Consider the following 72089-nt stretch of genomic DNA (forward strand, 5'->3'; position numbering starts at 1 on the left):
AGAGTTATAGCAGCTAGACCACCTACTCTTCAACCTCTAATGCAACAACACGAGATGGCTCTACAACAATTGGAAGTGGCTAGACTAAGTTATGAAGCCAACCAACAAAAACATATGGAGGCTTTGAGACAATTAGTTGAAAATGGGACGTCTACCGAACCATCTCAAGCTCCACCTCATAAGGTTCAAGAGTGAACCCTTAGAAAACTTTTTACAACACCACCCAACTACTTTCAACGGGAGGACAAGTTCAGATGAGAGTGATTAATGGATCAGAAAACATGGAGAAGATCTTTGATGCTAAGAGGTGTTCACCTTAAACTAGACTAATGTACTCGGAGTACTAGTTCTCTAGCGAAGCAGTGCACTTGTGGGACAGCATGAAGCTAATGCTAGAGGAAGGAAGTGAAGTTATAACTTGGGAACTCTCCAAGAATAAGTTTTACGGTGAGTATTTTTTCGACAACATAAGACATGCCAAGGACGTAGAACTTCTTGCAGTGGATGTAATAAAAAAAATCAATGGCTGAGTAACCAAACAAATTCAAGCACTTAAGACACTTCTACACCCAACGTATGAATGAAGAGTAAAGGTGTAGAAAAATCACTAATGGACTGACAGCCCAAATCTCGTTAGTCATAACGTCGTTGGCCATTAAAAAAATTTTTGGGTTTAACTATTCTCGTACTCCCGATTTCTGTTGGATTTTCTCAAATAGGTCACTTTCTTATTTTTCTTTCTCAATTGAGTCCTTAAAAATGAAAAAATGAAGCAATTGGGTCTCTCTTGTTAAATTGGGTTAATGGGGTGATAATAGTTGAAAAACTGTTATTTTCATGCTTAAAATTGATACTAAAAGCAACCTTTAACACTTAGAAACTAGCTTGAAATCATGCTTTTGGTTATATTTTTAGAAATAAGAGAGCTAGACAGGTTTATGCTTGATTTCAGTGTTTTATGCAGGTTTTAAGGTGAATTTGGTGAAAGAAGTGAAGAAGGATAGAGATGGAATTAGAAAAGACATCAAAAATTGCAAAAGGAGAAGTCGCAAATACCGCTCAGCGGCAGTTTACCGCTGAGCAGCACTCTGAAACCCACATTGGCTCCGCTGAGGGGTGAAAAGGCCGCTGAGGGGAAGAAACGACTCACGCACTTACCGCTGAGCGGCACTATTTTGGGCTTGGGCCTAATTTTTTGTATATTTTAGAATAATATATAAGCTTTAGGACGTCCTAGGGTTTGTATCTTTGGCTGAGACGAAGCAAACACTCACTTTTCCATCCCTTGAAGGAAGATCTTGGATGCTCAGGCTACCTCCTCATCTTTCTAGGGTTCTATCTTTCTTTCATTCATTATTGTTCATCTAGTTTCACCATGAATATGGTGAACTAAACCTTGTATTGTTGTTGGGGAATCAATGTAGTCTTGTGAAACTCTCATAAATGGTCAATGCGCCTTCCCAGTGGAAGCTTTAGAGGATGTTAACTTCATGGCCAATCAATTTCCATACTGTCAGGGGAACTTCAATCAAGGGTGGAAACCACACCCAAGTATTGGTCAAGGACAAAGTGGGCAAGCTGGACAATCAGGGCAATTTCACAAGCAACAACAGCAACAACCAACCCTATGGCAACAAATATCTACACTTAATGAAAGATCAATAAGGATTGAAGAAACTCTTCAGCAATTCATACAGCCAACTGAATCCACTCAAAAGAGCACTGAAGCTGCTATTAAGAACTTGGAGATTCAAATGGGTCAAATTACTAAGTAGTTGGAAGAAAGGCATGACAAGAATTTTGGGGCTAATACTGAGGTTAACCCCAGGGAAGAGTGTGAAGTGCTAATGAGTGTAAATGTTGAAAAAGTTGAGTTGGAAAAAGAAGAGAGAGGAGAGAGAAAAGAAAGAGAAGAAAAAGAAGAAGAGAAAATTTGTGTGAAAATTGAGAAAGTGAGTAGAAAAAGAAAAGAAAAAAAGAAAGTGAGAGAAAAGAGAAAGAGGACAAGAGGAAGAGAGAGAGAATCATATTAAAGTAATTTCTGAAATCTTCAAGAAGTATCATAGGAAGAAGGAATTTGAGCGCTTTATGGAAATCTTCAAGAAATTGGAGATTAAAGTTCCTATGATTGAGACATTTCAACAGGTTCCTAGTTTGATCAAATTTCTGAAGAAGTTTAGTAGAAAGAAGAAGAAAAAGAAGATGGAACATGAGCTTTGTTGGGTTAGGCTCGTGACGTTAAACAAGCACTACCTGGGAGGCAACCCAATTGATTGATGATATTTTTGTTTATTTTATTGTAGTTGCATAACAGGATTTTGCATGAGTAATCTGGAAATGTTATTGTAGAGAGTAAGTGAGAGGCATGGTTAGGAGGCACTTAGGTTAAGCTAGGGAGAAGAAGAACACTTCCCGAAAGTGCCGCTGAGCGGTAGTGTCGCAGACTGGGCTTAGGTTGCCCCTTAGCGGAACCCGAGCCCATTAGGGTATTTTTATACCCTAAGCTGCGCATTGGCTTCTCTTTTCAGATTTTTCTCTGCACATACACTCTTACTTACCTTTTCAAAGGTTTTTCTACAACTTTTCCCTCATCCATTTTAAGAAAATCTCTTCTCCACTCACTTTCTCACTAGATTTCCATCTAAGCTTGGGGTTGGAAGAGAGCACCATAGCTTGAAAGCATTCTCCATTCATCTAGCATCTTCACCCAAGTAAGTCAAGCATTTTTCATTCTAGGGTTCTTGAGTTGAATTTGATTGTTAAAGCATGAAATTTTAGGGCTTTTGATTTCTATGCATGATTTGATGATTTAATTGATGTTTGAACCAATTGAACTGAATGATTTTGATCTAGAAGACTGAAAATTGCTTGTGGATGGAGTTAGGACAGGTTAAAAATGAATTTTTCAAAAATCTGTAGAGTTACCGCTCAGGGATAAATTGCCACTGAGCGGCACTCTGACAGACATGTTGTTTCTGCTGAATTGCGGTCTGGATTGCTGCACTGGTGGCGCTGAGGGGTGATTTTGACCCTCAGCGGTGGTTTAGCTTCGAAATGAGGTGTTGTCTGTGTTTTACTAATGATTAACAACATGTTTTGTGGTTTTGTATCTGTGTTTGATGTAGGAATGGCATCCTCTTCAAGCAAAAGAATGAAGACCATGGCATCCAAAAGGAAAGAAAAGGAACCAGAACAACCCCATTCTAGTAGGTTCCTATCTTGCAAACATGAGAAGCACTTTAAGGTGGTCCAAGATAGGAGACTCCTTATGGAGAGAAAGGTTGGAATGATACCTAACTTTGCTCCTCAATTTGGAGAGCAATTGTTAGGGAATGATTGGGGGAAGCTAGCCACATACCCTACACCTGCCAATATAGCTGTGGTTAAAGAATTTTACACTAATGGAAGAAAGATTGGTGATTATCCAGCTGAGAATTACCTAGGTTATGTCAGAGGCCATGCTATTAGGTATGATCCTGATTCCATCAACAACTTCTTGGATACTGTGTGGGCTGGTGAGCAGTGCCAGTTTGCTCTCTGTATGGAAGAAGGCGCTGATTTTGATGATGTGGAGAGAGTTTTATGTGTACCTGGAGGACATTTTAAGAGGAATAGAACTGGCTCTGTGGTGAACATTAGGAGGACTGACTTAACTCCTCTTGCTAAGTATTGGGTGGCGTTTTCTCATGCCAACATTCAGTCATGTTCTCATGTGTCAGACATCACTCTTAGCAAGGCACTCCTCCTTTACTGTGCAATCAGGAACTTGAATGTCAATATTGGACAGGTAATAGCTGATGAGATAAGGGTGTGCGCTAACACAACAAACAACAAAGCACCCTTAGGACATCCTTCTTTAATCACACACCTCTGCAAGATAGCTGGGGTGGATACTTCTGCTTCACCCTTTAAAAGGCCAAGGAAAGCAATTGATGAGGCGTATTATAGACAATACTATGGAGGTGAGGAAGCAGCTCAGCCAGTTCCACCACACCGTACTCGCAGAGAAAGAGGGCAAGCACAGAGTCGGGCATCTACTGAGACACATGAAGCAGAACCTTTCCAAATGAGGGACATGTACATGTCTCTTATAGGTGCACAGTTACAGTCTATCCATAGAGGGCAGGTGGCCACTGCTGAGATGATTGTTGGAATGTATAATACACCTCTAGCACATAGGTGGACTACGGAGGAGTTTCATAATGTGGTAGCTTGGCCAGAAGAGCAGGTACAAGGCAATAGAGATGGAGCAGCTGAAGCTTCAGCTATGGAGATGGATGAAGATGAAGCTGATGATGATGATGCATTTGAGGATGCTGAAGATGAGGGAGAAGAGGAGGATACAGATGACAGCTCAGATTGATGAGGAGCTGAGATAGCATTTACTGATGAATGCTATCATAACTAGAGCAGGACTTATGCTTTTGTTTGGTTTTGTGTTCTGAACTTATTTACTTTTGTTTTAGAATAGGGTTTGATGTACTCAATTGGAAACTTTGTCTGTTATGATGGTTTGCTTATGATGATTGTTTGATAAGTAATGCTTGATGATGCTTTGATATGGATTGATGTTGAGATGTGCACATTAGATGCTTATACAGGTGATTCACAAGCGTTGTGAAAAAATGCATGATGTTGTGATTGTGATTGTGATATTAAGCAGGATTTGTATGTCAAATGTGAATGAGCTTATATGTGAGGTTTTGAGCTCCAGAGTTTGTGTGAATGAATGTTATTACTTTGGAAGCATGAATAACTTTGCCCAGGTTTTCTATGATTGAATCAATTGCTTGTTTTGCATCATATGATCAAGGCCATTTGTTGGTAACCTTTTTATTAGCCAAAATCATGAATTTAGCCCACTAAAAGAGAGCACTTTGTATTTTATCATTTGAACCCTTAGCCTTGAACATGAATTGAAAACCCTTGTTGAAAAGCTTTACCTTGAGTTGAGATGAGAATATTTTGTGGTATGTATAAATGTTCAAGTTTGGGGTTGTTGGAAAATAGAAAGGGAAATTGAAAGCATTGAGCTAAGAGCTAAGAATTAAATATTGGAAAAGAAAAAGAAAAAGAGAAAGAAAAGAAAAGAAAAAGCAAAGCTTAATGCAAAAGAAAGTTGGGGAAAAGTAAGAATGATTGTGTTTATATGATTCTCTTAACTCAAGGGTTTTGTGATCTAGAAAAACCATTTTCTTGTTAGCCCAGCCACATTATAAGCCATAGAAAAGTCCTTGTGATGATGCTTGCTTGTAAGTGTTTTTGATTATGGTTAAATGAAAGGCAAAGTTGATTCATGTGACATTGTGATAGTAGAGTGAATGAGTGAATACCTCTTATACACTTGTGTGTTTGAGTGAAACACTTTATCTAGTTAGGAAAGATTACATGAACACATAAGAACATCCATGCTTAGTTGATTGATCATTCATGAAAAGTAGCATTTGTTGGATAATATGTGATTGTGTGAACACTAAAGCATGTGCATGTCTTGATTGAAATCTTTGCAATAAGCTTAATTGAGTACTTACTTATCTTGAAAAGGAAGTTTTGAATGTGGTGAACCATTTATATGGATTGGTAGAAGATTGAGTTACATCTTGTTTGCTTGGGGACAGGCAAAGTTCTAAGTTTGCGGTTGTGATAATAGTTGAAAAACTGTTATTTTCATGCTTAAAATTGATACTAAAAGCAACCTTTAACACTTAGAAACTAGCTTGAAATCATGTTTTTGGTTATATTTTTAGAAATAAGAGAGCTGGACAGGTTTATGCTTGATTTCAGTGTTTTATTCAGGTTTTAAGGTGAATTTGGTGAAAGAAGTGAAGAAGGATAGAGATGGAATCAGAAAAGACATCAAAAATTGCAAAAGGAGAAGTCGCAAATACCGCTCAGCGGCAGTTTACCGCTGAGCGGCACTCTGAAACCCACATTGGCTCCACTGAGGGGTGAAAAGGCCGCTGAGGGGAAGAAACGACTCACGCACTTACCGCTGAGCGGTAGTTTACCGCTGAGCGGCACTATTTTGGGCTTGGGCCTAATTTTCTGTATATTTTAGAATAGTATATAAGCTTTAGGACGTCCTAGGGTTTGTATCTTCGGCTGAGACGAAGCAAACACTCACTTTTCCATCCCTTGAAGGAAGATCTTGGATGCTCAGGCTACCTCCTCATCTTTCTAGGGTTCTATCTTTCTTTCATTCATTATTGTTCATCTATTTTCACCATGAATATGGTGAACTAAACCTTGTATTGTTGTTGGGGAATCAATGTAGTCTTGTGAAACTCTTATATATGGAATTTGTGTTTTAACATCTTATTTTAAGATATATGCTTTCTTTCATCATTAGTTAGGGTTTTTCCTCTTTGCTTAAAGCTTGCTTTGTTTAACTCATTCATTGCCATGATTATTGATTTTGTCGATATGGGAACGTACGGAGAAATCTAGATCCGGGGAATTTCTCCCAATAGCATATTGGTTGCCTTTAAGCTTCTGCACTTCAGAATTAATTACTAGGAATGCTAGGAATTGTATGAAATCGTAATTAAGGATAGGCCTTCTTGCAAGGTGATTTAGAGAGTGGCATTAGCATTGATGAAGAGAATGATGAATTCCTAAAGTATATGAGAGTGGATAAGATAAAATTGATAACCCCAACAACATATTCATCCATCTAATTCATTAAAGTGTTTGTATTCCTCTTTTCCATTGATTAAATTCATGCATACATGTTTAATTACTATCTTTTGCATTTAAACCTACAATCAATTGTTCACAAGTCTTAAATAATCAACAAATCATATAACTAATTAGGCCGTGAGTCCTTTGGGAAAACGGTACTTGGTCTTACCTAGTTTTATTACTTGATACGATTCCGTCACACTTGTCGATTGTTAAACAAGTTTGTGGCGCCGTTTTTCGCTGTTCATAAATTTGTCATCATGGGGTTAAATTTCTGGTGACTTGTCAATGAGAGCATGAATCATTTAATGATGTGGCATATGCAGAGCCTCTTAGGTGGAAAATGTGTAATTAATTTTTTTTAAAAAAAAAAGTGTTCTAAGACGTGAATGCCTTTCCTCACACAACCATCGTAATCATCAAATCACCTTTCCTCGCATAACCATCCACCAGAGAATGCCACCACACTCTCTTCCGTTCACCACTTGAGCAAAGTAGTCGCGCTTCCTCATTGCGAACCATATTAATCGTGCCACCTCCTTCCTCCTCCAATCTCAACCAGGAAGCTCCACACCTTCATTCAACCTTCATCACCTATCTTCTCCACCACTTCCATCCCGAAAACCCCCATCACAATCTACATAAACCCTAATCATAAACAAGGACCCAACTTTCGGCCATCCACCATCAAACTTGCAAAGAGGAAAAAGAAGAAACCAGATGAAGTGAACATCAACCCAATCGAAGCAGAATCTCAAACTCAGCTAAATGAAGAGTAGAGGTGTAGAAAAATCACTAATGGACTGAGAGCAAAGATCTAGTTAGTCATAACGCCATTGGCCATTAAATAATTTCCTATGTTTAATTATTCTCGTAGTCCCTATTTCTATTGGGTTTTCTCAAATAGGTATCTTTCTTATTTTTTTTTTCTCAATTGAGTCCTTAAAAGTGAAAAAATGAAGCAATTGGGTCCCTGCTGTTAAATTGGGTTAATGGGGTTAAATTTCTGGTGACTTGTCAATGAGAGCATGAATCATTTAATGACGTGCCATATGCAAAGCCTCTTAGGTGGAAAATGTGTAATCAATTTATTTTTTTTAAAAAACAAGTGTTTCTGGAATGTGAATGTCTTTCCTCACACAACCATGGTACCCATCAAATCACCTTTCCTCGCACAACCATGCACTATAGGAGGCCTCTTCCATTCACCACTTGAGCGAAGCAGTCGCGCTTCCTCATTGCGAACCATCTTCATCGTGCCACCTCCTTCCTCCTCCAATCTCAACCAGGAAGCTCTACACCTTCATTCAACCTTCGTCACCTATCTTCTCCACCGCTTCCATCGCGAAAACTCCCATCACAATCTACATAAACCCTAATCACAAACAAGGACCAACCACCACAAGCAAATCCTAAATCCCAAAATTTCCAAAAACCCTAAGATGCGCCTCCTCCACCATCTTCGAACCCAACTTTCGGTCATCCACCACCAAACTTGCAAAGAGGAAAACGAAGAAACCGGATGCAGTGAACATCAACCCAATCAAAGCAGAATCTCAAACTTAGCTAAATGAAGAGTAGAGATGTAGAAAAATCACTAATGGACTGAGAGCAAAGATTCAGTCAGTCATAACGCCATTGGCCATTAAATAATTTTCTGTGTTTAATTATTCTCGTAGTCCCTATTTTTGTTGGGTTTTCTCAAATAGGTCTCTTATTTTTTCTCAATTGAGTCCTTAAAAATGGAAAAATGAAGCAATTGGGTCCCTACTGTTAAATTGGGTTACTGGGGTTAAATTTCTGGTGACTTGTCAATGAGAGCATGAATCATTTAATGACGTGACATATGCAAAGCCTCTTAGGTGGAAAATGTGTAATCAATTTATTTTTTTAAAAAAAATGTGTTTCTCGAATGTGAATTCCTTTCCTCACACCACCATGGTAGCCATCAAATCACCTTTCCTCGCACAACCATCCACTAGAGAAGGCCACCACGCTCTCTTCCATTCACCACTTGAACGAAGCAGTTGCGCTTCCTTATTGCGAACCATCTTCATCGTGCCGCCTCCTTCCTCCTCCAATCTCAACCAGGAAACTCCACATATTCATTCGACCTTCGTCACCTATCTTCTCCACCGCTTCCATTACGAAAACCCCCATCACAATCTGCATAAACCCTAATCACAAACAAGGACCAACCACCACAAGCAAACCCTAAATCCCCAAATTTTCAAAAACCCTAAGATGCGCCTCCTCCACAATCTTCGAACCCAACTTTCGGCCATCCACCACCAAACTTGCAAAGAGGAAAACAAAGAAACTGGATGCAGTGAACATCAACCCAATTAGAGCAGAATCTCAAACTCAGCTAAATGAAGACTAGAGGCGTAGAAAAATCACTAATGGACCGACAGCAGAGATCCAGTTATTCATAATGCCATTGGCCATTAAATAATTTCTTGGGTTTAATTATTCTTATAGTCCCTATTTTTGTTGGGTTTTCTCAAATAGGTCTCTTTCTTCTTTTTTTCCTTAATTGAGTCCTTAAAAATGAAAAAATGGAGCAATTGGGTCCCTGCTGTTAAATTGGGTTAATGGGGTTAAATTTCTGGTGACTTGTCAATGAGAGCATGAATCATTTAATGACGTGCCATATGCAGAGCCTCTTAGGTGGAAAATGTGTAATTAATTTTTTTTTTTAAAAGTGTTTCTGAAATGTTAATGCCTTTCCTCCACACCTTCATTCAACCTTCGTCACCTATCTTCTCCACTGCTTCCACGCGAAAACCCTCATAACAATCTACAGAAACCCTAATCACAAAAATGGACCAACCACCACAAGCAAACCCTAAATCCCCAAATTTCCAAAAACCCTAAGACGCGCCTCCTCCACCATCTTCGAACCCAACTTTCGGCCATCCACCACCAAACTTGCAAAAAGGAAAATGAAGAAACTAGATGCAGTAAACATCAAGCTAATCGGAGTAGAATCTCAAACTCAGCTAAAATTGCGCAACAAAACAGAAGGACCCTTCAAGAAACCCATTCATCATCTCTAATCGCGCCATCGTAAGGGGAATCTCAAATGGCACCACTGCGACGGAGAAACCCTAACTTATCTCGCGCAATAGCACACGTCGTGGTGAAGTTGGTTTACCATTTGTAAGAGCACTAATGGGTTTGTGTCGCGAAAATGGTGGATATGCGAATCGGTGAGGTTGAAGGGGAATGCGAATTTGGGTTTTCTGTTGGGCAAATCGTGATGGCTCACATCTAGGTTCCACAATGGTTTCCATGGAGGTTCGAATTAGGCAATTTGAAGTAGATTGCGATTGGGGTTCTTGAGTTTGTGAAATTTGGGATTTCTCTACAAATCTATTGTGAGGCGCGATTTATTGTAATTTGGCGTTGATTTTTGGGATTCCTTTTGTAGGCTTGATGCACAGGGAAGAAGATTTATGGGTGATGCTTAATTACGTGAGGTTGATGGTGTTTGGGTGAGGATAATAGGATTAAAGCACGAAGGTGAAAGTTTGTGTGGTGGTACGCGTGACGAGATGAGTGGTGGCGCGTTAGTGTTTTGGGTGGTTCAATGTGAGAATGGAGGATGACACTTTTTTTTATTTTTTTAGTTACACATTCCACCTAAGAGGCTCCACGTTATTAAATTATTCCAACTCACACTAACAAGTCACCTGAAATTTAACATCGTTAACCTAATTTAACGACATGGACCCAATTGCTTCAATTTTTCACTTTTAGGGACCCAGTTGAGAAAAAGAATAAGAAAGGGACTTATTTGAGAAAATCCAACAGAAATAGGGACCACGATAATGATTAAACCAATTCCATGCTCTAATCGAACATGCTAGAATTATGGAAATACTAAGGTGAAGTTGAAACACAGCGTAAGTTACAAAGAGTAGGAGGACCATCTAGATCGAGAGTTCGGCAGAACATAAAGAGTCGATCTTATGAAAGACCTTAACCTTAAAGATTTCAAGGAAATCCTCATCAATAGTAGCTCTAGCAAAAAAGAATCCAATGTTGTTTTACATGGAAAATGTTTTCTTTGCGGAACAAAAATGCACTTTGTTAGAGATGATCCCTCTAATAGAAGGGAAGCTACCCATCCTTAACAAGCACCACAACAAAGAAGGAATGGTGATAGACCACAAGCTATTGGAAGGGTCTACGCCTTGATGGGAGTTGGCTGAAGCTATTAAATCAGGTACTCTCATCATTGGGCATTGTATGATAACTTAAAGAAATTTGAATGTGTTGTTTGATTCAAGAGCAACACTCGTTTTTTTTTTTCTAAAACTCTTCTTCAAAAGTTGAACATATTAGTAAGAGAGTTACAATATGATCTTATGGTATCTACTCTAGCCTCTAGTCTGATAAAAACATCGAGGATGTGTCCTCAATGCCCAATAGTTGTAGAAGGATGTAGTTTCAAAGTACACCTCATATGCTTACTTCTGCAAGATCTAGATATAATATTAGGAATGGATTGGTTATCTGCCAATCGTAAACCCTTGTAGTAGCTTGTTGCCTATCACCATTTCTTCTCTGTTGGGGTGCTTGTTAAGGTTGGGTTGCTTATTTTCTGTTAGAGGGAAGATCTCTAACAAAGTTCCCTTCTATTTCGCAAAGAAAACATTTTCCACGTAAAACAACTTGTGGACATACGTTCTTCAGATGATGTTCTCCACAAACGTAACATTGGATTCTTTACTGCTAGAGATGCTACTGATGAGGATTTTCGTGAAATCTTTGAGGTTGAGGTCTTTCGTAAGGTAAGCTCCTTACGTTCTACCCAACTCTCGATCCAGATGGTCTTGCTACTCTTGGCAACTTACGTTGGCTTTCAACTTCACCTCTTAACCTTTCCACAATTCTAGCATTTTTTACTAGAGTAGGAAATTCTTTAATGACTAACGACATTAAAACCAACTGGATCTCCACTCTTAGACCATTACTGAATTTTCTATACCTCTATTCTTCATTTTGCATACTTAGCCACTAATTTGTTTCCTTGCATCAGCTAAAAGAATTCTACTTCCTTGGCATGTCTTACGTTGACGGGAAAATACTTAACGTAAAACTCATTCTTGAAGAGATCCCAAGTTATAACTTCGCACCATGTTGTCCCACCAGTGCACTGTTTTGATGGATAATTAGTATTCCGAGTACTCTAGTCTTGTTGAAGAGCCGATGCAATGGATTCTAAAGCCCTTGCCAAGTTAGGCATATCAGAGGTTAAAGGGCTAGCATGCTTAGATAGAACTAGTCTAATGACAATTAAGAAATGGAAATTGAAAAGATTTAAAATGGAAGAGATAAGGATGAGAAGAACTTATGAACTTGAGGACACGCCACTTGAAATGATCCAAGATAAGTGCCAAGGTTGGATCACTACTTGCTTCTCACAAGATAAGATCCAAAATATGACTTAGAGATAGATTTCTATCTCAAAAAAGATAAGCAATAATGCAAATCACTCTTAAAATTCATTCAATTCAAAGGTGTCTACAAAGGAGACCCCTAGGTTGCTTATATAGCCTTAAAGATGAGTTAACTGGAGAAATTTAAGGGATGTGGGACTTAGAATGCTTCCAAGTTTGGACAGCCACGTTTTCAAGTGCTCTTAGTCCCACATCTCTTAATTCGTTTATTCCTAAAGGGTTTATAAGCTTCCTAACAAGTCTAGAAATCAAAAACTACAAATTATGCATGTTTACTTGCACTACAAGCAACAAAAGGAGAAAGGTTATTTATTTCTTCTTTTCTTTTAAGTCCAAACTATGTGAAGTCTCACATTGCTTATACTATAAAGAAAAGAAGATTTTATAAGCTTCTCCAAAACTAAAAATAACGAAAGCAGACAAAAGAGGCAAATGCACGCCAAGAAACCTATTATACTCTTTTTGTGCTTTTTATCACTTTAAAACTCTTCATTGTTGCCCCTTCTATGATCATATCAGTCTAGGTGCCATAACTCTGTTCACAGAGAGAAATATCATGGGTACGATTTATTAAATGAGTTTGTAGGACAAACCCACAACCCTTAGGTTGTCTTAAGGATGAATCGTTCCGATATCACTAATGTAACATCCCATTTATCTCACACATAATATTTCATAGTTAACATATTGTAAGCATTATTATAGTCATCCATAAGGAAATATAAAGGAGTTCACATGAAAGATACATATTTTTAATTTTTAATAACATACTTATAAAATAACTAGAACTCTTCTCCACTATTCTTTTTCTTCTCTCTTTACTTGCACTGGATTTGACGTTAGTCCCTCATCTACTCTCATATAACACATATGTTATACGATCATCGCACGAAACACAAATACCAACACAAACACAAACAAGTAGGGGTGAGCTCACATACATAAGACCATTCATAAAACATTGATAAATATTTACACATAACAATATTCATATTATCATACTACAAGCATACGAGACTCGACCATCCGAATGAAACGTCGATGCGAAATCGCGGAAGGTTATGCACTTCTAGCGGTCTCCACTGGTTTTTATAGAGACATAACCAATACATATATATCATGCCCTCCACAAGGTTATGTCCAAAACCGACACACAAACTAGGACCTTCTGCCCCTCTCACCACATAACTCATACTTCTCTACTTGAGATTGGATGTTTATTAAAGTATCAAGATAACCTCCAACAATAGGACTTCAAACATCAACATATACACTAACCAAACAGAACCTTTCCACAAGATCCTTGACTAATCTCATATCATGTTCATATTCATTAACTCATTCATCATGCAATACGTATTTGATCCAAATCCATGTTCATAGCTTAACATAGAATAATGTTCAAGTCAATGATACAATCAAACATACAAATCAATAAATTCAATTACTTAAAATTTCACCAATATGATAAAAGATTATTAATAATTTAAATAATTAAAATATTACATGGGATGATTGTTCATTCTAGACTTTTAATTAAAAATCTAACTTATCAAAGTAAATAACATGTTTATAACCTATTGTAAAGTTTTTAGTTCGATCCAACTGTTAATGAAGTGGAAATATAAATTTTACCTAAATGTCCTAAAAACAGAATTAAGGTGGTGTTGAGTTCCCTAGTAAAACACGAAAATAATTTCTCTAACTATAGAAATCCAATTAAAAATCAGTATGGTCAAGATAAATCAATATATCTTATGAACTACGTATCAAAATTTCAGATCCATCTAACGGTTAACTAGGTAAAAATTGAAGTTTTACCGAGGTAACTTAAAAATAGAATTTAAGTGGTTTTCAACTCTACCCACATGTGAAAATTATTTTTCTAAGCACAAACTTCAAATTAATGACCCGAGTGGTAAAAGTGAAGTAATATATCTCTATAATCATATACCAAAATTTCAACTTAATCTAACGGTAAACAAAGTGGGGATTAAGATTTTACCGAGGTAGCTTAGGGATAAATTTAAAATGGTGATCAAGTTACTTCAAATTACAATTCCGAACGGTCAATTTATATTATTGTAATTCAGGAATCATATATAAAAATTTCAACTTAATCTAACAATAAATAAAGTCGAGATTGAGATTTTACTGATGTAACTCGAAAATAGAAAGTACAAAAGTCAAAACCACACAAGTGAAGAGATAACTACCATTACTAACATCCAACATGCTCAAGTGTCATGTCACTAGTAAAAAAACAGCTTTAGAACGCATCTAATACGCTTCAGTTTTGAAAAACCCAAAGCATATTAAAACGCGGTGGCGTTTTGTAATTAACGGGAACTTATATGCTTCAGTTATGAATGAACCGGTGCCTATAGGTGATACTGCTTCAGTTATGAAAGAACCCGAGGCATAAAACTCTCTGCAACTCACCTACTCTCTCTGCTGCTCTCTACAAGTCAGATTGACCAAGGGGATACCGCCTCGGTTCTTTGCAGAACCGGTGTCTAAAGTCTCTGATTTTCTTCTGAAAATGTGTGCGCCGCAGCATGGACTACCTCGGTTTATCCAGAACCGGTGCTGAAATACGCTACGACCTCGATTTTGAAGCAAACCGAAGCATATAGAATTATTTTGATTTTTTTTAAAGATGTTTAGGCATCGGGTTTGAGTAGAACCGCTTTAGTAGCTCGCATACGGCTTCGGGTTCTTGTGAAACCGAGGTAATATCCTTTGCTTTATTTTTTCAAAATGATTTACAGTTCTTTGTCTTCCACCGAGCCCCTCCTTTCTCAGAGCTCTCTCTTCCACCAGAGCCCCTCCTTTCTTAGAGTTTTCTCTTCCACCAGAGCCCTTCTTTCTCTTCGACCAGAGCAAACCTCCGTTTCAATTTCTCTTCGACCAGAGACCAAACGCGAACTGCTATAAGGCGAATCTCCGTTTCGATTTCTCTCGCGGGTGGCCTTTGTCGTCTTCTCCATGCATCCACCGTCATGCCGCCACAGCACCGCCAACAACTTCGCTCCGATTTCGATTCAGAGATAGCACCGCCAACGCCCTCTCCCGCCTATTGCTCTCGATGCCAGAATGGTAAGCCACCGTGACGCCACCACTCCTCTATTTGTAAGCAGCTCTCCCATTTTCAAGCTCTCTTCTTTCTTCCATTATTCACCACCGCCAACACCCAACTCTCCATTACCATCCACCTCTGATGCAGATCTCGAGGCCAAGAAGAGCCGGAACGAGCTGAAGCGCAAAGTTCCCACCTTTGCTCAAAACTTGTGTGCTTTATGTTGGGCTGATGCAGGAACGAGCTGACGGTGGTGATGGGAAGCTCGGAGGCTAATGGCAACCGAGTTGGGCTGAGTTGGGGATGGGGATTTTGGGACTGTTATGGATGATGTTGATAATGAGGTGATGCGGTTGGGGTTTGAGTATAAGGCGGAGGAAGGGGAGGTGAATTACAGTGGGAGTTGTCGGGAGAGGGAAGATGCGACGGGGAAAGGCTGGTGGAAAAAAAAAAACACTCTATTGCCTCGGTTCAAGTCCCAACCGAGGCACTAGAGTCCACAATACTACCTCTATTCGCAATCGAGGCAAAAAGGGGTAAACTTTTTGTCTCGCTTGTATATGCCTCGGTTCAGAAACCGCTGTCTATGAGCCAAAACAACCGATGCCATATCCCTTAACTGCACTAGTGTGTAATCAAAATCATAAACATAAATATACATCTATCATACATAAAGAAAAGAATTAGCTATCCCTACTTCTTTTCCAAAAAATTTCTCAATCGAAGATTATTCTCAGAAGTCTTATAGAAGCTCTCGTATTCTTACATCAAAAACTAAAGTTTCTTTCTTTTTTGTTTTTTCTTGTGTTTCTACAAAGAGTTTTTTTTTTGCCTATTTAGAGGGTAGAAAAGGTCTTTTTTTATTATTATTTTATTATTAGTATTGTTATAATATACATTGAAAGAGTGCGTAATAGCTCACTGATCGAGCGCTCTTGTGCTGAAGATGAATGGGGCTAAGCGATCTGTCGAAGTTGTGGGATCTCAAAATGAATCGGTAGGGGAGCGTTCCGCCTTAAGGGGAAGGACCTGCACGAACAGTGTTGGACGAAGCGAAAGCAAGAATGTCGGCTTGAGTAACGCAAACGTTGGTGAGAATCCAATGCCTCGAAAATCCAAGGGTTCCTCCACAAAGTTCGTTCACAGAGGGTGAGTCAGGGCCTAAGATCATGTCGAAAGGCGTAGTCGATGGACAACATGTGAGAATCGAAAGTTGAGTTTGTTGCTGATTGAAATCTTTGTTGGTTGAACATAGAACATGATTAGAAATAATACCTAAAGTTTGATTATTTATTTTTTTTAAATGTAGAAATTTACCAAATTTTTTTTATTACTATTAATAATAAGAAAAAAAAATAGTATTTCTTGATGTGAGTATTTCCATGGTCTTAGATTTTGTAAAGGAAAAGAAAAATGTGTGATGCGTGTAAAATTGAGAATAAACTGAAATGAGTGGCATGGAATTGTATAGAAAAAAACCATGAGTGATACTAATGCTGTAATTCCACTAGCTGACTCCAGCAGTGTTGATGGGCCAGTGGCTGCAAAGAGACCCAAACGTACGTTGAGCGGGAATGAAAAGAAAAGAGATCTAAAACTAATTAGCCTGCTTTTTCCAAAGGATTTTGCAGAGAAATGAGAAATAAAAATAGCTAAAGTGGGGAAAGTTTATGTCTCTGGGATTTCTTGCTTCCTGCTGTAACATCATAATGGATTTATCGAGGGAATCTTAGCGTCCATCCTTATCAACTTCTGCTACGTACAGTTCCACATTGTGATGTGAAGAGAACATGTTCTGTGCATGAGAATTTATGTCAAATAATTGATAGGTGTTGCTTAATTGCACAATCATTAGTTTAACCAATTCACAAAAAGCTTTTCTCTTAGGACCCACTACCTCCAGAATCCATGTGGTATGTTTGGCATCGAATGTGAGGGATGGGTCATTCTCATCAGGAATGAACAGCCCTTATTACGCTTCAAATATCCTTCACTGACATGTCCAATATTTCTTCATATACAAAAACTAATATATAACAAGTCAAGTAACAAAATATGATGTCATCTTTGTGTTTTGAAACTAAATAATAATGTGTACTTTTTAATTTTACAAAACATTTTTATATTTTACTGTTATTATTTGAAGAAATTTCCATATTTTTTAATAAATATTCTATTAAATTTTTAATTTTTTATTTTAAAATAATTCTGTTCATTTCTATTTAAAAAAATATACTATATCGTAGATTTTTCTCAGCATTATTTTTTTATCATCTTTTTATTTATGAGCTGTAAATAGTTATGCTTAATAGAATGTATTAATCTTCTTTTAGTATTATATAATTTTATTTCGAATGCAAAAGAATTTTATTAACCTTTCTTTATATGTGTGGTAAACTTAATCATCAACTTTATTATAAAAATGATTAATAATTTGAGATTTGAAACATATATATTATCTTTCTTATAACTTTTTCCAATATACTTCTTTAATTCTTTTTTCTTTCATATTTATATTTTCAAGCGTGATTCCCAGTGTTTTATGAATTTATTTATTTTCTCGACCGTTTTCGCATATGACTGAGTATTTCTGTAAAATTAATTTATACTTTTATTCGTATATTTTAAATGCAAATTTTTTTTACATTAAGATTCGACCTGTTTTTTTATCTCTGGTCTTGATCGTTGAGGAAAAAAACCTCAAATCGTCAAAAAAATGCTCTTAATTAAAAAAAGTCTACAAGTCAAAATATTCACACAAATAATGTGAGCGAGGGTTAGTTCAAGAATTAGTTTTTTCAGAAAAAATATTTATTTTAATTATAGGAAAAAATACGATTGATTTCATAATTTATGGCAAATTTAAGTGTTTTTATTTATTTTTTAATTATATATACATATTTTAATTAGACTAACATAAACTTTGTGAAAGATTTCAACGAATTTGATTGTTTACTTATTCAAAAAAAATTAAGTAGCAACACTACAATCCTTAACTAATTAAATATATTTAATTTTTTTACTAACTAAACATATTTTTAAAATATATAAGATAATCTATCATTTAATTTTGTTGTACGAAGAAATCTAAATCTTGAATCAAAACTAAATTAGACATCTCGATTTGAAAGTTTAAAATAATAAATTTATAAATAACAAGTTTATAAATTTTTTTAATTATATGTTATTTTTTTCTCTTTTTAGTGTGACATAAATTTATACTTAAATTATATCAATTAGTTATTTTTCTTTAAAATCAATAAATATATATTATATATATATATATATTTTGATTATAAAAAAACTTTAGGCGTGAATTTTATTAAAATTAATATAATATTCTCACTTATTGGAATGCATGTTTCTTTTATTATGTCTGAGATTTTATTACAATGTATTTTTATTAAATGTTATAAGTTTTTTTCTAAAAAATTGATAAAATTAATAAATAAATTATAATTAATAATTGTATTAAATTATATATTTTATTTAATAACATAATAATAAATATCATATAAAAATATTAATGTTATCATATATTAGACTATTTATATATAATTTTATATATACATAAATGATATTGTTTTTAAGGGTTAATTAAAATTTTGTAGTAGGGTCAAATCCAGCTTAATCTTTAGCAAACTTACTGTAGAGGAAGTTTTGGGAATAGAATATTTTTTAGTCTTCACTTAAAGAGACCTCATAAAAGATAGCTTTTTTAAAAATAGAAAGGCTCACCTTTAAATATGGTGAAATTCATACCTCTTTATGTATATGTTTCTTGGAATATATACTTATTTTATTACATATTGAGATTTATCATTATTATGTGATTAGATATATCTTTCTCTTAATTTAATTAATGAATAGAAATGCATGTAACACTAGTACAAAATGGGCTACAACGTCTAATGTTCAACGTCGGATAACTAAGCATCCAACGTTAGAAATTATTGATGACAATATTATAAATAAAATCACACGATTAACATTGGTTGGTTAGAGGAATATATGTTAATTGTCTTTTTTAAGTCTCTTGGAGAAAGAACATACGCCTTAGTTTTCAAATTCATAAAAAATTGAGTGCAAAGATATTTTAAGAGACCCGTTAGACATCGGTTGGTTAGAGGAACAGATGTTAATCGCCTTTTTGAAGTCTATTGGAGTAAGAACAGACGTCTTTTAGTTTTCAAATTTATAAAAAAAATAAGCATGAAGATATTTTAGGAGACCCGTTAGGCGTCAATTGGTTGGAGAAACACACGTTAATTGCCTTTTTGAAGTCTGTTGGTGAAACAGCAAACGTCTTATAGTTTTCAAATTCATAAAAAATTGAGCGCAAAATATTTTAAGAGACTTATTAGACGTCTGTTGGTAAGTGGAACAAACGTTAATATGAGTGTGAAAATATTTTAAGAGCACGAGAAAGAACATTTGCTTCACTATTTTTGTGTACACTTTCTTCATTGCGGGTCGAACGCCTCTAGGGAAGCTTTCGACGACCACCAAAGGTAATATTTCTTCCACTTAACATAAATGTTCGTTGATTGATGACTTTATAATTTGATTTCCTTTCATTTTAACCCATTAGTTTCGTGCATAGACATCATTTGGAGCACCGCTGAGTTATCTTCAGCGACCACCAAGGGTAATGTTTCTTCCACTTAACACAAAAAATCGTTGATTGATGACTTTATGTATGATTTCCTTTCACTTTAACCGATTTTTTCCATGCGTATACACCATTTGGAGCACCGTTGAGTTCTCTTTTTTCTCTCTTTGGCTGTGGTTGTCTTATCCTCACCCTCAGAGCGGCACTTGTCTACTGTCTCACATTCACCGTTAATTTCATTTTTTATTTTTTATGTGTATTGGTTATTGCATTTTCATTGGTTATTGCACTTTTTATTCTAAAATTTTGGAAATTTTTGTAGCGTATTCTTGTGTTGTATATTAATTTTTCATGGTTTCAATGGAAGAAAATATTGACGATTTTTTTTAAAAAACCCATAAATTAACGTCAGACATAGAACAATATCCAACGTCAATTTGCTTTATGTTTCTCGTGAGTTTGTTCTATGTTCGACGTCAATTTAACATATTCCAATATGACGTCGGTCTCGACTTGATAGATTGAGAATCACAAACACTATGGGGTATTTTTGTACTAGTATAAAGGCACTTAAATTTTAAGTAAAATGTTATGTAATAAATGTATAATTAATTAATATTTTATATTTCACCTACTTACAATATTCAAATATGTATATACTAACATGGACTTGATCCCGTGCATAAAATAATCTTTTAGCACCTGCTTATCATTTTAACATTTTTCTAACAATTGAGTCTAATTTTATTATTTTCATATGGACTCTATTCATATAATGACCCTCAAGTTTGAGGAAGGACAAATGAGGAAAAGCCTTTAAAAAAGTTCTTCTGTCAATTCCAAGTTTACTCCATTCATGCATTGACCAGGTTCGAGAGAAAATAACTGACGAAGAGTGTTCAAGAAAAATAATTTCTCATAATATTATTCATATTTGAATATACTTTGTTTTATTTTACTTCACTTTCCCATGATTTTAACTTTTTTAAGTACATATTTATATTGCAATATATATATATATATATATATATATATATATATATATATATATATATATATATATATATATATATATATACTAAATATCACTGAATTATTATTTTATTAACAAGAAATATTAAAATGATATGATTAATATAAAACTATGCTAATTATTAAAAAAAATAGTTTAATTAATAGAAATTAAAGATTATATATTAAAATATCCTTAGTGATAAAAGTAATATAAAATGATAATTATTAATAATATATATAATGATAAAAATTCTTATAGGAAGAAAAAAATAAAAATTATTTTTTAAATGAAAAAATATGTATTTAAGTAAAGTGAAGTAATTATGTTTAAAATATAATATATTTTTAAAATAATTTAGTAGCAAGTGTTAAATTTTTTTGCTGGTTTAAACCATGCCTAATCAATTTGATTCTCATAGCTATAAGAAAAAAAACATATAGAAACCCAATTGATTGCTATGACTAAGAAAATGGTAAAAAATAATATTGAAAAATTTTCGGAAGAGCTAGTTTGGGACATTACTTCCATCATCTAACTAATTACTTTACTTCCATCATCTAACTAATTACTTGGAAGAAAAACAAACATGAAAAAAAAAAAAGAAAGGTTAAATTAGTTTGTAGATCATCTTCAAGACAATCTAATTCAAATTTTAAATTTTCTAAATTCCTTGCTTTCAAAACCAAAACCTCGTTTGGAGAGAGCAACTATAAAATGACGCATATTTCAACCATTCTAACCAATTTGATAAAAAAATATTAGGTAGGAAGTGAAAAGAAACTTAATACTTATTATATACAATAAAACAAATAAATAGAAAGCTTCATTTTCACAAAATGAGAAATTAGATGCCCATGATCCAATTGGGGTTATTATAAATTACTATAACAACTTACACTTCTATTTGAAAGTTGATTCATCATAAAATAATCACACCTACACCAACACAATAAGTGAATATGCCCTCTACAACCAAGCTCCACCATAACCAACTTGTCAATCTCTCCTACATATCTCCAACACAGATGCATAACCTTTACAACTACTTCCACTTACACCACACTTCCTCTTCCTAAAACCTATAACATACAACATGTATTAGAAGAATGTATACTACCATTAAAATCTTAGTCTCTCCTGCTTCTTCCCACAAGGCCTGTGTATTGGGAATCCAAGTGTGAGTCCAAGTCTCACATTGGATAGAAATGAGAAAGTAGAGCGCTATATAGAGGTGAAAGACATCATTACCTTAAAGTTTTTGGATAGAGAGTGTGTCATCTCTTATATGGTTGGGCTTAGGATTCATTGGTATTGTGTCTCCCTAGTGAACCTCTTCCTCGATAAACCCAACATTGTGGAAGGATAACTTCTTGTTGGAATAAGATACTTGGTTGCATCTTCTTCTTCAAGATCTTTCATGCCATGGATGAACAACATTGAGTTAATATTATAATTTATGTATAACTTTCATGTGCAATGCATTTGAGAAGCGCCACATAATTTTCATATTATATATTTCATGATGAGTCTATGTCATTTGATTCTTTCAGCATTAGTGATAATGAAAAATTCTAAACTCATAAAGTCTAACACATTTAAAAGGATTGTAAGTGTGTGTGTGTTATATTACATAATTAAATGTGTTAGGATCATTATTTTATTGACTAGATTAAAGTGATATGATTAATACAAAAATTATGGTTAAGGGCATATATGTCATGAAAGACTAATTGTGTAGATATCATAAGCAATATTTTTAATTTGATGAAGGAACAAATTAGAAATATTACAAATGTAACTTATAGAAGTAACGTAAAAAGGTTATGGTAACCATTTTTAGAAACAAAACAAATTATTCCCAATCTTTTTCTTTTCATTCTCATCTAACTAGAAATTCAAGAAAGAATCCAAAGTGGTTTACATTTGGAAGATCACATAATCATTGTGAATCTCATCACCTTCATTATTTCCAATCACAATGCATGTATGCTTTCGTAAGCTATTTTCAGCATGAATTGGAGAATGGTTAATATTTGATTATGCTGTAATTTTTGTTGTATATGGGAAGCATATTCTAACATATTACTAACCCAAAAATAAAAAATTGTTCAAGTAGTTCTAAATGGAATGAATTATGGCAACCAAGAAAGAAAAGAAAGAAAGAAGTTGGTCTGATTAGACATATATGTTGAAACTGATATCGCGCAACGGAAAGATTTTAGAGTGTGTTATGGTCAATAATCATGAGGAGAGGGGTGAATTGGTTCTTTTAAAAATTGTGATTTTCTTTTTGAACTTTTATCAAACAGTTGGTAAACTAAAAGTGTAGAGATAGAGAAAATCACACAAAATATTTTATCCTGGTTTGAATCAAAAGATTCTACATCTAGTCATTAATCACTATAAACAGTGATTAACCTTTTTCACTAAATATTTTTTCATATTACAATCGGATCATATAAAGATTAAAAACAGAGAACGCCTTCCTTCGACAAACGATGGAAGAACTTCAACTCAATCAACTTGAAGAGAACCACTTCGACCTTAGACACACTAAGCGCAAGTTTCTCCTATTTACAAGACTTGATTTGAGCACACTAACACTTGAGAACTTCCTCAGAACTTTTTCTGTATTCTCAAATGGCTTAGTTTCCTTTTCACACACATAGAGAGTTTCCCTTAGGCACAACTCTAATACTCTCAAGTGAAAAGTTAAGTTTTAAGAGTTATGGAGAACTCTATTTATAACCCAAGATTCGTACAGTGTCAAAAATTGAAAAGACATCTCCTAACTTAGTGATAATCGATTATCATAAGTGATAATCGATTATTTGCGGCCATTATGGGGTTTTCGAAAAAGTGATAATCGATTATCCTGAGTAATAATCGATTATTTGTGCACCCTAGACAATATTAAACCAAGCAGTGATAATCGATTATTTGCGCGAGCAACTCTTTTCTAATTTGGCTTGTAATAATCGATTATGCTAGTGATAATCGATTATCGTCTCAACATAGCTATACTAAAAAGTAATTTACAAGTCTTCTTATGATGTACACAAAGCAAAAGCCTAATACAAGGCTTTCTACAAAAATGCTTTAACTATGTAAGTAAATAATATTTCAAGACTTCAAGTGCATCATCATCAAAATATCTTCAAAGTATCAATGCTTCTCATTAGTAACAATTTGAAGAAAACTCTACAAATCTTCGATGGACAAATATTTTTATTAAAATTCCACATTAATTAAAGATAAAATTAATATTATGTTTAGTTTAATTTTATTATTCTTTCGAAAATAAGAACAAAGATTAATCTTGTTGGTAATTAATCTTGTTGGTAATTAAGGAGAGTAGAGATGTTCCATATTATTTGTTATTTGTAAGGTTAAGGTGGCGTAATACACTTGTGAGAGGAAGAAAAACTCTCTCACATTACATTACAAAGTGTTGAAAATAGATTTTAGTAATTTTGCATGGAGATTTGACATTGAAAATATGTTTAGGTTAGGTATGCTAGTATCTATCGTGGTTTTTCTTTTTCACACGCCCATAATATAAAAAATAGTTTTGAATTGATTGAGATATTATGACACTGTCATGTTGATATTTTTTATATACCATGGTGGAGTGATAGAGATTTTATGGGGATAAAAAAAAGAATAATCCTGTGTTTGGATTGATGAGTATGAAACAAGAGAGTAATGTTCAGCCCACGATACATAGCCCATAATTCAGCTTGGATCATGGAACAAGCTTCTACTTTTTCCACCACCATAAATTTATTGTCATCTCTCATTCAGATTTTTCAAACGATAAAAACTTACATTATGAAAAGCGCATCAGAATATCTGGCGGTACTTAAACACTTTTTCTGGATTCTTCATTGAGACTTAAGATTTAACAACAAAATTTAAGTTTTATTCCAGAGCTAAAAAGCTAATACAAGTTCTTATCTTATTTTAAATAGACCCCACAATTTATCTATATTTACCACCTTTTTTATGATGTGAGTCATCCTTTTCCTTTTCCTTTTCCCATTTCTTATTTCCACCTTTCATCTACCTACTATTTCCTTTTTGTTTGAATCATTCCTCATTTTATTCCAATAGTGAAACCTAACAAGAACTGGTTCTTAACTTTAAGAACTGTGCAAGATCCTGTTGTTGGAGAAAGAAGATGTCTATTAATTTATTGGGAAAAATATCCCATCAAAATCAACAAGAACAAACTTAACTCAAACATACCAAACTAGATAAATAAATAATAAAAAGTTACATCTTATCAAATATCCACTTTACAACTTTATTTTAATGATATATATTTTTTATCAGCATTTTAATGATATAGCAATGTATATCAATACTTTAATTTAAAAATTTAAATGCATATTGTTACAATATTTGTATAATTAATTGCCAAATCATTATGTCTTTATAATAGGTTCTAAAAGTATCCATACCCTAAATAATATATTTTATTGGTTTTTATAGTAAATAAGTATATGCCTATATTTATGTCATATAATTTACTTGGTTTTAATAAAATACACATTTCACTTTCACTCATATGTCTCTTACATTTTTCTCTATCGTCTTCAAATAATATTGTATTAATTCAGAAGAAAATATAATTGATAAACTACAGTAGAATTTAACTGTTGTTAGAAGATTAAAAGATCTTTTTATAATCTTTACTTTAGGGTGATGTATACAGAGATTCATACAGTGTTTCAAACCAATTAATTGAATAAAATATTTCTTATTTAAATTAATCTTTTTCAAGTTATTTATTCTCGATCTTGTCACTTTTTTTAATTGTTTTTATGTATATCTCTCTTCTTTTCGCCTAAAGCACCTGTTTAATAAGAAGAATTTGAAAGGAAAACTTAATGGGTCACCTTTGGTGTGCAAAATGGAACTTGAATTAAATCCAGAGACTGAACAACAATGAGCCAAATTTTTCATAACTTTGTGAAACATGAAGGAAGCTGTTAAGGTGGCAACATGAATAATAAAAAAAAAAAAACATGAGTAGTATTTTACAATGAAACATGCTTATTAATTGAGGACAGAACAAAATACGAGAACACCCCATTCTCTTGAAATTTTATTACTCTCCCTCTGAAACAAAGTTGAAGGAAAAGACAAAAAGATTGATCATGGTGTTTGCACATTAGATTCAGACTCAGAAGATGGCCGGTTCTTCAACTCCGGATGCTTTATTTCCTCAATCATTCTAGCAACTTCATCCATTCTAGGCCTATTTTCTGAGCCCTTAGCTACACATGCCAATGCAATCTGAAGCATCTGCACCATTTCCTCTTCAACGTACTGCCCTCTCAGAAGCTCCTCATCAAACACTTCTGCAGTCCATTCCTCCCTAACCACAGACCTCACCCACCTTGGAAGATCAACCACATCCTCATACCCTGGATACCTCAGTGGGGTCTTCCCTGTCAGCATTTCAAGCAGCACCACGCCAAAGCTGTATACATCAGACTTCTGAGTGATCTTCTTTGAGTCTGTGACTTCTGGAGCTCTGTAGCCATTGGCTCTAGACATGGTTGCTGGGGTGTTCATTAGAGGTGGCAATCCAACATCACTGATGCATCCTTCTAGTTCTTGGGTTATCAGCACATTGTTTGACTTGATGTTGCCATGTGTGAATTTTGGACCTCCCTCGGAGTGGATGAAAGCAATTCCCTTGGCAGCTCCATGCAAAATCTTCACTCTGGAATCCCAGTCAAGTGGGGTTCTTCCTGCACCTCTGTTTCCTGTTGTTTGGAACACCATAGGCAGGGAAACCAAAGACATAACAGTGTTACAATTCAAGTTCATAAGTTGTAGATGCTACCACTGTTTTAGTTCAATCATTAACTCAAGAATGGAATTCAAGACATAATTTTGCAAATGTTAAGGATGTTGAGTATATAGTGTTTGCACCGACAATGCAAAAGCTTTTGTATAAACTACCTAAATTTGTCAACTTTCGATCAGAAGTTTTGGTTACACTGCCATTGTCAGTTTCAGTTCCTATTTGAATTTAATGAACTATGATTAATACTATGTAAAGTCGATTGATCATAGTTTAGTTAAAACTGAGAGGTTCATGTTCATGTAGAATCAAAAGACATGTTAGTTCTGAAGAAAATGAGAAGAGTTTTGTCATCAGGTAGAACTTACCGTGCAACAAGAAAAACAAGCTGCCACCTGGCATGTAGTTGTAAACCAGAAGTTTTTCATCTTTGGAATAGTAATAAGCCCTTAGGGGCATCACATTTGGGTGGCTTCCAAATTTCCCTACAATCTCCAAATGCTGCTCAAACTCCTTCTTTCCTACCACAACTTCTTTCAACCTTTTCACTACCACTGTTGTTCCCTCCTCCAAAACAGCCTTATATGCTGTTCCATAGCTTCCTTTTCCAAGAACTTCAGCTGAAGCCTTCAGCAAATCCTCAAGGTCAAAGGTTGAAGAGGAACCTTCAAAGAAAAATAGTTTGTTTTTTTCAGCCCCTTGCACCCCACTTCCGAAACTCTTGGAAACCTCTGTCTTTCCAGTACACGAAGCCTTTCCTTTCAGTATGCCACTGCTTTTACTGTTCTTCTTCCTCTTCAAACAGAAGACACAGATCACTACAACTAGCAGAGAGAGGAAGGCAAAGACCCCAATGACTAGAGCAAGTATAGGAGCCAGGCCAAAGCTTTTCTTATGGTTGGTACCCTTTTGGTTTTGGATGGTAGGTGGGGTGAGTGGCGGGTAATCATCAGTGGAAGCAGATGGAGAAGGGGAGATTGTAGAGCAATCATTTAGTGGTGGCCCACATAAGAGAGAGTTCCCGACAAAAGAAGAATAAGGGAATGTCTTTATGGAATTTGGAATTGAGCCATTGAAGTTATTATAACTCAAGTTCAAATGTTTGAGACTTGGAAGGTTGAAGTCAGGAATAGCCCCAGATATGGAATTGTTTTGGAGATACAACCAAGTGAGTCTTCTCAGGTTCTGAATTGCAGGTGGGATGCTGCCAGAAAAGGAGTTACAGGAGATATCCAATGCAAAGAGTTTAGGGGACACAGGAGAAGGAATAGCACCAGAGAAGTTATTGTGCTGAAGGTATACAAATTGGAGTGAAGGAATAGAGAGGATGTTAGAAGGAAGATTTCCTCTGAGACCATTGGAATGAAGACTGAGGACCCTAAGAGCATCTAGTTTTCCTATGCTGCTCTCTTGAATGGTCCCAGTTAATCCCATTCCTGGAAGGTGAAGGCCTATGACACGTGTGCCATTTGAGTTGCATGTCACACCAACCCATGAGATGCAAATTGAAGCGGAGTCATTCTTCCAGTTGAGTCTTGGGGCATGTAGGACACTTGAAGAAAACTCCAACAGAGCTTGTTTGTCAGACTTCAAGTCAGCTACAATCATGCCACAGAAAGACAGTGTGGAGCCTAATAGAATAATTGCAACAATAGAAAACTGCAACTTCATGATTATTGTTTAATGCAAAATCAAGGCAGGTGGTGGTTCCGGCTTCTGATCTTAACTGTTCTTCATTCTCTCCTAGTCTTGCTTTGGAAGATGCAGCAGGTTGTTGGCTGATCCTGTAGCTGAGAAAGTACAATATTGTCAAAGTTCAAATTAACAAGTTTTTGTTCAGACAAATGATCATTTGGGTAAGCATGATTACATGAAGCTTTCCTAAAATCAGTGATATTTTAATTTTCAACATTAGCAGCACGCAACAGGAAGTGTTTAGTTTAAAGGATGAAAGGAGTAGGATGAACACATTGTGAATTTAGACATTACAAAGGGTTGAATTAAAAAAGTTTGAACTAAGTTCTATTGCAGAAAATTTGAATTTTACGACAAGTCTCCTGTTTATGCAGAAAACCGAAAACAGCACTTGTTGCAGCTTTTGCAGAGAAGAAAAAAATAAAGCAAAATAACACAGTGTCATTCATGCTTGCTTACCATTTACAAAGGAAGGGAACATCCTTCTTTCAAATGCATCGGTTGAGGCATTTTCTTTCATTCAATACCTGAAGTGTTATGCTGACTCCTCCATTTAAAAAGAAAAAGTAAAAGGCCAAAGGTTAGCCTGTGAACTTTAAATAATGGGGGACTAAAGTGCATTTTTCACCGAGAATAAAGAAATTGGCTCACAAATCGGTGGTTATAAGTTTCAGAAACATCCAAGAAGGGAGAAGTGAAAAGAAAAACAAAGTTCATTCTTGTGATAGTTAAGAATCCAAGAAAAAATAGAACTCAAAAAGAAAAAGTAAAAGTTTGATTCTCCGGTGTACTTTATAAAGAAAAAGCATTCTTTACCTAAAGCAGACCGCATTCTCATAATTTATAAAAGATCAACATAAATCATTGGTGTTGATTTCTCATTTCGGCCACCTTATCTGGTCAGTGAATACTGCAGAAAGGTCATTTTGAAGCACACAAAAATATTTGATTAACCAGATTTTGACACGCACAGAAACAAAGGATAATTAAAGAGATGCAGATGGGTCAGGTCTTGTATTAAACAACTCAAAGCTAACATAGAATCAACATCTCAACAAAAACAATTCACTGATTTTTCCTCCACTTAAAGCAAACAAAACAAAACCTTTGTCCATCATCCCAATTACATAAAACATTAAAAATAACAAAGTTTCGAGAAGAAATTGAAGCCATACAGTTCACACTAGAAAAAATCTCCGGTTTGTAAGACATATAAGGAGAAAGACACTCAAAACTGAATCATGAAGATGGATAGAAACTTTATAGGGATCAGGACCCGAGAACAGATATGTTATGAGTATCAGTAATGACATTAATCATGGATAATGCAATATTCATTAAGTGTTCCCAGTTAATGACTACAAGTATTCGAGATGGAATTAGAAAGAAAGTGAGAGATGCTACCTTGGCATGAAATTCAGTTCTGGGAGGCTGAGAACACATCACAGAGTGAAGCATCACTGCGCAAAAAATGAGTTAAGAAATATCATGGAGGTCAAGAAGAAAGCAAGTTAATTAGTAAAGAAAAGCACAGTGTGAAATGGAGCGCAATAGTACTTGACTATTTATTTTCTTACAAATATAGTATGACTTGTAACTTTAAAATTGAGAAGGAGCCTAGTTTCCCTTAAAGTTACTTCCAACTCAGCACAGTTGGAGTTGGTGGCATCAGACTTGCCATTACAGTGTTACCAATAATAAGAGTATGATTTCTTCTCTTTTCAAGAGATTCACACACAGCAAAAAAGAGGGTAGCTGAATATGTTTTGATGAAAAACCGGAAGAAGAAAAAAAAAGAACTTTCCTACTCGCTACAATGACAGCAATAATGAGGGAGTTCAGCAAGCCCTTTATCTAGCTAACTATAGTACTAGTACATTAATATGCACCTGCTGCTGTTGAAAATGGCCCAACATATAAGGAACAATGCATGAATTTTGTAGATTTAATCGTATGAAAAAGAAGTACAAAGACCACCGAGGCATAAATAAGGATTTGCCGACATGCCACTCTGAAAACTACTGAAGAACCGTATAATGGAGTACTTTAAAAACCTCACTTTCCCATCATTATTTCACTCTTCCAACATAGATATTAACTCTTGTATTTCTCTCCACAGTCAAAATTTTCAGAGTGCTCCAACTCCCTCAGATATGAGTTAGACTTCGTCAAAACTAGAGGTTCATGAAGGAGTAATTAGAGGTTGATGAAGAGGAAAGTAATGGAGATACATTCCTGTTTTGAATTGTTATTGAAGATCAAAATCCATGAGAATGGTCCCCCATGAGAATTAATTAATTAATAAAAACAACAGGGCACTCAAGTATTGCACTCTAAAACCTATTATTGTATAGGCCATGATCCGGTATTAATGAGGGAATGAGAATGAGCTAAAAACTGGGCATTGTTAACAAGTTATGAAAATCCATTACAGTCCATTTGATTAAGAATATTTTGATGATTACCTATTGTCATGTTCCAAAGTGTTTGGACTAAAGAGAAGTAAGAAAAAGACGAGCATTCATTGATGAAAGTAGGAATAGGATAAAGGTGTGAACAGAAACTAAACATTTAAAATTGGCACATATTGGCTATGTTTGTGAGAGAGACTAGACCATGATGGGGCCAACTGTGTAATGAGTTACCCATAAAAACACGAAGAAGGTAGTTGGCTGTTACAGAACCATTTCAAATCCTTTCCTTTCCTTTCCATCCTTCCACACTATTCTTAATTCTATTTTAGATATAGGTAGCCTGTCACTCATAACTCATCGTCTCAACATATCTGTTTTGACTTTTCCATAAATTATGACTTTTTATAATAACCACCAATTTTACATTACCATGATCTTTAAAAATCTTACACTTCATGCATCAACTGGTTGCTTAATGAGTAAGTTTGGATTAAAATTCCTCCAATAGAAAACTCAGAATTTCACTTGTGACTCATGCATGTACCAATCCCAAATCCCTTTTAAAAACATATTTTTTAGTTGCTTGAAAAAACTCCATCATCCAAAATTCCCATGATCTAGGGTAAGAAAAAAGTGGGTTTAATTATAGTATAACTTTATCTAAGTCTGATATGACCTTACCCATCTGACCTAGGTTTAGATTTAAATTGGGTATATATTTTTTATGTTTGTAATTTTTTTTAAAGTAAATGGTTTTTTTTCTTTTACTTTCATTTTCAAATAAGGTTGTTAACTTGATAAAATGAATACGTTGGTAGTGACACATGCCGTTTTTGCGAGCATTTTAGTCTACTGAATTTTTTTTTATATGAACTTTTTTATTTTGTAGATTTTTTTTTAATACGACGCACGTGGATCAGAAATAAACTGAGTTGGGTGAAATTGACATTTTAATGAATAAAGCACCCGTGATGAAATATTTTTTCTATTGTATTTAAAAAAAGTGCTAACTGTACATTTAAACTTACATATAAATATAAATATTTTGTTGAATATAATAAATATTTAGGATTAATCTTTACACATAAACTCTTTTATTTATAATAGAAGAAATATGAGTTAAGCACAAAATAAAAATAATAATAGTAACAAACTAACTAAAAATAAAAGATAAATATAAAATAAAGATAATATATCTAACACTCTCTTCAAACTTATGTATACAAATTGTAGACCAAGCTTCTTATAAATATAATCAAGGTTTAATTATTTTCGAGGTCCTTATTTATCACAAACGTCTCAAATAGGTCCTTCTATTATTCGTTATCTGAACTAGGTCCCTATTCGTGTAAAATTGATTCAATTGCAATTTTACCGTCAATTTGAGTGAACGACAAGATTATAGTCACATGGCATGATGACTTTGCAAATCTGAACCATGTGACAGAGTTAGGTCGCATTACGTGATATAATATGTTTTAGTTGGTGGCAGTACGTGGAATTTAGTTTAGGGTTTGAGTGAGTTATTTCTTTTCGTTCCAAATTCAGGTTCATTCAATCAAATTAGTTTTCCATCAATAAGATTAGGGTTTCGTTGAAGGATTTTATCGTCATCTATCAAATGTAGTTTGCTAGAATCGCCAAGTTGTTGGAGGTGAATCAAGTGAAAGGTTAGTAAATGTGGCTTTGATTATGGAAGCAAATTCATGGCATGATTAAAGGAAACGTGATTTGCTCCGATTAAGTCTCGTACATGCTTACAACGCCACCCAAATCGCAAAGTCACCGCAAGCCGCCGTAGAGCACCGCTGCGATTTGTCCAACCTTCATAAAATCGCGAGAATCGCGCAAGCAACCACACCTTTAACCATAAATCGTCATCCCCGCGTCTTCACCTACAAATGCATAAAAATCCCCAACTAGAAACAACAAACCCAAATTGTCACCGCCGTGAACCCTGATCGCGTCTCATGAACCATATTTGTGTCCTTCATCATCTTCAAGCACCCAAATCGCGATTCAAGACCTGTAATCAGAAAACACCACCCAGTCTATGAGTTCATCTTCTCCGCGAGTTGAAACTTAAAGAAGCCATCCCCAATTCGCGAATTCTCCATCATGTCTTCACGCATCAATTTCTTCGAGTCGTGAACCTGCAATTTTGTACAACAAGGGAAGTCATCAAAACGTGAATACCATTGCGTTATTATGTGCTTCCATATGAAAGGGGTGAAACCCTATTTGCATTAGCAATCATGAAGAGAGAAAAGTCATAGGAGCAAGTTTTCCCCAATTCAAAAACCCTAATTTTTGGGTCAGAAAGGGGTTGTCACATGTCAAGCCTTCATTGGTGCGATCCACTACATGTGGAAGAACAACATGAATGGTCCTCTGAAATCCTCTTCAAAGAAGAAGAAATACATTCACCATCCAAGCACCTTGCATCGTAGAAGAACAACTTTGAACACCTCAGGCACCCTTTTTAATTAGGGATTTTTGCAAATTAGTAATTTAATGAAATCCCAATTTTTTTTTTCATTTCAAAATTACAAAACCTACATCACTAACACCCCCAATGTGCCACATGGTTCATATTTGCAAAGTCAGCATACCACGTGATTGCAATCTTAATGTTGTTCACTTAAATTGACAGCAAGGGTGCAATTGAATCAATTTTACACAAATAGGGACCTAATTCAGATAACGAATAATAGAATGACATATTTGAGACGTTTATGCATAAATAGGGACCTCAAAAATTATTAAACCTATAATCAATTCTCAATCCCTATAAAGACTTAGTGAAAATACCTGCTAACTCATGATCACTTGAATTGGCAAACTCAGTCTTGATATCTCCAGACACAATCTTCTCTCGAATGAAATGACAGTCAATCTCAATGTGTTTGGTCCTCTCATAAAACATAGGATTATAACTAATATGAAGAGTAGTCCGATGGTCACATATAAGTGTCATTTGAGTGACATCTCTAAATTTTAACTCTCTAGCAATTGCTTAAGCCAAACAAGCTCACAAGTGGCTGAAGGCATAGCTCTATATTCTGCTTCTGCACTAGATCTTGCCACAGCACTCTATTTCTTGCTTTTCCATAAGACCAAGTTATCACCAATGGAGACACAATATTTGGATGTAGATCTTCTATCAAAAGGAGATCCAGCCCAATCTGCATTAGAATAACAAATCACTCTTGTATGGTTACTAGAATCATATAACAACCATTTTCCAGAAGATCCTTTAATGTACTTTAATATACGAATAACTAAATTTCAATGATCTTTACATGGAGAATTAAGGAATTGGCTTACCACATTAACTGCAAAGGAAATGTCAGGACGAGTAACTGTAAGATAATTCAATTTTCCAACTAGTCTTCTATATTTCTCGGGATCTGACGTAGGCTCCCCTATTTTGGTAGAAGTTTAGTAGTAAGATTCATGGGTGTATCCACAAGTTTTGAATTCATCAATCCAGTTTCCTCCAAAATATCCAATGCATATTTCCTTTGATATATAACAATACCATCGTTGGATTGTGCCACCTCAATACCCAACAAATATCTAAGTTAGTCAAGATCTTTATTCTGAAAAGGGTTGCAAAGATGTTGTTTCATCTGAGAGATGTCATGACTATCACTACCTATAAGAATAATGTCATCAACATATACTATCAAGTCAACATATCCAACACTCGAGTGACGATAAAAGACTGAATGATCTACCTTACAGCGAGTCATACCAAATTGTTCAACAACATTACTAAATTTTCCAAACCAGGTCCTAGGATATTTTTTTAGGCCATATAAGGATTTGCGAAGACGACATACCAACCTAGAAGACTTCCCTTAAGCAACAAATCTTCGAGGTTGCTCCATATAAATCTCTTCTTGCAAATCTTCGTTAAGGAATGCATTTTTGACATCTAGTTGATAAAGAGGCCATTGCTGAATAGCTGTCATGGCAACAAACAAATGTCATCTTTGCCACTGGAGAAAAGTATCACCATAAACCAATCCAAAAATTTGTGTGTAACCTTTGACCACAAGACGAGCTTTGAAACGATCAATAGTTCCATCAAGACCAACTTTGATAGCAAAAACCCATATGCAACCAACAACAAGTTTTATACACGGTAATGGGACAAGCTCCCAAGTTCCATTAATCTGAAGAAAAATTAGTTCATCTAACATGGCTTAATGCCATCTAAGATGGGCTAAGGCATCAGTGACAAATTTTGGGATGATCACAAAAGAAATAGATGAAAGTCAAGTATAAAAAGGTGAAGATAGTTTATGATAACCTAAAGTAATATAATATGGAGAAGGATTACGAGTAGAATGTATACCTTTTCGGAGGACAATTGGAAGGGTAGACTCAGTTGTCCGAGTTGGAGGAGACAAGGTAATTGGCACTTGAATTTAGTCACTTGGTGGTTGTTCAGAAACACCTGGTGAACTAGGCACAATTAGAAGAGCACAAACAACGGGAATATTGATAGTGTTAGAAGAAGACATATCAGAAGATGAACGATCGTTAAAATAAAAGGAAGACTCATTGAAGGTGACATCTACATATATAAAATAACGATTAAGAGAGGGAGAAAAAATACAAAAACATGTAGACCCAAAAACTTATCAAGACCAGGACCAAAAATACATTTGTGTAATTGAGGAGCTAACTTATCAAGACCAGGACTAAAATTATGAACAAAACATGTAGACCTAAAAACTTTTAGAGGTAAGGGTGAAGGGGTTCATGAGGAAATAAGATAGAAGGTAACATAAGGTAAAGGATTTAAAGAGGACAAGGAAAACAAACATTTGTTACTAGTAATGTGATTTGTGGCTCCCGAGTCAAGAACCCAAGAGCTAAGAGAAGAAGATGGACTCAGACCAACAAAATATGTACATGTGTGTGCTAAAGATGTACTGAAACTATAAGGTTGTTGATCCTTATACCATTTGAGAAATTTACTGAAAATAACAGAGTCATCGGTAATATCAGATGAAGGATGATCCCTAGTAAGTGATTGTGAGGGAGGAACAGTCTGAACAATAGTAGGATATATAGGAGGGTGACCATGTAATGCATAACACTTGTCAATCGTGTGGTCTAGCTTGCCACAATGGTTACACTTGAGACATCATTTTCCCGGTTTGCGAGAGTGATTATGATCATGACGTTGAGATGCCAACGTAGAGGAAATATATGTATCATTGATGGGTTTACTAGGTACATGCAAAAGAGTGGAACAAGTACAAATCAAAGTGGAAACAACATGTGAACCCAAAATCTGATCATGAATATGAGAATACTCATAAGTAAGGTCGTGCAATGCTAGTAGCATGAATAACTTTGATTGTTGCTCTATTTCTTTGGTAGGAGTATAGGCCGGTGGCAATAATTCATAAATTCATGAAAAAGAATATGAATTTTACCCATATAATAAATCATAGAGTCTTGATGTCGAGGAGCAACAATATTGAGAATATCATGACAAACACCATAAAGACATTGAGTATCATTGGTGTATAGTAATTTGACGTGTTCCCAGTCTTGATGCTGAGGAGTAAAAATATTGAGAAGATCATGACAAACACCATAAAGACATTGAGTATCATTGGTGTATAATAATTTGGTGTGTTCCCAGATTTCAAAACATGTTTCGTAGGAACGAAAAATTTGTTTTAAAGAGGAATGAAGGGTACTTTTGAGAACAATGCATAACTGAGCATCAACTTTCAACCAATGGGTAACCGTAGTGGAATCAATAGTTGTCACATTCTGAGTAATATGATCAAGATACCCCTGACTCTTAAGCCAAAGTTTAACGATTGATGCCCAAGTCGCATAATTAGTATCATCTAACTTATATCAATAGATAAATGCACATTGACATAGTTAGTATATATAGACGAGTCAGAACTCATGAACAAGTAAGAGAGTAAAAACCTAGAACTTAAAAGATGCCCAATCAACACAATCAGGCCAGATTCAGATAGGGGGGGTCATGAAGAGTCCAACAAAGATGGTCAACGACGAAGACAACGACACATGTGTTGTCACGAGCGATTAGAAAGTAATGCTCTGGTGACGGCGATGGCGACTAGGGTTAGGCATAATTAATTGAACTGTACTAAACTATAGTTAACTATATTTTTAATAAACTAAAGAAAACTGAATTACTCACTATAACAACTAACTGTATTGTTTAACAGTTCAATTTTAAAAATATGAACTTATACTAATTAACTAATAATTGAACTTACATCAGGAAGTCTTTTCTATAATGCGAGTTTCTATACTGCGGGTTTTACTCAAGTGTCTGTATCGTGGGTTTTACTCAAGTTAATGTGTGTACAGTGATCATATATTACTACAATTTTTAACAAATCAGGTCAAATTAGCTATCACCATTTCAATTAATTTATGAAAATAGACCAAAAGTGACGCAGCTCTCCACTGCAAAAGTTCTTCAGGTAATTCATAAATCAAAACTTTTAAATTAACACTATTTCATAATACTTTTTATAACACTCCCTTTACCATCTCAACTAACATTTATATTGCTCACATGTAATTTTTTTTTTACAAACTTTTATAAAACTTATATATATACAAATACAACATTTTATTGGATAAATGATAATTTAATCAAAATTAAAATTTCACATCAATCATGTAAAAATTATCTACAAACTGGTGTCAATTATGAAAACCAAAACTCAAAATTGAATATAAAACATTAGTGTCAAATCATCCATGTTTATCTATATTTTATATGGTTTATTATTCATAAAGTTACTTGATTGAAGATTTTTGTTTTCAAGTACTAGAACAACTTGGACATTTTAGCACTTAAAACTCATTAATCTTTCTCTCTCTTCCCGTGTGTAACATTTGCAATGGAGCCATGCAGCTAAATCGAAGCAGAAATCAATTAAACAAGTGGTGAGAGAGAGGGGAATGGGGTCAGCAAAAAAATAAAAGAACAAAATTTCAGTTAACTGCACAAACTGCACTGAAAATATTATAAGTTCAGTTTTTCTAACTTGAACTAGATAATAGTATAAATAGTTTTTGGTTAAAATGGATTAGTTTTTTTAGTATAAAACAGTACAGTTAACTATAGTTTAGTACAGTTAAGTTATTTTTGCCCAGTCCTAATGGTGACAACGACGACTTTAATGGCGATGACGGTTGTAGTGGACAGGACCAACGAATAAAGAACCTTATGCTCTAAATATCATGTTGAATATAGTAAAATATATGTATAAGATTAATCTCTCTTGTATTAAATATACACATAGGATCTTCTATTTATAATAGGAAAAATATGAGTTAAGTCCAAAGTACAAATAAAAAATAATAGAAAATTAATTAAAATTAAAAAATAAATATAAAATGAAGATGATATAGCTAACCAAATATATAAAAGAAGTTTATTTGATAAAACGAAAGTTTCGGTAACCAATAATATAAAATTTGTTGAGAAGGGTGATGGTTATATTTCCTTAGCATTGAAAAGGACGACATCCCAAAAAGTTTGTCATGAGGAGACACCAGTCTTGTACAAGTGAGAAAATGATAACTTTTCTATAACTTTTTTAATTTATCTAGTGAGTTCCTGATGATATCTGTTGAGCATTGGCATGGCAATGGTTAATAGTAAGATATATATATATATATATATATGTTGATCATATATGATAGCAATAATTTTGAAAATGGTAGTTGAAGAAGGGACACGTAGTTGAAGGGCATGAAGTCACATTCAAATATAGAGCTATAGACAACTAACATAAGTGCCTCATTAATATCAAAAGCAACTTGAGCAGTCCATTTCTCACTTCTATTTCAGACATAGTGGCGGTGTAAATGCACGGAATATTTCAGCAATCACACACTGCACAATACTTCACTTTCTCAAAACCCTTTAATTCCTAGCTAACAAAACTGTCATTCAATGAACATTCATGTGCTTCTCAAGCTCTTGCTAACCATTCGTTTTATTCTATATCTACTCACATTTCTTAATCTTCTTTCTGCCTGTTAGGAAATAATTAATTGACATATATTTCATCTAAAATACCTTTACTTCCAATTGCATTTTAGATTTTTATCTCTCTAACTTCTATCTTCCAACTAAACCATAAATTGCCATGTCTTATTAATTCCCTATATTCAGAATTATATACATAGAAAAATAATTCATTAGATCTTTAATTCCCAAAACATCAATAGGTAGTATGAAAACAAGTATAAAAACAAGCATAAACAATCAATATTTTTTTTATATTTTCATTCAATAAAAGATCCTCATCTATATAATTTTTAAACGATGTTATAAAAAAATTACACAATATTATTTGCTTTCGAAGGAATTATAATTGTAGTCTTTATAATTTTTTTTAGACCTCAAAAATGTCATAACGGTAACAGATGTAAAAGCAATACTGACAAGTATCATATAAATAAATAGGGAGACTAATATATTTAATATCACAACAGATATCTAATTTAGAAGAAAAATTTCTTTTACTTTGTTAGAGAACGGTTAAACCCGTGAAACTACAAGGCTCATATCTAACAAAAAAAAACTCTTACCATTTTTTTATCAAAGCAAACAATATATATATATATATATATATATATATATATATATATATATATATATATATATAATATGTATGGACACCTACAGACCAATCATGTAGGAAATCAACTCCAAAAAAATCATAACTAGATAAATCCAATAGGCAAATACTCAACTGGGTCATTCAATCTAAATATTTGTTGAATAACAAAATAAAAACATGCTTAAATTTAGATCACAATTAAACCAACCCTAATACAGAAATAAGATAAAAAGATAAATAATTACATTTATTAAATATTTATAACTTAACTATAATAACTAACAGGTAATTGAAAACTAACTTAAACAAACATTACAGTATCTTTAACACAACTCACTATTCAAATTTGGACTCTATCGAAAGAAAATCGATAAACCAGAAGAAAAAGAAAAACGAAATCAGGATAAGAGATTAGATTAAATTATGAAAATATGATTCTCGACCTACGTACTGAAACCAAAAAAAAAAAAATATATATATATATATATATATATATTAATTTTAAATGACAGGAAAACTTAAAAGAAAATCGTGATTTTTCTTTCTTTTTCTCCGCTTCTTTTCTCTTCAGTTAAACAGTAAACTGATTCAAATTTTAAAATTTTATTTCCCTTGCTATTTTATTGCTTTCCAGTTTGTAAATGCGACCTGGATTTTAAATGTTTCACTGTAAATTGACCGGTGTTCTTTTATGTGAGCTACATTTTTAACTCCGCAACCGAACTGGTCGGATCAGGGAACCGTCTTACCTTAGAATTTCAGCACTCACTGTAGGTTGTTGGAGGGTCCAGTCACACTGAGAATCCTTGGAAAGTCGGAGAAGCATACTAGAAACAACTTTCAAGGGGTAGGGGGAAGGTGGTCAACACTTAGGTCTCTGAAATGACATCCAACCATGGCAGATAGTAACCATATCGTGGGCAAGGATTATACACTTGAGACAATGCAACATCGAAACCGACAGATGCTGAGTCCATTTCCAGTGCACGTTGATCCCTGTCAGCTTTATTTTCTCAACTTTGGTTCAGATAAACTTGGCCATTTGTTGTACAAGGGTTTCTAAATCTAGGGAAAACTCGAACTGATACAAAACAAAATGTGTTGTAAATAACATCAACTCCTGCAATCATATAGAAAATAAATCAGAAGAAAAACATCTGGAAAGCCTATTACTAGGTGCCACTCTTTTCAAGCTTTTCAATTTCTTCACGCTGCTTTCTTTCATCCTCCAGGCGTTCTCTTTCAGCATCTTCCTCTTCCTCGATCTCATCAAGAGCATCAAATTCCTTGGTTGCCGCCATTGCCTTCACTACAGGGTCTCTAAGCTCGGATATTAGCCCCCCACCAACTCTGTACTCGTTTTCATCCCCAACTAGATACAACCGCTGGTCTGGACCAGAAGCCATGGGTACATCAACGGCCAGAAGCTTCATAGCATACTGCGTATAAACATAATGGGAAAGGTAAAGTAAGCAAGCATACCCTGAAACAACAAATATCTTTTTACATTTTACGTTTATTTTTCTCGAGAATAATTCTTGCTAATAATTACACCATAATAAATATAGGGCTAACAAAAAGAGAGAATGGTTTTGTCAAGCATAAAAAAATTCTATTTGTTGGATGTACATAGATAACAGATGGACACAACCACAAGCAACTACCTAAGGGGATGAAGCTAGAAGCTACAAGCTAGAGCTCAGTTGGAGGGGGGCCAAAGTTGACCACTTCAAAATGTCATGCAGCCTCTCAACTTTTAAAATTTAGTATGGATTTTCTCTGATTTTTAATAATCACAAGTAACACTTCAAAGAAAACTGCTATCGTAATAAAAAAAAAAAAGTTATTTCAAAAAAATTCTGAAGCTAAAATCTACTTCATATAAATAAGTTCTTCTATTTGAATTGAAAGTAAGCACTAAAATAAAAAAAATTATGTCTCAATCATATTAAAAAATGAAATTGTAGGACTAGAAGCCTGAAGGATATCATCATGCATAATAGATCATAAATTATGAGTGCAGTCATTACCAGCCCATGCTAAATTTTCTCTAAATAAACAGAACAGATAACTAAGGTTATTGATTCCAATTAACATTCTTAGGCCAGGCATAATGTCCTATTGGAAGAAACACGTGAGAAATTAGGAACATACACCGAAGACCAGATATTGTATCAACTACCTACGCCTGCTCTAAAGTAACTTGGGGGATATTGCTGGAAACGAAACCATGATATTGTCACATATAAATAACTTCATGGGGAATATCTACGTCATGCTTTCAGCTTCAAAGACTGCATTTTCAGTTGAGTAACAGTTTTATAATAGAATTAAACACCTTTTCATCAATTCTGATCACTCAACCAAAAGTAAGATTTAACAACCACAAAATAGTAGATGTTGAAGTTAATATGCTACAATAACAGCAAGCAAAAATCAACAGAAACGTTGTAAGCTTGGCATCAGCCGTGATACTTTCGTGGTAGGAGAAATGAGATATATTTCAAAACAATCAACAAATCGACAGAAACAAGACATCCTTCTTCACATTTCAACCCTTTTGAATTTAATTCCAAAATAGGAATCTACTTGCAGTTGCCTCATCCACTATTCCCACAAAAGCTTTACCTCTCATTATGTTTCTGTTTTCACTTCTTAGATATATTTAGATATCACGATGTAGATCATTTTGGGTTGTAAATAAGAGCCGCTTCAATTTTTTGGGCATGCATATGTCAGTGTATTATTTTTCAGCTTTGGGTGGTTTGAAGAACAGCAGACTCCTCTCCTCTCGACTATTCTTCCACTAATGCAAGATTCAGGCTTAAAGCATTTTATTTTCTCATTAAGGACAAAACCATTCCTCTATTCATGAATCCATGCCAATTGAAGTACTAGAGAACTGATACCCGTAGCATCCTTGCACAGCAAACTGCTCTGTTATTCCTTTGTTATGCACTTACGTGGTGTGGCAAGTTGGCAGCCACCCAATCATCTTAGTGCGAGGCATGTTTTATTTTTAAACAAAAGAAATTACGTAGACAGCCAACAAAATTACATGGAATTTAAAGTATAAGCAATCCTCCTTAACCGAAAAGGAAAACAAAAACAACAACGATGTAGCCAACCCTACTTAATGGGAAAAGACTCCATTGGTGATTGTTGTAGAGACACACCCCAATGGAGCAAAAGCATCCCAATCCCCCATCATATCAGTTAGGTAATAGCTTTAAACAAAATTAGTTGCAATGCCAAGGAACCACAGGTTTCAAACACGAGCATTATGTGCCAAACCTCCAACCAAATGAGCCAAAAAGTCGCATAGATTGCCCATTATCATATGTCAAGCTAAGTTTTGCAATATAAATATACCAAATGCATTAGTATCTTCCTGTTTAGACATTAATAAAAGAACCCCTCATTTACAGGCGACACAGCCGTATCAATCTATTGATTTACAATATGAGAAAAAGAGTAAAAACAATTTAAAAAACGTTCGAAGCTAGGATTCTAGGTACATGCTCAATGCGAGATATTTGTATGTTTACTTTTGGTTTCGGCTCGAATGTTTATCATCAACATTGATGCATTGAATAAAACCTGATGTGCTTACTGAAAATATATTTATCATACAACACAGATGGAGACGGAAATACCAATCACTAGATAAGAATTTTTCCATGAAACGGTCTTGAATCATATAACTAACAATTCTCAAGACATGGGAAGGGAACAACAAAATGTACCTAACTCAACAACATTACTAGCTTTGGAAGCAAAACTACAATGTTCAGACGGATGATGGAAGCAATAAATGTAAACATAAGACTAACAAATTCTGTGAAGTGATTTCCTAATATACAATTTATTTACCTGGCCATTCTTTTTCTTGACTTCAACGTTGACCAGTCCCTTTTTCTCAGACCCTCTAATGGGGAAAATGAGAAAACACCGTTTGCTCCTAATACTCGGCTTGAACTTCTTTAAGGTGAGGCCACCCCCTGACATGACATAGGCTCTCAAATCAGTTCCAGAAAGAGGGGCACCCATAACTTCAAGAATCCCGGCAGACGTGTTAAGTCTCGTCATTGCCATTCTATAAACTTTATCCGGGTTGATTGTGAACCTCGAGCGGATATACAAGCCCTGAAAGACAACGCGAAGGAAACAATTAGACAATGTCCCATTCCATGTACCATTCATTCATACATGATCCACCACCAGCATTTCCGATCTTAAACGAGCATACGTTAACATGATGCAAATTAAGTATATGTTCGGATTTCACTGGGAGAACTCAAAAGTAATTTTACTCTCAAAGCATTATTCTTCATTTTTCATTTTGTGCAATGGATGCGGAAATGTGCATTGTACTTGCCTAACTTTCATCCAAACATAGTCCAATTGTTACTTATATCTTAATGGAAGAGTTTGTATTGAACAATCATAATAATTGACGTAGCCTAGAACATGTGAAACAAGCTGGCGAAAGAACTTACAGTAAAAGCAACGATAGCAGATGAAAGGGCAAGGAAGCCATACTTAGCCAAGCCTTCGGAGATTCCAACGAAGAGGTTAGCGACTCCAAAGAGGATCCTCCAAAGAACACCGCAAAGGATAACTCCACCAGCGCCCAACAGAAAGAGGTAGTTCCTCTTGCAAAACGCCTCGATTTGCAACCCAATTGCCTCGCGGTACCGGGAGAAGGCCGAGCTCACTGCGGCCGCGGGTTTATCAAACACCTTCTGCGCAAAGCCTTTGTCGAAATTGGAGGAGAAGAATCGAAACGTGCTACTACCCAGGCGTTGTTGTGGGTGGAAAATCGGCGAAGGGGAGCGGAACGCGACTGCATCGGAGAAGGAGGGGCGGCGGATAGAGTGGCGCTGGTTGATGGTGCCGCGGACTAAAGCTTGGAATTGGGTGATTTTTTGCGAAGATGCCCTTGACACCTGCATTTCCGATTTTCAAATAAATGACTCACAAATGCAAACGGAGTGCTGTCAACCGTGGAATTCACAACACAACACCACTTTCTGTCGGGTCCACCTTCACTACCTAACTGCGCGACCCGACCCGATCCGACCCCTTACAATGCTAATAAGGGTCGTGAATGGAGGTGGATGAAACGTGCGGAGGAAGTCAGCAATCCCCTTCCGTTTTTAAACTACTAAACCATCTAAGACTAATTCATGAGTCTGCACCCAAAGTCTTTTATGCACCTAAAGAATTTTAGATTGTGAACTGATTAAAATTGTTTTTAACACGACACACATCATGATTTATAACTAAATGGTGAAATAAAAGAAAAATCTACATTTACTCCCTATTTTTCCATTAAATTCGTGTACCTTCATCTAATGGCAATATCCACATCCTTGCTGCTAACTCTTTGATTGCAGAGGATTATGCGCCTGCTTACCTATACTATCGAGCTAAAGTCTCTCGTTCTAGGATATTAAAGATATGAAAATAATTTCATTTAAACGAATTATTGCCCCGAAGTTGGAAGAACGATGTTCTGCAGCAATCTGACTCATCATAAATTACTCCGAGGTAATTATAGTTTCATAGAACTGTTTATGTGATGGCAAAATCAATGCATATATTGAATTGTTGTAAATTACAACTGAGGCACAACCCTGTTTCAACGTCTTATTAAATTTATAGTATTGCTTTATGAGTAATGATGTGGTTAAACCATTTTTTTTTCTCACTAGACACATTATCCTGTTAGTATAACAGGATGAGCAAACTGTTGTTTTCACTGGAAATACAATGGTAAGTTATCTGATCAATCATAACTTTTTGCATTATGCTACTATCAAACAAATCATCAGGGCAAGGAAATCCGAACTAAAAATACCACTCATTCCATTCATTATGGTTTGTAAATAATGAGATAAACTCAATATAGTTTAATATTACGGGTAGAATAAATAAGAAACTTGAATTGAGTCGGAACACAACTATTAGCTATAAAGCCCACTCTTGGCAAGTAACAGTCATTTAGGCAGTAGCACTCGTCAGAAAAGCTCTTCCAGGTTGACGATTTGCCAGTGGTCCATGGCACCCAAGAAGCTGCAAGACAGCACGAAGAAATTTGTAAATTAGATAAGCTAAAAACAACTAAAAAATAGACCCACTGAATGCATAAGCAAAAATGTTCTTCAAACAAATCCAGATCCAAGTGCAAATTAGGTAAAATATAAAGGTCCTCGAGCATGAAAAGTAAAATTTCAATATGTTCGATTAGTATATCCACATGCAGGTCTTTGCGTTACCTTAGCATTCACACCATCAGGCACAATCCTGTTCTCTGACTTGTACTTGAGATAATCAGAACGGTTAAACTTGGTGAAACCCCTAAACAAGCAGTTAAAACAACTACAGTCAAATCAAACGCATAAAAAAGATCCTAATGACAAAGGACTGAAATAAATAAACTCCAATCGAAATCAAAACCTTTGAACAAACAGGCAGTAATTTCAACACAATCACAGGATGACAATGGATAAAAGATATAAGGATTTGTTTCAGAAATAATAAATATACTCCTTTTAAATCAAGGTATTATAGCAGAAACTCTACTCAAGTAAAAAAAATGGCCTTAACTAATCTAGAAGTATTCGTGTTCAGATGTGAAGCTTGCTGTCAAAAGAATTAAAATATTAATATTAAATACATACCACTTCCTGCTAACAATGATCTTTTGACGACCAGGGAACTTGAACTTGGCACGACGAAGGGCCTCCTGTGCATGATGACTGTTACTGTCCTTACAGCGGACTGAAAGAAGGACCTGGCCAATGGCCACTCTAGCACATGTACCCAGTGGCTTTCCGAATGCACCTCTCATTCCAGTCTGAAGCCTATCAGCTCCAGCACATGAAAGCATTTTGTTGATCCTAAGAACATGGAACGGATGTACTCTGACTCTCAAGTGGAAAGCATCCTTTCCAGCAAACTTTGCCATATATTTGTTGCATGCAATCCTAGCAGCTTCCAATGCTTCACTTGAAACATTTTCCTTTTCCCAGCTAACCAAATGGACGCAGAAAGGAAATTCATCAACACCTTTCTTCTTCATACCAACATCATAAATTCTGATTTTAGGATCAGGAACACCACGACAGAAGCGTGATTTGGGGTATGGTTTGTTCTTTATCTGCCGATAACACCTTGCAGGCCCTAAAACATACACCATCATAACGTGAATATGAAAGTATATATTACCAGTTTCATTCAGATACCATTCTAAAAAATTACAGCATATATTACCAGTCATCAGTGACACATGGACTGTAGGTGCAGAGGGAAGAACATTAAAACACAGAATAATCTCCTAAACAGGTATCAATACTATAAGATCTCAGAAAAGACAACTGCCGAAAACATAACTCATGAAATAATTGAAAAACAATATGCCACTGCAAGACTAAGCCCTGTACATGTGACTTGATAGTGGTTTTTCCGGTAGAAAATGTAAAGAATGTAAAGGATAAAAAAAGAAAAAAAAAAACTATGTTCGTGAAGCATAAACCATGAGTAACAGAAGGTATATATCAATCGGGTAACTCTTCATGAAGAACTTTGTAAAATTCAAACAAGGGGGTGACCATTAACAAAAATTCAAAGGACAACCGTAGTCAATGATTTTACAGAATAACAAAATGCATGCTTTTAAATCTAAAGAAAACAATTAACCAACTTGCCTACATTTTATTATAAACATACAATATATGATCATCGGAAGATGTAGTCCAGTAGCAACAACTTCAAAATTATATCACTTTTTAAACAATAAAAAAACAACTCCAACCCATTTTTTTTCTTTGTAAGATAAACCAAATGGCGAACAGAACTGTACATAACATAAATTTTATCGACGCGGATAATCAACGTATTGCCCGTCATAATATCTACCAAACAGAAACCAGAGGCAACAATGAAGCTTCCATAAACAAAACAGCTAAAACGGCTACAAATATTATTGTCTGCTTGCATACAAAGATGCAACGTATCTTTATTCAAAGCATGTTTCAATCTAGCTATCCACCAAATCTAATGAATCCTAAAGATGAACAAGAACAAAAGGGAATATAAAAATTTCGAAAATCTTACGCAACTACGAATGAACAATAATAGTGTCAAACAAAAACGAAGCAACGAAGAGGAATCGAACGAGAGAACGTAGAATAGATAACAGAGAATGGAGATGCTTACTCCTCCCCATTGCGACGTCTCTCTCCGCAACGCGGTGGGTTATGGCTGTGAAGGGAAAAGAGAAAACCTACTCCTGATAACCCTTGAAATTGCAAGATGCCACATAAGTAATTTCGATCTTCGTTTATGATCTCCTATCGGCCCAATGTAAACAATCTTCCTTTTTTTTTTTACTATTTCTTTATGTACCTCCCACAAAACTCACTCCTTTTCATAAATTTCTTTCTTTTTTTTTACATTTTATCCTTTTTAAATTGTACAATTTGAAAATTATTTTTTGACATTTAGATTATACAATTTATAAGCTTTTTGTACAATTCAAAAATTATTTCTTATGTGATTTTTATTTGAGTTTTCTTCAACGAAGATCTCCTGTTTCAAAACAGATTATATTAATATTTGTATTTATAGTAGATAAAAATAGTGTATTAATTAGAAGGTTAAATTATATTAATATAATTATTTGACATGTTTATTATTTTCTTGTGTATTTAAAGCCTAATGTTGCAATCACCTGGAATGAATTTAGTACGAATTTTCACAATAAAAGGTAACATATGTGCTTTTTCAATCGCTTAATGTAACTTTTAAAAGTAAACCTCCGTTGTTCGTTATTATTTGGGTTAAATATGTTTTTAGTCCCTAAACTATTGGCCGTTTCTGATTTTCGTCCCTCTTTGAAAGTAAGGTACAATTTGGTCCTCATTCTTTTCGAAACGTTCGTTTTAGTCCTCGGAATTTTGGTTTTAGTCCTCATTTGTTGCTAAACGAGGACCAAATTTTTAAACAGTGTTTAGTTTTCGAGGACTAAAACGAACGTTTTCGAAAAGAATGAGGACCAAATTGTACCTTACTTTGAAACAGGGACGAAAACCAGAAACGGCCAATAGTTTAGGGACTAAAAACATATTTAACCCTTATTATTTTATGGTTTAATGTTTTGATAAGTATATATTTTTGTCCAGAATTTTAAATAAATTCTTTTCTTTTTCGACATCTCAATTGGGTCCTTACTTTTGTAAAATTGAATCTAATATAGGTTTGTCGTCAAATTGGACAAACGTAATTTAGGAGGCCCTAACGTGGCATGCTGATAGTATACTTTTAATTGACGTGGTAGTAAATACCTGATTATGAAGTAAAAATCTAGTGGTCGATCACTCGGTCTGGTGGTCGACCTGTGGTCGGCCACTCAATCTGGTAGTCGGTCGGCCTGGTGGGTGGTCGGCCTGATGGTGCCAATTCAATGAAAATTTATGAGAATTAGTATATGAGAAGCCAATTCAGTGAAGATTTATGACTTGTCATAGCAGTAACATATGACTTGTTTAATAGTTTACTACCCGTGAAATGTAAAGAGAATTGGTATATAAATGCTCTCATTATTTAAGCTTTTGAAGAATCCTTTATGTACCGTACAGTCTCCTAGCAGTACTAGGCTGATCGACCACCAAGTCGACCACCAGACCGAGTGACCGACCACCAGGCCGACCACAAGTTTTTACTTCACAATCAGGATTTTACTGTCACGTCAATTAAAAGTATACTGTTAGCATGTCACGTCAAGGCCTTCTAAACGACATTTGTCCAATTTGACGGTAAACCTCTATTTGATTCAATTTTACAAAAATAAGGACCCAATTGAGACGTCGAAAAAGAAGGAAACATATTTGAGATTCTGGACGAAAATAAGGGCCTACCGAAACATTAAACCTTATTTTATTTTAATCATTAAACATTGTTCTAAATAAAACTTGTGTTGTAACGTCTTTAATTCAATTATTATATCATATTATTTAGTTAGAAAACATATTATATTATAATATATATATATATATATATATATATATATATAACTATTTCTTTTATTTATACTTATACAACATTTTCACCTGGAATATTATCTATTATGTCACACTGGTTGTAATTGAAACACAATTAACAAAAGGTTTAAACCCTCATTTGGTCCTCGTATTTGTGTGTCAATCTCAAGTGGGTCCTCATTCTTTTTTTCGGTCTCAATCGAATCCATAAACTTGTAAAAATGAGTCAATTAAGCCCTCTCCGTTAAGTTTTCACTAACGGCGTCTAACTGTGATGATTTGTTTATGCTGATGTGCATTGTTTCATTATGTGAAATTTTTATTTAAATTAAATAAGTATGACATGGCAAAATTGAAAAGGGAACGAGGGATTTGGAAACCACCACTTCTGAAAGTTCTTTGCAAAAGCCTAGAGAGGTGACCAATGTCCATCGCTTGTGGATCCCTCTGCAATATTAGTGTTTCTGGTCTCCAAGCTGTCGTTGTTAGGGATTCAGAGTTTTTATATCCTACAACGTCTTCATCTTTCCTTCACGTACTATCGTCGTCTCTATGAGGTCACTGAGAGTAGATTCCAGTCACCGACGGTGGATTCCGGCGTCATTAGCACCTACACGGGGAGAGGCTTCTCGGCATGGGTACCTTCAGCAACATCTTCGGCGGCTGTCTCGAAGGACAATCTGGCGCTAATCCGGCGTTGTTGGGAAGCGGCTTCCGTCGCATCTCCGGCGTTTGCCATAGAAGAAATTATTTCCCTGGCCCAAGATGCATGCATGTTGGACCAACTCTCTGCCATTAACTGTGCCAGGATCACCAACTTCGTCCTCCCTTACCACCTCGAAAGCAACCTCAAATCCTTCCCACCAACCAAATCTCGCACATTTCCCACCCCCACTTCAAGAAACGAGGCAAGTTTCAATTTTTTGCCCTATTTCTACTCAGTATGATCATCCCTGGGAACAACTTTCTTTACCTCAACCTAGCGATAGACGAAACAGTATTGAAGATGACCGAATATCAGAAAATAAAAAAGTGTTGAAGATCTATAATCATTGTTCTCTAACAAACTACAATTGGTATGGACAAAACTTGGATACAGTTTTCCAAGTATTAAATACAACACAATAAATATATGAAAAGTTACCAACGAGTCGAAAGAATTATATATGAGCTTGTATATCATGAGCAAGAGCAATGGCTAGCTAAAACACTCTCTGTAATGTCACAACTCACAAGATTCTATCCACAGGATAGACGTCACACAAGAATACATTTTTATTGCAAGTTTATATTTCAATTCTCGTCAAAAACTCCAACCACACATCGTAAAGCAAATTCCGGGTAAGTTGATTTTTTCCTTGCATCAATTTCTTACAAATTCTGGGTAAGTTGATTTCAATTTCTCTGTCATTCTCTTTATCTCATGCATGATTGAGTGGGAGGCGTTTCTTCTCATAATCTTTCAATTACTACTTTTACCACAGATTCGTGACAAGTAGTGTGTGTCTCCGTTTAGTATTTTTGAAGAATTTTAGTAATCAATTCTTAATTAAACCCTTTGTCGTACGCGCTCGTGAATCTTCCATCCTAATTTTATTGTTTAATTCGTTTTCAGGAAGCAAGCAGGTTCATAGACCTAGAAAACTTCAGAGTTTTCCCTCTGATTCTGGTTCTTGTAGTGATGGGGTTGTAGATGAAGATTCAGTGAGCTTTCTATTTCTTTCAGCTTTCATATCTAGACGCTTGGTTACGACTTACTTAGCTGCATTTCAGAGTCATGAACCATATTTTCTTACTTGAACGCACTATTATGTTCAAATTAACATATTGCATTACGTACACCTTATGTGTGGTTGGGGGGTGCGTAATCAGAGAAATTGACTATCATGAGAAAATGCATTGATTTTTTTCAGGGATCATAAGCCTACAAATTGCAAAGCAAATGCTCAACTCTGAATCCTACTGTCTGATTGCCCAAAAAAAAAATATCACCAATGCCTATGCTAATTCCGGTGACACTAGCTTTTGTGGGGTAGCTGCCACTTAATGTTTGGTCTTTGGGAATGTCAAGATCTTTAAATATTGGCTTCTGAAATCTCCATGTACATATGCTTTTGCACTTGCAGTATTTATGTTCTGCAGCTTCTATCAATGGATGGTTGTACCCATCAGCTCAATTTTGATTAGAATGTATGATTGAATTGATCAACTAGGAAGAAGCAAAGATGGGGTCAGTTCAGGATTCTCAAGTGTTGATTCCTTGTTCGGAGACCAAGCAAATACACTAAGCAAAAAAAGGAAAGGGAAAATCCCCAAAATCTCGCTCCGTCTTTCCTTTCTAACCTCTTCTCCCAGTGCTTCAAAACGATACAGTTCTGTTGTGACCGGCGACGAGCTTGGCAGCGACCGGTGGTGCCCTGGCTCGTGGCTTGCAGCGGCCGGGCTCGCTCAAGAGGCGATTGACGGAGGAACAAGGGTGCTCCTCTCTCACACGTGAAGAGAAGAAGGAGAAGGGAGGACCCGATGCCATGCCGGCAATGCCTCCAACGGTGAATAGCGGTGCTGGCGACGCCTTGGACCGCGACTCGCAACGGCCTTTGGATGTCAGGGGTCCCTTTAAATGTTAGGGCTACCAACATAAAAATATAGTTCTCCACGTGGAATGATTGATTATAAAACAGAACACTCATTCAATTTAATACCCATTGCCACGTCAACTAAAAAAAATTACAGCTCAGCATCTGTAGACGACGTCAATGAAAACTTAACGGAGAGGACTTAATTGACTTATTTTTACAACTTTATGGACCCAATTGAGACCGAAAAAATAACGATGACCCACTTGAGATTGACACACAAATACGAGGAGCAAATGAGAGTTTAAACCTTAACAAAAAGGATAAGCTAAGCTACATATTTGTGGAATATCATGTACTTAATTTAATGCACTTTTTATTACATACATTTTCACAAAATTAATATTAATAGCAACCAGAAAAATCAATTGTTAACACTAACAACGAAATTGTTTTTAACATATGTTATTTTGATAGACATTTATTAAAAGTTTAACATCATAGCGAAAGACCTTAAATTTATTAAAGGTTTTAACAAATTAATATTTATTGTATTTGAACAAAAGTCAATTAACATTGATTACATTTATAATATATATTAATTGACGTTTGTTGTTCTTATATCAGACGTCAATTTATATGCTTGTTTTTTAAAAAAAAATTGTCAATATTTTCCACCACTGAAACCATGGAAAATAATATACAATAGAAGAATACACCACAAAAATTTTCAGAATTTTAGAAATAATAACAAACAATTAAAAGTGCAACAACCAATATACATAAAAAACCAAAAATGAAACTAACCGTGAGGGTGAGGGAGTAAACATGTGCCGCTATGAGGTGAGGAAAAGACATCCACAGCTCGATAGCAAAAAAAGAGAACTCAATGTAACGTTTTCTTTTTCACGTCTAACAGATGTCAAAAAGGCAATTAATGTTTGTTCCTCTGACCAACAAACGTCTAATAGGTCTCTTACAATATCTTCGCGCTCTAATTTTTATGAATTTGTACAACAATAGACGTTTGTTCTTTGACCAACAGACGTCAAAAAGGCAATTAACGTTTGTTCCTCTGACTAATAGACGTCTAATGAGTCTCTTAAAATATCTTCGCGCTCAAACTTTTATGAATTTGAACACAAATATACTTCTGGTCTTTAACTAACAGACGTCGAAAAGGCAATTAACGTTTGTTTCTCTAACCAACTGACATCAATCGCGTGATTTTATTTAGGATATTGCCACTGGTCACTTTTAACGTTGTGTACTTGGTTGTCAAACATTGTACGCCCATTTTACATTAATGTAATATTTCAAAATAAAACTAGACATTTAGCTCTACTCATAGGTTTTACACTTGTCATATAACATCTCACTCCTGAAAATCACATCTCAAGGATTAAGTTTTTATTATATGACCATGAAAAATTTCATCTACATGCAAGACACAATTTTCTTTCGCACCACCCCTCAAATTATAATAATATTCATAAACTCTCATTATGTAATATATTTCTCTATATATGTGAGTTCAATATTATTTAAACCTCATTCTCAAAATTATAATTCAATACACTTCTTAAAATCACTCAACATAGTATTTCATCTGTAACATCTCATTTTTAATAGTATAAAACTACTAAAATAAAACATTACAAAGATGATAATAGAACAACTAGGTAAGATAAACCTACCACAAAGAAGAGATCTAAATTTGTAGAACCATCTAATTACACATCTATTTTACCCTCACCTCTCGTTGGAGCAACTGAAAAAACATCTCCCTAAGCTCACACAATTTAGGTGATCATTGCAAAAGAGAAAACAAACACGCAAACAAACAACACAAAAGCAAGGGTAAACTAGTGATAAAATGGTTCAACATGGTAAAATAAAATTCCTTCATATATTAAACTTCACACATAATGAAACATTCATCTTAATCATACCACAAACTTAGACTTGACCATCTAAATATAGTATGAATGTCGAGCTACAGAGGTTCCTGCACTTGTGTGGTGGAACAACTGACCCACTCAAAGCTACCATACAAGATTAGTTCGTTAATACGCCCTTTGCCAACTAGAAAAAGGCCCTCGGGCTAGGATCTCTTCCTATTCTCACGACATGATTCATCACTCTTTAATTTAGCATGGATGATCATTAGAATGTCAGGATAAACCCCAGATTAACTTTGTCCATTCATACTAACAACAACTGAAACCACCAATAAGAAGTTCCTTCTTGGAACTCTTTTCCACAACCTTCCATCGACATATATAATGTTGTGTAAACACAGTAAGAAATCTCATGAAATAAATGCACAACCATCAAATTAAAAGAACCAGTTTAAGTAAAACCACTAAAGAACCCAAAACATCTAAACAAGACTGACCAAGGTGGTGCTTAATGCCCTAGCTACTGGAAATTTGCGCTCAGGCGCCCCATAACTAGCGCTCAGCGCCAGGGCCACTAGAAAGTGGCACCAAAGCGCCCCGACAAAGGTGCTCAACTACTTAAATTGGGACTTATTTTGGCTTACCAAATTGGGTCTTTAAACATTATAGTTTATGTGAAAACATGTTTATAGGTAAAACCAGGTACCTATTTGATCGTTAGACCTAAGACTATGTGCATTAAACTATTTGACAACTCCAAAAGTACCTAAACTCGATTCCACACCTTCTAACACCAAATTCTTCAAACTAAAGATCTGAACAAGTCCTAGTAGACTCAATAACATACCCCAAAACATCATTTTAACCACATCCTTTATACTTTAAGATTTAACTAGTTAGAACCTCCAATTTGGACTAAAACACAACAAAAAAAACAACATATTAACCAATAACAGTTCCATGTCACATTTTTGGTTTAACATAACATATAAACAAGTTTATTATGACTATACATACCTTAAACCTCAATTTTATATCATACTTTCTTCCTTTAGATTTCTGCTTATTAAAACCTTTAAAATTGAATCTAAAACCTTCTAGAATCACCTTATTAACTAACACCTATTTCTAACTAAGATGTTTACCATCTCTAAGCCCCTACAAGCTTTAATTAACCTAAAAACAGACTTGAAATACTATATTTATTAATCAAATTCTTCTCTCACAAACTTGTCTATCAAAACCTCTACTTTTAACTACAAAACACATACCTTTTATAACTCACAACCCCTTGAACATGACATCTAATTCCAATCATCAATACAACTTCATAACATATTATTCAAGAACATCAAAATCACATCATACCAGACATTAAGGCATTGTACTATCAATTAACATCATCCAAGCACAACGAATACTAGAATAGATATCACAATTACAATTAAATAATTATATCATCCAAACAATCATAGATCATACTTGTAAATTGAAATTTCAAGAATGAACACTAACTTCCTTTACCTTTTAAGAAGACCAAATTGTTCTAGAAGTTCTTATACCGTTTTCATAGCTCAAAAAGCTCTCTTTGCACCTACAAACCATAGAAACATGATCAGGGTACGCTGTTAGAACCATTGATCAGTAAAGAACCTATAAGAAGACTTGAATCATACATGCGATATAGTCAAAACATAACATGCATTACAAAACGTGAAATCAGAGAAAAAAAACAGAAAATTAACTTAAGAGAGTCACACAAGCGATCTCCGATCTTCAAATAGATGAATAAGGTGCAAGAACCCTTAGAGAGAAGACAAATGACTCTAGAAAAATATTTTCTAGAGATGGTGTGTTTTAAAATTATGAAAATTGTTTATAATGAACTATTTATATTAAAACCACTTACTATTAAAATATTTGAGACTCACTATTTTTAACTCACTACCACTTTTAAAATATCATTTTCTAGTGATAACGGTTGAATAACCGTTATTTTTATACTTAATTTTGATATTAAAAACACCCTTTTTGACTTAGAAGCTTGCTTGAACTCATGTTTTTGCTTTAGTTTTGTGAATAAGAGAGTTGAAGGTGAATTTAATCGTTTTGTGCTAGAACCCCTTGATTTTGTAGGCTATTGGAATGATTTGAAAGAAGAGTTAAAGTACCGAATGGTTGGAATTCATAAAAGTCAATCAGAATGCATAAAAGTCAACCAGTCAACCAGAATGCAGAAAAGTCAACCAGAGTGCAGAAAAAGTTGCGCTGAGCGGTAATTACCGTTGAGAGGCAGTTTTGAAGTGCGGAAATCACCGTTGAGGGCTAAAAATGCAGTTGAGATTCATTCAGAAGATCCGCACTTACCGTTGAGCATCAAAAGTGCCGCTGAGCGCCATTTTTATGGGCTTGGACTTGTTTTATGTTATTTTTATGTTCTATTTAAGGACTTGCATGTCCTAGGGATGATATCTTTTGATGGCTTGAGCACAGAAACACACTTTTCACCCCTTAGGGGTAGATTTGGGGATGTGACAACTCTCCTCTTCTCTCTAGGGTTTTTTTCTATCTCTTCCATTGTTCATCTAGTTTCTCCATGACAATGGAGGGCTAAACCTTATTGTTGTTGGGAAAGATGTAACCTTTTTAAACTCTGATGTATTGAATTGATTCTTGATTATATATGCTTTACTTCATTAATTGTTAGGGTTTTTCCTCTTTGCTCTATGCATGCTTTGTTTAACTCATTCAATTGCATGATTATTGATTTTGTCGATATGGACACATTCGAGGAAATCTAGATCTGGGGAATCTATCCTAAAAGTAGTATTGCCTAGACATAGGGATGTGAGGGTTGATTGCCAAGTATCGTTTCCCAAAAGACTCACGACACTAAACAGTCATGTAACTACTTAACTAATTAAGACTTTGAAGAACAATTTTATGGTTTTGAATGCAAAAACAAGAAAGTAAATATGAATGCACTTTTGATCAATTGAAGAAAAACACAAAGATGAATGGATGATATTGAAAATATGAGATGAATATGTTGTTGGGGTTTAGATTTCACCTAGTTTACTCTTATGCATATATGAATTCATCTTCTTCATTAATGTTAATATCACTTTCTAAATTACTTAAAACCCGATGTCTTGGCGGAGAAAGTCTATCCTTAATCACTAGATCACAATGTCTTGTATCCCTAATAACTAATTTAGCATTACAATTAGAAGCTTAAGATAACCAAAACTCATATCCCCATCCCTGAGCAACATTGCTTTTGGGAGAAATTCTCCAGATCTAGGTTTCCCCGTATGTGTCCATATCACGAAAACCAATAATCATGTCATGAATGAGTTAAACATAACAAGCATAGAGCAAAGAAGAATAACCCTAAAAATTAATGAAATAACCAAATATCAATTAAAACTAATTCAAATACATGAGAGTTCACAAGGTTACATCATCCCCCAACAACAAATTGAATTTAGTTCCCCCTTATCATGGAGAAACTAGATGAACAATGGAATTAGAATGAAAGATAAACCCTAAAAACCTAAGAGGATAGCTTATGCATCCACTTCTGCCTCTAGAGAGTTGGCAAAATCTGAATTTGTGTCAATTATGTCAAAAGATACTCCCTCTAGGACATTCAAGTCCTTATATACAGCTGAATTAGATCATGGGCCAATGTTGACACCGCTCAGTGCCCCAACTCAGGGCGCCCAGGCGAGCTTGTGAGAGGAGTGGCGCTCAGGGCCCAGGAAGGGTGCCCAGGCGTGAAACGTTACTTTAAGACTAGCGCTCAACGGTCATGAAAGGGCGCTCAGGCGTGAATGCGAGACTCCTACACTGAGGGCCCTAGAGGAGGGCACCCAAGCGTCCTGCAATCTTCATCAACCTTATCTTCTAGTGCTCTTTTTGTCTTTTCTGAGTTCCAACTTCTTGACATTTAACTCCTCTTCCAATTCATCCCAGTTTGCTACAAAATCAATGGAATTTAGTGATAAAATCTTCAAGTATAACCTCAACTCTCTTATTCACCAAAATAAGCTAAAAAGAAGAGAACAAGCAAGTTCCTAAGTCAAAAAGGGTTCATTTATTATCAAAATTTAATCCCAAATAACGGTGAAATCAACCGTTATCAAGGTCCCACTAGGGAAATAATAACATTACAGTTCCAACACACAATTTATTTAAAACATATAAAATCCCTTTCTCAAGTTCCCCACTCGCAAATCCTCGCATCTACTATGCTCCATCTTCTTCTGTCACCGCATCTACTCTCGTGTAATATCACACATCATATGATCATCGCATTTACATGCACAAAAACACACAACAGGGTGAGCTAACTTACACAAACATATACATCATCCATAGATTCTCAATATCATATCATTATTCTCAACATAATTCATACACGATAAGCACACCCATTGAAACATAATATTACAATATTATCATTCCATAATCATTACCCCATTTATCAAAGTGTCATATCATACATCGTCCTGCCTACTTACCAAAGCAGTGCAATACCAATTTCCATTGCCGACTTACCAAAGTGGCACAACATTGTGATACTGTTTACTTACCAAAGCAACACAATATAGAGATTTCTGCCTACATACCAAAGTAGTACAAAAACACTGTCTACTTACCAAAGCAGCACAATCCATCTACTTCGTCTACTTACCAAAGCAGCACGAAGTATAATATAGAAATTTTCGTCTACTTACCAAAGCAGCACAGTCCATCTACTCCGTCTACTTACCAAAGCAGTACGAAGTATAGTATAGAGATTTTTGTCTACTTACCAAAGCAGCACGGACCATCTCCTCCGTCTACTTACCAAAGCAGCACGAAGTATAGTATAGAGATTTTCGTGTACTTACCAAAGCAGCACGAACCATCTACTCCGTCTACTTACCAAAGCAGCACAAAGTATAGTATAGAGATTTCCGTCTACTTACCAAATCAGCACGGAAACACTGTCTACTTACCAAAGTAGCATAGTTCATCATTCCTCTGCTTACTTACCAAAGTAACGCAGGTTATCATTTATCTGTTTACTTACCAAAGTAACACAAGTTATCATTTATCTGTTTACATACCAAAGTAACACAGATCATCGTACCTCTGCTTACTTACAAAAGTAACGCAAACCAACCTTCCTCTGCTTACTTACCAAAGTAACGCAGATCCACAAAATCATGTTAAGCAATATATCAGTCATGATCAACCACTATCCATCTAAACCAGCAATCCCAATACAGTTATGCTCAACATGCATATCGTACCAACACAGTATCATATCAACCATATCATATATTACCATTTGTCTATTTATCAAAATAGCACAATCAAGTATATTCTGCCTACTTAACAAAGTAGCACAGATCCAATACAACACACATCTCAACACATCGTAAACAATTCAATTCACACTTTAAATCATAGTCCATCATGATTCAACACAATATAGACATATACAACTCATTTCCATACCATTTCACATCATTAAACATATATGCCTACTTAACAAAGTAGCACAGATCCAATACAATACATACCTCAACACATCAATAATATTCCAACTCACTTTTAAATCATTGTCCATCATGATTCAATCACCATATAAACATATACAACTCATTTCCATATTATTTCTCATCATTAAACATATTCCCAAACATGTTTAAACTCATCAAAAGCATTAAATCAACTTAAAACACCCAAAACAAGGTTTCTAAATCGCGTGCCATTCGCCCAGCAAGTGAGTATGACTCGTCCAGTGAGTTGAGCTAACTCGCCCAGCGAGTGGAGCTAACTCGCCCAACAAGTTGGGCTTGGCTAGAACAGCGAGTTAGTCGTTCCAGACCTACATAGACTTAGTTTCCATATCGCTTTATCAATTTCTCTAACATCCCAAACTTCTCACCATTTTTAGATTCATTAAATAATCCTCACAGACGCCAAATAACCACAACATCATAAATTCATATTCTGACTCCTCACAACTCATTTTCAAGAATTCCAAACTAAGACAACCATCACTGCCATCAGATTTTACATCCAGATCCAAGGCCTGAAATCATACCAAGATTTTATCCCAATCATGCAAACCACCCAAACTCAACACTATCTCAAAGATATCTAAAACCACAACCAACAACATCATGCATCTGGAAAATTCACCGATTAACAATATATACAGATTCAAATCCAACATTTCTTCATAACACATACTCATTATTCATGTTCATAAGCATGGATTCAACATTACAGAACCACAGTTCTTACAAAGCATCCTCAACATTCATAAACATATATCCGAACGTGAAACACCACCAAAAACAAAGTACAACTCGTTTTCAAACCATAAATCATACATAATCATGAATTTGATTGCAAAAACATAACCAAACAGAGGTTTAATCCTGTTTAAACCTTCCTCATATTCAAAAACATAACCATCATCATAAATCTAGAACATGCAAGAACAAAAAGACACAAGATTAGCTCCCCTTACGATTTTCTCCTTAGCTTGTTCTTCAAGAACACTTTGTAAACGTTCCCCTAACTTAAAGTCCTTCCTCGTGACTCAAAACACTGCTCCAAAGCTCCCTGCACCAAGATCTTCCTTCCTCTGGTCTCTAGTTCACATATGAACAATTTCCAGCCCCCCCTAACGTCCTATAATTAGCCAAAACGCGATCTGGTCGCCTAGCGAAAGGGTTATGCTCGCCCAACGAGCTTGGTTAGCTCGCCCAGCGAGTTGGTTGGCTCGCCCAGTGACCCAAAAAGTCTCTAGACACCTTTTTGTGATGTCGGGGACTGTCAAGCAACTTTTTCACTCGCGCAACGAGCCTTTACTGCTCGCCCAGCGAGTGTGCACTGCTCGCCCAACGAGTGGAGAAAACTGGCACAACTTTGACAGCTCGATTGAACCCCTTCCCAACATCAGAATTAGGTGTATGAGTACTTGAATCGAAGATCTTCGAGTCTACTTTCCAATGCAACAAGAATCAACTCAATATCATAAGTGTACAAAAAGTTATAATTAAAATATTAGACCATGTCAACACTTGACAACATTCTATTTTACATTATAACTTAACTTTTTACAACTTGGTAATTCTTGAACTTCTAGGATCTTACACTACAGACAACAACAAGGCTTATATTACTTTGAGACTTTTTCACCTGTTGTCAAACTCACAACAGTAAGATTGGTTCTGGCTTTAGCAGCTTCCAAACGTTGGTATTTACATAAACTAGATGTAAATAATGCTTTTTTACATGGGGATCTAGATGAAGAAGTATACATGTCTCTTCCTCTTGGATACAAAACTAAAAAAACAGGGCAAGTTTGTAAGTTGTTGAAGTCTTTATATGGACTCAAGCAGGCCTCTAGACAATGGAATTACAAGTTGACAACTACTTTACTTTCTTTGGGCTACATACAATCAAAATAAGATTATTCACTTTTTGTCAAAAGTGATTCTGCTCATATCACCATCTTACTTGTTTATGTAGATGATATAGTCTTGGCAGGTGATGGACAAATTTGTAAGCACCAAAATATGATGTCACAAACTTGTTTCACAATCGGCAAGTATGACCGAATCGTTCAAGTAATAAAACTTGGTAAGACCAAGTATCGTTCTTCCCAAAGGACTCACGGCCTAGTTTAGTTATGTGGTTTCTTGATTAACTAAGACTTACAAACGAAATATTTGAGTTTAAAATGCAAGACAGAAAATAAACATGTATGCATGAATTTTGATCAATGGCAAAGACAAAAGATAAACACTTTCAATGGAATATATGAATGAATATGTTGTTGGGGGTCAATTTCATCTCATCCACTCTCATATATTTTAGGAATTCAACATTCAAATCATCATTGTTAATGCCACTCTCTAATGTACCATTCTAGATGGCTTCTCCCTAATCAAATAGTTCATACAATTCCTAGCATTCCTAATGATTAGTTCATGAGTGCAGGAGCTTAAAGGCAACCAATAGAATATTGTCAGTATAATATTGGGAGAAATTCCCCGGCAACGGCGCCAAAAACTTGATGGACAAATTTGTAAGCACCAAAATATGATGTCACAAACTTGTTTCACAATCGGCAAGTATGACCGAATCGTTTCAAGTAATAAACTTGGTAAGACCAAGTATCGTTCTCCCAAAGGACTCACGACCTAGTTTAGTTATGTGATTTGTTGATTAGCTAAGACTTAAGAACACAATAATTGAAGTTTAATATGCAAAGACGAAAATTAAATATGTATGCATGAATTGATCAATGACAAAGACAAAAGATAAACACTTTCAAGGAAATATATGAATGAATATGTTGTTGGGGGTCAATTTCATCTCATCCACTCTCATATATTTTAGGAATTCAACATTCAAATCATCATTGTTAATGCCACTCTCTAATGTACCATTCTAGATGGCTTCTCCCTAATCAAATAGTTCATACAATTCCTAGCATTCCTAATGATTAGTTCATGAGTGCAGGAGCTTAAAGGCAACCAATATAATATTGTCAGTATAATATTGGGAGAAATTCCCCGGATCTAGATTTCCCCGTACGTGTCCGTATCAACAAAACCAATAATCATGCATTAGAATGAGTTAAACAATGCAAGCATTGAGCAAAGAGGAAAAACCCTAACTAATGATGAAAGAAAGCATATGTCTTAATTCAAAGATGTACTCAACAAATCCATATATGAGAGCTTCAAGAGATTACATTGATTCCCCAACAAACATACAAGGTTTAGTTCACCATATTCATGGTGAACCTAGATGAATAACAATGAAAGTATGAAAGAATAAACCCAATAAAGTGGAAGAGGTAGCCTGAGCATCCAAGATCCTCCTTCAAAGGGGTGAAAGAGAGAGTGTTTGCCTCGTTTCTGCCAAAGATCCCTAACTAAAGGACGTGCAAGCCCTTATATACTAATCTAGAGTTACAAAAGATTACAAAAGCCCAAGCCCAAAAAGTGCCGCTCAGCGCCATTTACCGCTCAGCGGTGGTTACGCGTCTTCTTTCTTCCCCTCAGCGGCCATTTGTCCCTCAGCGGTTCCAACGCCACCTCTTGAGTGCCGCTCAGCGGTAGTTTGCCGCTGAGCGGTGCCTTCGACTTCTCTTTTTGCACTCTTTCTTGTCTTTTCTAATGTCCTCTCTCTCATTCTTCACTTCTTTCACCAAATTCACCTCAAAACCTGCACAAAAACACTCAAATCAAGCATAAACCTGTCCAGCTCTCTTATTTCTGAAAATATAAACAAAATGCATGATTTCAAGCTAGTTTCTAAGTCTAAAGGTTGCTTTTAGTATCACTTTTAATCATGAAAATAACAGTTTTTCAACTGTTATCACAACCCCAAACTTAGAACTTTGCTTGTCCTCAAGCAAACAAAATGTAACTCCATCTCCAACCAATTCATATGATGGTTCACTCATTCAAAATCCTCTTTTCAAGATAAGTAATAACTTCACTCAAACTTATGACCAAGAGTTAATTCAAGATGTGCACATGCTTTAGTGTTCACAAAGTCATTTAAGTTCCAACAAATGCTATTTTTCATGAATGATCAATCAATTACGCATGGATGTTCATGTGCTTATGGAATCTTTCCTCACTAGGTAAAGTGTTTCACTCAACACACAAGTGTATAAGAGGTAAAGTGTTTCACTCATTCACTCCACTATCACAATGTCACATGAATCAACTTTGCCTTTCATTTTACCACAATCAAAAACATTCACAAGCATGCATCATCACAAGGACTTTTCAATGGCTTATAATGTGGCTGAGCTAACAAGAAAATTGGTTTTTCTGGATCACAAAATCCTTGAGTTAAGAGAATCATAACAACACAATTATTCTTATTCATTCCCAACTTTCTTTTGCCTTTGCTTTTGCATTTGCATTGAGCTTTGCTTCTTTTTCTTTTCTTTTCTTTGCATATTCTTACTTTTTAGCTGTTAGCTCAATGCTTTTTCCTTTTTCATGTTTCCCCAATAACCCCAAACTTGAACATTTAACAATACCACACAAGATCTTCTACTTAACTCAAGGTAAAGATTTTCAATCAAGGGTGTTCAGTGTATATTTAAGGCTAAGGGTTCAAAGGATAGAACACAACGTGTTCTCTTTTAGAAGGCTAACTTTATGAATTTGGCCAATAAAAAGGGTTTCAAAAACACGGCCTTTGATCATATGATGCAAAACAAGCAATTGATTCAATCATAGAAAACCTGGGCAAAGTCATTCATGCTTTCAAAGTAATAGCATTCAACAATAACAACTCTGGAGCTCAAAACCTCACATATAAGCTCATTCACATTTGACATACACATCCTGCTTAATTTCACAATCACAATCATGATACCCTGCATTTGTTCACAAAGCTTGTGAATCACCTGTATAAGCATTTTAATGTGCACATCATCTCAACATTAATCAATCAATAAGCATCATTCAATCATTACTTATCACACAATCACAGTTAATAGCAAACCATCATAAGGAACCAGGTGTTCAATAGAGTACATCATACCCTAATCTAAAAACAAAAACAAATAAGTTCAGAAAACTTAAACCACAAAAGCATAATCATATGATAGCATTCATCAGTAAATGCTATCTCAGCTCCTCATCAGTCCGAGCTCTCTGTATCTTCCTCTTCCTCTTCATCATCATCTTCATCAAATGCATCCTCCTCCTCTGCTTCATCTTCCTCCATATCTCTGGCTGAAGCTTCAGCTGCTCCAGCTCCTCCATATACTGGTTCTTCTGGCCAAGCTACCACATTATGGAATTCATCCATAGTCCACCTGTGTGCTGGAGGGGTATCATACATCCCCACTATCATCTCAGCCGTGGCCACCTGCCCTCTGTGGATGGACTGCAACTGAGCACCTATAAGAGACATATACATGTCCCTCATCTGGAATGGTTCTGCCTCATGAGTATCAGCAGAAGTCCTGCCCTGTGCTGGCCTTCTCTCTCTACGAGCCTGGCGTGGTGGAACTGGCTGGGCTGCCTCCTCACCTCCACAGTACTGTCTGTAATAGGCCTCATCTATAGCTTTTCTTGGCCTCTCAAATGGTGGAACAGAAGTATCCACCCCAGCTAGCTTGCAAAGGTGAGTGATCAAAGAAGGATGTCCCAGTGGTGCTTTGTTGTTTGAGGTGTTAGCACACACACTAATCTCATCAGCTATCACCTGCCCAATATTAACATTCAAGTTTCTGATAGCACAATAGATGAATAGTGCCCTGCTGAGAGTGATATCTGACACATGTGAGCATGGCTGAATGTTGGCATGAGAAAATGCCATCCAATACTTTGCAAGAGGAGTCAAGTCTATCCTCCTAATGTTAACCACTGCTCCAGATCTATTCCTTTGAAAGTGTCCTCCAGGTATGCACAATACTCTCTCAACATCCTCAAAGTCAGCACCTTCCTCCATGCTAAGAGCAAACTGGCATTGCTCACCAGCCCACACAGTATCCAGGAAGTTATTGATGGAGTCAGGATCATACCTGATAGCATGGCCTCTAACATAGCCCAAAAAATTCTCAGCTGGATGATCACCAATCTTCTTTGCATTGGTGTAGAATTCCTTGACCACAACTATGTTGGCAGGTGCTGGATAGGTGGCTAGCTTTCCCCAATCATTCCCTAACACTTGCTCTCCAAATTGAGGAGCAAAGTTAGGTATCATTCCAACCTTTCTCTCCATTAGAAGTCTCCTGTCCTGAACCACCCTAAAGTGCTTCTCATGTTTCCTAGAGAGGAACCTGCCATTCTGGGGCTGCTCTGGTTCCTTTTCCTTCCTCTTGGTTGCCATGGTTTTCAATCTCTTTCCTGAAGAGGATGCCATTCCTGCATTCAAACACAAATCCAAAACCACAGAACATGATGTTCATCATTAGTAAACTCAGAACACAACTCCTTTCGAAGCTAAACCACCGCTGAGGGCCAGAATTTCCCCTCAGCGCCACCAGTGCCACATTCAAACACGCAATAAACCAGAAAAAACAAATCTGGCAAAGTGCCGCTCAGCGGTAAATGCCGCTCAGCGGTGATCTGCAGATTTTTGCAAATCTCTTTTTAAAACAGTCCTAACTCCACCCAAATGCAATTTTCAGTTTTCCAGTTCATAATCAAGCAGTTTAATCGGTTCAAACATCAAATATATCATCAAATCATGCATAGAAACTAAAACCCCTAAGTATTCATGTTTTGACAATCACATTCAAATTCAAGAACCCTAGAATGAACAAAATGCATTTTACTTACTTGGGTGGAGATGCTAGATGATATGAGAATGCTTCCAAACTAGAATGCTCTCTTCCAACCCCAAACTTTGATGGCACACTAGTATAAAAGTGAGTGGAAGAGAAATCTTCTAAAGAGGGAAGAGTAGAAAGATGTGGAAAACCTAGGAGAAGAGGTGTGGAAGTGTTTATGCAGAGAAGAACTTGAAAGAGTGTAAAAACACGCAGCTTAGGGTTTAAAAATACCCCAATGGGCTCGGGTTCCGCTAAGGGGAACTTAAGCCCATCTGCGTTAGTACCGCTCAGCGGTAAATGCCGCTCAGCGGCACTTTCGTGATGTGCCCTTCTCCTTCTTTTCTTGACCTACGTGCCTTCCTAGCATACCCCTCATAGGTTCCCTGCAATTCAATGTTAAAAATGCTTATGCAAACCCTAACTAAAATAGACAAACAGAAAACAATCAATCAACTGGGTTGCCTCCCAGGTAGCGCTTGTTTAACGTCACGAGCCTGACCCAAAATCCACCAACACCCATCAGTAGGTGTTTCAAACTTACCAGCACCCATCAGTAGGTGCAAAATCTTCTCACCAACACCCATCAGTAGGTGTTACAAACTTAGTATCCTTCAGTAGATACTTAATCACCTAGCATCCTTCAGTAGATGCTAGATCCAACAAAATAATGTCCAGAATAATGTTCACAAATTATAAATTACAAAACCAAATCAAAAGTTTGTAAATCCACTGGGTTGCCTCCCAGCAAGCGCTTCTTTAACGTCACTAGCTTGACCCTGTTAAAGCTCACGTTCCATCTTCTTTATAGTTGACGTAGTCCTTCCACCAACCTTTCAACTGCTTCCTTTGGACTGTCTTAGATTCTCTAGAATATGGAGACTCTATCTCTATCATCTCCTTCTCTTTAAAGCCTTTAATAACCCACAACTTGTTCTTGAGTCTTACAGGTGTGCCAAGTTGGAGTCTTAATTTTTTCCAGTCTCTAGGAACTTCTTCTCCTTTTCCAATCTCTTCTACCTTGGGTGCCTGAAAATACAAACAATGGTTATCAGAAACCTTAAGATTTTTATTTTTACCTCTAGTTATGGGTGCATCTCGAAATGCAGCTTTATAACTGGCTTCTTCCTCCTTTGCTTGTATCTCATCTTTGAACACATCCACCACCACTCTCTCCTCTCTGTCTTGGAGAACCACTATACCTTCATTCACATCAATGATAGCCCTAGCCGTTTTCATAAACGGCCTTCCAAGTATGAAAGGTATTTTCTCAGTTTCCATCTTCATCACCACAAAGTCTGCCAAGAACTGAAGTTTGCCAACACAAACTACAATGTCTTCTGCAATCCCACATGGCTCCTTTGAAGATCCATCAGCCATTACAAGATTAACCTTTACAGGTTTTATTTCAACATGGCCAATTTGCTCCAATAGAGAATAAGGCATCAAGTTAACACTTGAGCCTAAATCAAGGAGAGCTTTCTTTACCTTTTTCTTCCCTATAATGCAAGGGATAGAAAAACTGCCTGGATCTGCTGCTTTTGGTGGGAATGATTCTTTCTTAACAGTTATACACTTTTCTTCCTCATCCTCTCTACGTCTTCTTTTTGTAGAGGTTCCTTCATCTGATTTGGTGTAAACTGCTATTTTCTGTAGAATTTGTTCCCAAGGAGCTTCATTATCAACCATTTTGAATAAATCTGTGAAATCCATTGGTTTCTTTTGATTTGTTAGAAAAGGAAAAGTGTCCTTTCTTTCTTTTTCTCTTCTCTCTTCTGTTTCATCTTCTTCCAACTCAATGATCTCTTCATTTACACTCTTGACCACTTTGCACTCTTCTCTGGGGTTAACCTCAGTATTAGCCCCAAAGTTTTTGTTGGGTCTTTCTTCCAATTGCTTGGTGATCTGACCCATCTGAACCTCCAGATTCTTTATAGCAGCTTCAGTGCTCTTTTGAGAAGATTCAGTTTTCTGGATGAATTGCTGAAGAGTTTCTTCCAACTTTGTTGATCTGTCATTAAGCATAGATAATTGTTGCCACAAGGTTGGTTGCTGCTGCTGCTTATTAAACTGATTAGCCTGCTCAGTTTGTCCTTGGCCAATGCTTGGATGTGGTTTCCAACCCTGATTATAATTCCCTTGACGGTATGGAAACTGATTAGCCATGAAGTTAACATCCTCCACGGCCTCCACTGGAAAAGCACACTGGCCATTGATGTGATCACCTCCACATAGTTCGCACAACTGGGTTTGTATCTGGGCAGCAGACTTCAACTCTTTAGGTAATTGAGCCAAAGTTTTTGTCAGAGTCTCTAGCTGTTGAGTTAGAATTTTATTCTGTGCTAGCAGAGCATCATGCGTTTGTAATTGTAGAACCCCTTTCTGTGGCATAGGAGCTCCTCTTTCATTGTGCAGCTCATTATCACTTGTAGCCATATTTTCAATGATTTCAGTTGCTTCCTCTGGAGTCTTCCGTTTGATATTGCCTCCAGCTGAGGCATCTAGCATCATCTTGGTTTGTGAACCAAGCCCTCCAAGGAAAGTTAGGACTACTTCTTGATCTTCAAAGCCATGCGTGGGAGTTTTACGTAACAAGCTTTTATACCTATCCCATGCATGTCCAAGTGATTCTTCCATGCCCTGCTTGAATGAAGATATCTCTTGCTTTCCCTTAGTCACTTTAGATTGTGGGAAGTATTTATTCAAAAACTTTGCAACCACTGCTTCCCATTCCGTGAAACTTTCTTCTGGAAAAGAGTTCAACCAAAGCTTAGCATTGCCTCCCAATGAGAAAGGAAACAAGCTAAGTTTGATAGCTTCGTCTGGCACCCCATTAATCTTGACCGTGTTACAGATCTCATTAAATGTTGTAAGGTGCTCATATGGGCTTTCATGTGATAACCCATTAAATTGATTACTCTTTACCAGTTGAATTAATGCTGGTTTGACCTCCATGTTGGCTGCATTGACTCTAGGCCGAGCTATGCTATTGAAGTGCTGAGGTCCAGCAAGATTAGTGTAATCTGCAAGAGTTCTTCTAGCATTATTATTGTTCTCCATACTCCCTGTGCTATGAACATAACCTTGTGGTGATGATTGTAGGAGAGTTTCAGGAGAAGGGAAAAGTTCTCTGGACGTTCTGATTCTTCTCCTCCTTCTACTCTCGTCTAGCCCTTCAAGTAGTGGTTCTGTTGTTTTCTTACTTCTAGTTCGAATTGCCTTCTGCATGCACAAGAAAACAAAACCCTAGAACAGATTTGTTAGCACAAAAAGATATAGAAGAAGATAAAAGATTTAGAAGATAGAATCAAATAAAATAGAATAAAACCTAATCTAAAAAATAAAATCTAATCTAAAAGATAAAATAAAATAAAATCTAACCTAACCTAAAAGATAGAATAAGAATAAAATAAAATCTAACCTAAAAAGATAAAAAAAAAATACAATCTAATAAAATAAAATAAAATCTAACCTAAAAAGATAAAAAAAATAAAATCTAATAAAATAAAATAAAATCTAATCTAAAAAGATAAAATAAAATCAAATAAAAACCGAAAAATAAAAAACAGAAAACAGAAAAACAGAAAACAGAAAAATAAAATAAAAATTCGAAATTAAAATAAAATCTAATCTAAAAAGATAAAAATAAAATCTAACCTAAAATAAAAATCAAATCTAAAAAGATAATAAAAAAAAAAAAAATAAAAACAGAAAAAATAAAAACAGAAATTCAAAATTAAAGTCAAAGGTAATCAATAATCACACAAATTAACCAGTTAAACCATGAATCCCCGGCAACGGCGCCAAAAACTTGATGGACAAATTTGTAAGCACCAAAATATGATGTCACAAACTTGTTTCACAATCGGCAAGTATGACCGAATCGTTCAAGTAATAAAACTTGGTAAGACCAAGTATCGTTCTTCCCAAAGGACTCACGGCCTAGTTTAGTTATGTGGTTTCTTGATTAACTAAGACTTACAAACGAAATATTTGAGTTTAAAATGCAAGACAGAAAATAAACATGTATGCATGAATTTTGATCAATGGCAAAGACAAAAGATAAACACTTTCAATGGAATATATGAATGAATATGTTGTTGGGGGTCAATTTCATCTCATCCACTCTCATATATTTTAGGAATTCAACATTCAAATCATCATTGTTAATGCCACTCTCTAATGTACCATTCTAGATGGCTTCTCCCTAATCAAATAGTTCATACAATTCCTAGCATTCCTAATGATTAGTTCATGAGTGCAGGAGCTTAAAGGCAACCAATAGAATATTGTCAGTATAATATTGGGAGAAATTCCCCGGATCTAGACTTCCCCGTACGTGTCCATATCGACAAAACCAATAATCATGCATTAGAATGAGTTAAACAATGCAAGCATTGAGCAAAGAGGAAAAACCCTAACTAATGATGAAAGAAAGCATATGTCTTAATTCAAAGATGTACTCAACAGATTCCATATATGAGAGCTTCAAGAGATTACATTGATTCCCCAACAAACATACAAGGTTTAGTTCACCATATTCATGGTGAACCTAGATGAATAACAATGAAAGTATGAAAGAATAAACCCAATAAAGTGGAAGAGGTAGCCTGAGCATCCAAGATCCTCCTTCAAAGGGGTGAAAGAGAGAGTGTTTGCCTCGTTTCTGCCAAAGATCTCTAACTAAAGGACGTGCAAGCCCTTATATACTAATCTAGAGTTACAAAAGATTACAAAAGCCCAAGCCCAAAAAGTGCCGCTCAGCGCCATTTACCGCTCAGCGGTGGTTACGCGTCTTCTTTCCTCCCCTCAGCGGCCATTTGCCCCTCAGCGGTTCCAACGCCACCTCTTGAGTGCCGCTCAGCGGTAGTTTGCCGCTGAGCGGTGCCTTCGACTTCTCTTTTTGCACTCTTTCTTGTCTTTTCTAATGTCCTCTCTCTCATTCTTCACTTCTTTCACCAAATTCACCTCAAAACCTGCACAAAAACACTCAAATCAAGCATAAACCTGTCCAGCTCTCTTATTTCTGAAAATATAAACAAAATGCATGATTTCAAGCTAGTTTCTAAGTCTAAAGGTTGCTTTTAGTATCACTTTTAAGCATGAAAATAACAGTTTTTCAACTGTTATCAGCAGGTGATAACATCCAAGAAATCCAAACTGTGAAGGCTCTACTGAATGCAAAGTTCAAGGTTAAAGACCTAGGCCAACTCAAGTATTTTTTGGGCTTAGAAATTGCAAGATCTCAATAGGGCATTAATTTGTCACAAAGGAAGTATGCTCTAGAGTTACTAGAAGATGCAGGATTGTTCGGATGTCAACCTGTTTCTACTCCCATACAGCCAGGCACAAAATTTTCCAAGACAGAAGGGAAACCCTATTCAGATGTTCATGCTTGTAGAAGACTTATAGGCAGATTATTATACCTAACCAACGCAAGACCAGATTTATGTTTTGCTGTTACTCTCAGTCAATTTCTTTCCAATCCTTTGGAAGATCACTATGCAACAGCAATAAGGATCCTGATATATATCAAGAACAATCCAAGACAAGGATTATTTTTTCTCTCCAACACTGAACATGCTCTCAAGGCTTTTAGTGATTCTTATTGGGCTGCTTGCCCTGACACTAGAAGGTTTGTGACTGGTTTTAATGTGTTCTATGATGCATCCTTAATCAGCTAGAAATCCAAGAAGCAAGGTACTATATCTAAATCATCAACCAAAGCAGAATATAGAGCCTTAGCTTTCACAACATGTGAAATTCAATGACTTCTATATTTGCTCCATGATTTGAAAC

At 35.6% G+C, this 72089-nt stretch overlaps 3 protein-coding genes across 8 annotated transcripts; all 3 read right to left on the reverse strand.

Annotated features, from left to right (window-relative positions):
* Positions 1–25796: 25796 nt before the first annotated feature.
* LOC124848130 (putative inactive receptor kinase At5g58300) lies at positions 25797–30570 on the reverse strand. Of its 6 annotated transcripts, none has more exons than XM_088106608.1 (5): positions 30258–30570; positions 29773–29828; positions 28828–28908; positions 27042–28463; positions 25797–26632 (listed from the first exon to the last, which is right to left on the reverse strand). In XM_088106608.1, the coding sequence occupies exons 4-5, from the start codon at positions 28342–28344 to the stop codon at positions 26016–26018; spliced, it is 1920 nt and encodes a 639-aa protein (XP_087962734.1). In that variant the 5' UTR covers positions 28345–28463; positions 28828–28908; positions 29773–29828; positions 30258–30570; the 3' UTR covers positions 25797–26015. The 6 variants fall into 6 exon arrangements, with proteins under 6 accessions (XP_087962734.1, XP_087962733.1, XP_047181728.2 ...); XM_088106607.1 differs by having other exon boundaries at positions 28828–28915; XM_047325772.2 differs by lacking the exon at positions 30258–30570 and adding an exon at positions 29946–30206.
* Positions 30571–40422: 9852 nt separating this feature from the next.
* Positions 40423–44620, reverse strand: LOC124848132 (uncharacterized). The gene is made up of 3 exons (XM_047325774.2): positions 43939–44620; positions 43313–43585; positions 40423–40878 (listed from the first exon to the last, which is right to left on the reverse strand). Exons 1-3 carry the CDS (start codon positions 44392–44394, stop codon positions 40612–40614), a joined length of 996 nt encoding a protein of 331 aa, XP_047181730.1. The 5' UTR covers positions 44395–44620; the 3' UTR covers positions 40423–40611.
* A 666-nt stretch (positions 44621–45286) lies between these two features.
* On the reverse strand, positions 45287–47822 carry LOC124848133 (large ribosomal subunit protein uL16-like). Its single transcript, XM_047325775.2, has 4 exons — positions 47663–47822; positions 46126–46627; positions 45721–45802; positions 45287–45517 (listed from the first exon to the last, which is right to left on the reverse strand). The coding sequence occupies exons 1-4, from the start codon at positions 47670–47672 to the stop codon at positions 45446–45448; spliced, it is 666 nt and encodes a 221-aa protein (XP_047181731.1). The 5' UTR covers positions 47673–47822; the 3' UTR covers positions 45287–45445.
* Positions 47823–72089: the final 24267 nt, after the last annotated feature.

Source organism: Vigna umbellata, chromosome 2, assembly GCF_029865625.1.
Source record: "Vigna umbellata cultivar VRB3 chromosome 2, Vumbellata_1.0, whole genome shotgun sequence".
NCBI classification, from domain to species: domain Eukaryota; kingdom Viridiplantae; phylum Streptophyta; class Magnoliopsida; order Fabales; family Fabaceae; genus Vigna; species Vigna umbellata.

Bases quoted from the DNA above. Each gene is read 5' to 3' on its own strand.
- LOC124848133 (XM_047325775.2), bottom strand. The intron at 45,803-46,125 runs GTATGTATTTAA...CTGCTTGTTTAG, and splicing joins ATCATTGTTAGCAGGAAGTG to GGGTTTCACCAAGTTTAACC. The intron at 45,518-45,720 runs GTAACGCAAAGA...GCTGTCTTGCAG, and splicing joins CTGATGGTGTGAATGCTAAG to CTTCTTGGGTGCCATGGACC.
- LOC124848132 (XM_047325774.2), bottom strand. From the start codon at position 44,394: ATGCAGGTGTCAAGGGCATCTTCGCAAAAAATCACCCAATTCCAAGCT. The intron at 43,586-43,938 runs GTAAGTTCTTTC...GTTGTCTTTCAG, and splicing joins CTGCTATCGTTGCTTTTACT to GGCTTGTATATCCGCTCGAG. The intron at 40,879-43,312 runs GTAAATAAATTG...GTTTATACGCAG, and splicing joins TCAAGAAAAAGAATGGCCAG to TATGCTATGAAGCTTCTGGC.
- LOC124848130 (XM_088106609.1), bottom strand. From the start codon at position 28,344: ATGAAGTTGCAGTTTTCTATTGTTGCAATTATTCTATTAGGCTCCACA. The intron at 26,633-27,041 runs GTAAGTTCTACC...TCCAAACAACAG, and splicing joins CTTGTTTTTCTTGTTGCACG to GAAACAGAGGTGCAGGAAGA.